Source organism: Gymnoscopelus braueri (assembly GCF_963280865.1).
Source record: "Gymnoscopelus braueri genome assembly, chromosome: 20".
NCBI classification, from domain to species: Eukaryota; Metazoa; Chordata; class Actinopteri; order Myctophiformes; family Myctophidae; genus Gymnoscopelus; species Gymnoscopelus braueri.
Window position 1 is genome coordinate 24,451,644 of NC_137622.1, and position 60,308 is coordinate 24,511,951.

Consider the following 60,308-nt stretch of genomic DNA (forward strand, 5'->3'; position numbering starts at 1 on the left):
AGGTCTGTAGCCCACAACATGACCGCCCCTAATAAGCTGTTCCGTATCATGAAGAACGGAACCATCCTCTACACCATGAGGTACTGTACTTCTATGTAGTCTGGGTATCCCTACTATTTATTCATTATTTCTATTTAGAATCACAACAAGCTTCACTTCATGCATCAAGTACAATATCTGCACACGGTCACACAAGTGGCTTACAGGCACAGATCATAGTCAATTTTCAAACACGGTCCCAGACAAGACAACTTAACCACTAGCAACCCTATTCTGGGTTGAACATTAGCAGAGCTACAAGCTCACAACAAGTCACAACGAGATGTGTTGTGAGCTTGTAGATCGGTTATTTTCCGCAAGGAAAGACCCCTGGCTCTATTCAAAGTATATACGGTTTAAGTGGTTAAAGAAACTCAGAGCACGGTGGCGCAGTCTGTAGCGCTGTCACAGCTAGAAGGTCCTGGGTTCGATGCCCGCCGGGGACGCTGTGGGCGCTGGGGGCGTGTCCTCTCCTCTGCGTCATCAGTGCCCATACCCTAGGTGGGGTTGGCAAAAGGGCCTTTCTGTGTGGAGTTTGCATGTTCTCCCTGTGTCCGGGTGTCCCCTAGGGTAGGTACCCTCACAAAAAACATGCAGTAATGCTGGTCTCTATACTGCCTCCCCCGGCCCCTGGTCAGCCGGGGTGCCTGATGGAGGGGAAAGGAACTGGTTGGAATAACGTGTTCCTTCCACGCGCTACGTCCTACCGGGGAAACTCCCCCCTGTCAGGTGATAAGAAGCGGCTTGCTAGCTCCTCATGCATTGAAGGAGGCATGAGCTCAGTTCTGGGCTCTCCCCAGGCTGGCAGAGGGAGAGTAGCGCCCAGGATTACATAGACAATTGGCACTGGGTGCCCAAAAATGGTTTACAAAATCGTGGGATAAAAATTGTAAGAAAAAAAGAAAAGAAACTCAGAGCAACCACACAGTCACTAACTATACTCTCTCAAGTTATAATAAAAGGGACCAAACCAACAGAATTAAAAGTATGGGTTTAAGTGCATTTACACAGGCCTTTATAAGGACCTCTGTCAGTTACAACAACCTGTAGAGATGACAGTGTCCATTTTGGTTCCACAGAGCTGAGATATATGAGTTTATGATGTGATGAACAAAAGAACAGACAGGTATACAGCCGCATTCATTGGCTGTGACAGAAAGGTGGTAAGAATCAAGTGGAGGTCTGTGCCTGCAACATAATCTCAGGTCTCACTTGCAGTCTGTGATGTAGGCTGTTGTAACTGAGCAGCATGCTTGCCTTTTTATGCAGAGAGGGCAGCCCTATTTTCTTTGTATATACTTGTTTTTCATCGAAACAGTAGGCAAGCTGAAAGGGAGGCCTTGTAGGGGTGGTACAGACCCCTGTGCTGAGCACAGTAGACCACATTTGTAATGGATTACACAGACATTATGGTAAATACAAATATGTTTTGTGACCAACTTAACATTGGGAGGCAAAAGGATTGGTCAACATTTTAGATTTATTTATTACTGTCAAGGGACAATGGTTCCTTGTGTGTGTGTGTGTGTGTGTGTGTGTGTGTGTGTGTGTGTGTGTGTGTGTGTGTGTGTGTGTGTGTGTGTCTGTCTGCACATGTGTGTGCACGTGTCTTTTTTTAACTAATTTGACTGTGCTGTCACAGGTTGACTATAAATGCTGAATGCCCGATGAAGCTGATGGACTTCCCCATGGATGCCCATGCATGCCCCCTCAAGTTTGGAAGCTGTAAGTCTTACTGTCAAGGGACAATGGTTCCTTGTGTGTGTGTGTGTGTGTGTGTGTGTGTGTGTGTGTGTGTGTGCGTGTGCGTGTGCGTGTGCGTGCGCGTACCTAGCACACTAATCTCAAAGAGGGAAAACATTTACTCAAAGGTTATCTAACAGATACATTCCAATGACTTAGTGTAAAATGACCATACATTTAGGTAACACAGTTTTTTCATTTATTGCTTCTTAAAGAAACTCTAACTGACTATAACTCTAATCAAAAGGGATAAAACCAACAAAATTAGTTCTTCTGTAATCTCTGTAACTTCTAGCTTGGTTTCCCAAAAACTACATTACATGCATGTTTACTTTTTGGTACTGAAATGAGATCTCCACTAAACAGTAATGAGCATGATACAAAATGGCAAAGATTTAATACAGAGTTATGAAGAATTTCTGCACTGAAAACTTAAACAAATATAACCCTAATTCAGCATCGCCTACATAGTGAGACAGCTGTTCAGCAGAAATCTTAAATAAAGGAGACCCTCAAATGAAGCTGCTCCATCTTATCTGGAAAGAGCAGCGATTCAGAGATTGTATCGTCAAAGTGGGGATGGGGGGGGGGGGGGGGGCATTACAATCCCTCAGTTCTCCATAATTTTCCACCATTGTGACATTGCAGAGGACAAATTCTGATTTCCCAGTTATCATCATTCTGCTAATGGTGTGGAGCCCATCCCCCCTCCCTCCCCTCCCCTTCTCCAGCCTCCTCTTGCTGCTCTCATCCCACTTTGCTCCTGGCCTCCATGGAGGCAGCCATGGATCTGAGGTATCCCGGAGCAAAGGAAAGGTCAGCATCCCTTCCTTTGCCTCGGGATAGCTAAGACCTATGCTGCTATTGTGTGTATGTGGGTGGGTGGGTGGGTGGGTGTAAGTGTGTTACGTGAATGTGTTCGTGTACATGTGTGTGGGCCTATTTTGTGTCTGTCTGTGCTTTGTCTTTCCGTTTCCTCACTCTATTCCCCTCTCTCTCTCTCTCTCTCTCTCTCTCTCTCTCTCTCTCTCTCTCTCTCTCTCTCCCTCTATCTCTCTCTCTTCTCCTTTCTCAGTCTGTACCTCTCTCTAATCATGTTCTCTCTATCTTGCTTTCTCTTTCTGTTTCTCCATCTGTGTACACGCAGGCTTTGCGTTCCACTCCACAACACACCATAGTCATTTCATTTCCCTTGCGCAGTTGGTGTCTTGCCGATGTGGAGTCCCATTGGGAGTGGCAAGCAGAAACAATGGGCCTCTTTGCTTCCTCTCTCTTTTCAAAACAACTGTATCACCTTTTAGGCTTCACTCTTAATTAAATAACGAAGCTTTTCATTATCTGTAAGAAGATATCACTTTGGGTATGTATCCCAATTCTGACTGGGGTTTAGACCGCTGACAAAATATTACTGTGAAGTGTTTTAACTTTGATTCCACTTACACAGCAATGGTTAGTCAAAAATGCTTTACACACGACAGACATGACCAGACATTGATCAGCTGAAATGAAAAAAGAGATCATTGAACAGACAATGGAAGATATTTATTTTCTTTCTTCGAAGCGTGCTTTTAAGCATACAAAACGTTTTTTTTATTTGTGTGCCCCATAACATTATAAAATGGCCGGTGTAAAAAGCTCTACTGCCATAATAAAAGAACCGATTACATGCAGTATTATATCCAGAATTGTATTGAACTTTTGCTGTTTATAGCGAAAATCACCCCAGTGATTACGCAACTCCCATATGGCTGTCCTCTCTGCCCACAGATGCGTATCCGAAAACAGAGATGATCTATACTTGGACCAAAGGACCGCAGCATTCAGTGGAGGTCCCCCCAGAATCCTCCAGCCTCGTTCAGTATGATCTCATTGGTCAGACAGTCTCCAGCGAAACGATCATATCCATCACAGGTGGGATGACTACAGTAAAATCCTCAGTGTTAATTTATCCATTTAAAACTCAGAGAAATGATAAATTCTTTTAAATAATTTAGAGTAGACAATTATTTGTATCCCTTTTTCTTTTTCTCCAATTCATTTGTTTATGCCAATTAATTCCTCCCCACTCACATTTCTGTGTGTCACTGTTGTTGTACTCTACTCACTCATCTGCCAGTGAGGATCCCCCACCGGGAGGACGTAGAGACAGTTTTGTCCTACTCCTCCCGCCCCACACACTCCCTGCTGACATTGTCTCCGCCCCCAGCCCATAGGAGTACGTCCAGTGACAAATATCACCCTCCCCACCTGGTTTCCTTGCCCCGAACACGGGCCAATTGTGTTCGGATAGATGCTCCTATATACTTCTTGAACTCTGAAAAAGAAATGTGTGGAAGTCCATTTCAGAAAAAGAACAATCAAACTTTCGTATAAATATATTATAGCTTTGTCAGAAATGGCTATGGAGAATAACCTCTCATACAAGCCAATATTAACCCAATTGCCAGAGAAAAAACGTTGCTGTTGTATGTTTCTGCAAACCATGGATATTGAATCTCGCCGTTTCGGAGCAGTCACACCACATGGTGTGGGCACTGGCTCGGGCGTGCCTCCCGGGGCTCACGCCTGCGGTGCTGCTGCTGTTTCAGCTGTGTTCAAATTGCACACTGACAGGCTTGGAAATCAATTATAATGTACTTCAAAATTGCACTCATGTACTTTACTTGGAACTCTAAGACTGAGTCCACATGGTCAAGACACGTCATCATAACATATCTTGTGATTTTCAGAAACAGTGCCAACGTTTTCTCTGGGACCAGGCTGTACAAACACTAGTCAGAGTAATTCTATGTTCTGATTGGCAGACTGTACCAGCCCCTTGAAATCAAACATTGCAGACATGATGACTGGAGCCATTTAAAGGGTGTCAATTCTAACACTGCAAATCTGGTTGATTGGATCCATTTACACAATTGTTATGGGAGGTGTGCCAACGGAAAATGTAGAAATAATTTGAGACACGTCTGTGAAAATGAATGGGATTTTTTTTTTTTTTATCACCACCAGGTCGGAAGGGTGAATGTTTTCGGTCCTGTCTGTCTGTCTGTCTGTCTGTCTGTCTGTCTGTCTGTCTGTCTGTCTGTCTGTCTCCGTCCGTCCGTCCGTCCGTCCGTCCGTCCGTCCGTCCGTCCGTCCGTCCGTCCGTCCGTCCGTGAGCAGCTAATGTCGGGCACCGCTGGACATATCTATCGGCATGAAACTTTCCACGCACACTCCCAGTAGGCAGAGGAAGAACCTCTGCCTGAAACCTTTCAAATCGGCCTCATGGTGGCGCTATAACAGGCAGAAGTTTTGATTTTGTTCGAATCGGTATACATTTTCTTTAAAAGTTTACCTTTTTTGTATTTGGGACGAGGTAAACTGGGTCCCTTGAAGCTCAATGCATTCTCCCCGATCATGCTTGATACCAATCTCTGGTTTCGAACAAATATAACGTCTCTAAAGTGTTGCAGAGAGATTTCAAGGATACTCACAACTGCTAGTGTCCCGCGGGAAACTTTTGGTAATAGGCGCTAATCGTCGTTGCCATTATACATGTTTAATCCATATTTTAAAATGTTGTTTTGCTCTAACTCGTGCTCCATGTCACGCCGCCTTCTTCTGATTGGCTAGGCATAGTGCAGCTAGCTATTTCCCCTGCAGCTTCCTCGTATCCTGACAGTACTACCCAATGACACAGCACTGGGTAGTACTGTATGAGAAGCTGTATAAGAAGTCAAACCAAATCAAATGTTTGACATGTTAATTGGGAAGGTGTTTTTGAAAAAAAAAATAGCTTTTGAACAATTTTGAACACTTGAATTCTGGCTATACGTATATGCCTCTTTTAACACCATAGTAAAATATTTATACCAAATAATGGTATCCATTTGCACCTCCTTCAGAGTTCAATTAACACTGAGGCTTTTACTGTGTGTCTTTGTTCATTTGGCTAATTCTATTTTTGTTTCTCCCCCAGGTGAATATGTGGTGATGACAGTGTACTTCCACTTGAAACGTAAAATGGGCTACTTCATGATACAGACTTATATCCCCTGCATAATGACAGTAATCCTCTCACAAGTGTCCTTCTGGATAAATAAAGAATCGGTCCCAGCACGAACCGTTTTCGGTACGTATAACCCACAAATCCTTTCATGGCTTCAGGTTGACAGAGCTATCAGCGCTGCCGTGTCTAAACCCTCCAGAACCAATGTGGTAGTTGGCTGATTGTGTGGAAGGATGCTGGTTTTGCTCCTCATCATCATTACATAAAATTCAGCTCAATGTTTTAAAACTGGTTAGTTAAGGATGTAGACTAGAGGAGCAGTGTTGTAGTACAATGCATTTTTTATTACAATGAACAAGGATAAATTTACTTAGCTTACGGTTTGCTGTGATTATGGGGAATGTACAAAATTAGTAATTGGGTGGAAATAATAATTCCAAGGATTTCCTTGAGATAAGTGACAATGGCTGAAAATATTTAATACATTGATCACAACTGTTCTTGTGTTATAGTGAAAATCTCTCTAGGCAGACTCTTACACTTCTGTTGCTGATGACATTATTTCTAATTTTAGTCTCTTTTCAATGTACAGTATATTTGACACAGTTACATTATTGTTTATATAAAGTAGTCCCACTACCAGCTGGGACTACAGTATGTAAATCAAAATAGTCAAATGCCTTCAAGGTACTTGCCATGTACAAGCGCTAAGGAATCACTGCTGCTCTGCCACAGTGAGTAACATGTTCTGTATTTAACAGTGACTCAGATGCGATGCCTTGTCCCAAATGCAGGCTCTATTCTCTTATCAAGGCTAAACTGCCTACCACAGTATCTGACAGGGGCGCCATGGCGGCGTAAACATTGCTATATCAGGCGAGCATGTGTGGCATTGGAATGTGTGCTGTTCTCTGAGTGTGAATGTGTGGGGCTGTGATGGATGGAGGGTGTGTGTGCGTGTGTGTGTGTGTGTGTGTGTGTGTGTGTGTGTGTGTGTGTGTGTGTGTGTGTGTGTGTGTGTGTGTGTGTGTGTGTGTGTGTGTGTGTGTGAGAGAGAGAGAGAGAGAGAAATAATGAGCATGGAAGAGGCACTTGTTAGGATGATGATCAGGAATAGAAATAGGCTTATGGCGGGACCATTTGGAGGTGTCCCCCTACTGGCTTGGATTGAAAGGGATACTCTGAACAAGCTCTCTCAGTATTAAACTGTGAAATGTATTTTCTAAATCTGGTAAGTGAAACATATGTCATTGCCAGACATTGAAGCTGATGAGATAAATTGAGGAGATATACTCCCAAATGCTCTAGGGCAGTGTTTATCAACCCTGGCAAACGTCCCAATTTTGGGCCGGGGCTACTGCTGAGGTGTGCCGCGCCGTTTTTTTTTACAATAATAATAATCAGGCATGCAAACAGCCCCGAGGTGAAAAGGGTGACAACATGCTGTTTTTTTTCGGGTCAGGTGTCACACTATTGCCCTATTTGGATTCAAAACGGCTAGTGGAAGCTGAAAAGCTACAAGTTTGCATGTCTGAATAATGCAAAAACAGAAATATTTGTTTGCATTTGCTTTTTTTCTCCCCCATATATTTTCATAATAAAAAAGTGCGTATCGTATCGAAGTTGTGTGCCCAATATCGTATCGTATCGTTTCATGAAATTAGTGTATCGGCACACCCCTAGTGTGTGTGTATATACATATAATTATATATATATATATACCGTATATCTAGGTGTGCCCTGGGATCTTTTGGCTATGCCAGGTGTGCCTTGGCACAAAAAAGGTTGATAAACACTGCTCTAGGGTATATCAAATTTGAAAGAAGAGCATTCAACATCCGGTCTAGAAGTGTTATAATTTTCTCCACTAAAGACACAGCTGTTCTATTACCCTTTAAGAAATACCATCATCGCTTGTTAAAAAGTTCAGCTGCCAATGGTATTGTACATGTAGCTTGTATAGCCATCACTTTTTCCAAATGGTGAATATCTCATTTTGGAATAAAACTCGTTATTTAATCGCAGAGGGCTTCATCATACCAGACACATTAGCACCACAAATGAGAGAAAGCCTGTCCATCTCTAATATCGTCATTAAAAGGATTCCCAGATTAGTTGGCTTAGAGACCGATCATCTCATCTGACGACTGGACTGACTGCATGCATGATTTGGACAATTAACCTAATGAAACAGCCTTGTATTTGAGGTTAACCACTATAGCCCTATTTTATACTTTTGGATTTTTTTATTTTGTTTTTTTTAAATGATAATTTGTTTCTTTTTTACATTTGAAAATTGTTGCAATGACATGCCCAAAATAGGGATGCCAGATTGAACGTGGTTAATATTCTAGATGTGAACCTCAAGCCCTAGCAGCTCACTTACCAACATCATGCTGCGCCTTTTTGATTGACAGGTAATTATGTGGCGGTCACATAAGGGCACAGGGGATAAATTCCTGTTGGTCGAGGACTCTGATGAACAGATTGTTCTAGATTGAACATAAGGGAGATTTTCTGCAAATCATATTATTCCTATTAATAAATAATTCCAAAGATGGTTGAGTTGGTGGAAGCTTATAGCCTTCTGTTATTGTTGCTCCACGTGACTTCTGCTCAGACCAGGTTGAAAACATTTTTTACATTGTGAAATAATTTCTTATATGATGATAAATATAAAGAGAACAGTTATGGTGTCTACTACTGCTACTACTACTACTACTACTACTACTACTACTACTACTACTACTACTACTACAGATAGTAAATACAGTATATTAGATATTTACATTTATATTTACAATGGGAAACATGATGGTTGAGGAGTCAGTTCACTTTCACTCGACTTGATATGATTTAAATAAAATGCTAATTTTATTAACATGATAACAAATCTTTATTGATCCCATGGGGCGAATTCAGTTTCAGCTTCACGCTGCTGGCTGCTCAGATGGTCATGTTGAGCGCACGGGGGGAGCTATGAGGGGTTAAGAGTCTTGCTCAGGGGCATGTCGACTGGGCGTACAGAGAGGCAAACCAGCAACCTTCCGATTCCCAGATCTATCCATGGCCAATAATAATACAGTAGATCCTCCACTTTTTACTATGTTATCACATACCTAGCCTTTATTTCCTAATACGAGAAATTACAGGAATGATAAAAGGACTGAGAGGGTGATAAGCCGTATCAGCCCTAAGGCTGGTAACTGTTATTAGCCTTAGAGCTGATACAGCTGTAATTCAACAATCAGGACAAGCTAAAATGCCACAGCATGCTGAACTATGGGTATGTGTGATAATCTTAGGCAACAATGAATGTCCGGATGATAATCTATTTATACTAATTGCAGTATTTTCTTTTCTCTGAAGGCATTACTACTGTCCTGACAATGACCACACTTAGCATCAGTGCCCGCCACTCCCTCCCCAAGGTGTCCTATGCCACTGCGATGGACTGGTTTATCGCTGTATGCTTCGCCTTCGTCTTTTCTGCCCTCATTGAATTTGCAGCAGTTAACTACTTCACCAATGCACAGATTGAGAGGGACAAAAAGAAACCAGCCAGGTGTCCAAACGCCCCCCAATGCACGCCTGTCAAGGACAAGGACATAGGAGAAGCACTGCAGGTGAAGATTTTCATTGAACTCAATGAGATAATACTTTGGTTTAGAGCCATGTTCTATACATTGGGCGATAAAGGACCACACCAATGTATGGAACAATATTTTGCTCTGGTATTGCTCTTCAGACAGTAAAGTCCAGAGTGTTCATTTATCTCTCAAAGTGTAAAGATTACTATTCATTTTGCTTGCTATTCATTATCTTTTCACTGAATACACACACACAGTAGAAGTACATAATCATAACAAGAACTCACATGTATTACTATAGGACAGAGAGTACACATAACAACACACAGACAATATGAATCATACTATAGTACTGTACATAAGACATTTATGCTATATACGAGCTCTCGCATTTGTATGCTCTCGTATTTGTATTATTAAACCGTGCATGCATGATTGTATCTATACTGTGGCCATAATCATTTGCTTGTTACAACTAAATTAACACTGTAATGGTACACCATTACTTCTTAATAAAATTAATTCTGTCAGCTGACCAGTGGTGCAGATGAAACTCAATGCAATGCATATGTTAGTTTAAGTTGCCCTCAAGTACAAATCCCAGTGTGAAGTAATCGTGCCTGAATACAGTTTAGTGACAACAGCATTTCAGTGGATTAGCAGGTTGCCACGGCAACGGAACCAGGGGCACATCTGTATGACTCTGGTGCTGGGGGGATTAATACACTTTTCCTCGAGAGCAAGGCCCTGTTGGAGCTACTGCAGAGCATGGCAACAGGGGTCAGAGTGTGTTGGTGCTTCCAGATTCTAAGCCTTTTTACCCCCTCACATGGTGTCATAAAAAGCAGGCCCACTATTTCCCCTGTTGCACATGGGACACAATAACATTGAATCCTTTCAGTGGGCTTTGAGGGAGGGATTATTTCTGCAAATGTGGTGGTACTGTACCAGCATCTCACTCGCCCTGCTTGAAAACATCAGCTTTCAAAGGCTAAGCCCCTTTGATGCTATACTGCATTACCGCCTGATACAGCGCTACCTACTTTATATCTTAAGCTTGTGTGAAATGAGTAAAATCCTTGGTAAGTGACATCTGTATTGCACACAGTACGGTATGCTTCCAGATAATCTTTGTCAAGAAGAAGACTGTAATCAGATCAATATGATGAGCTTTATATGACCTTACCTAGTTTTTACAAAGACAAAAAAAAACTGTGTGACTTTGAACTATTACTCATAGAGTAGGAGCATGGAGAAAATTAACCCAAATTAGGTGTACTTAGGTGACTTGAAATATCACTTTTATCGTGATCATAGGCCCAGGCCTTCTCCGTGCTATGGAGTGTCAAGGGTGAAGAAGAATCATATGATAAAGAAAAGTAGCCGCACAATACTGTTTCAAGAATACTTCATCGTGTATCCCGTAACTGCATTCCTGTCCTTTTTTTCTTCCATTAAAGGTAAATCCAGATACAAATGGCAACTTGAGGAAACGGATGAATTACATGTCTCAGCCAGAACTACGGGACACCCCGAGACCCCAGTACGGCACTTACAGCACAGGAGGGGGATTGAGGCAGCTGCGGTCCTCCGCCACAGGGACCAATGGCAGCGCTTCTACACTCTCGCACTCAAGCCCAGAGAAATCTGACAGCCAACTCAGTGTACTCAGCATGGCCTGCTCCTCCTCCAACTTGTTGGTCATAAACTCACCCCCACCTCCACCTTCCACACCGGACGTGGCAGTGGACACGCCGTCCAAGCAGCACGCAAGCTCCACTTCTCTCCAGTACCTCATAGGGCCCAGGCTGGAGCGAATCCAGACGCCGGGGGTTAAAAGAGAGCCAAAGCAGTCGCCATGTTCTCAGCCCAGCACTGCCGGAATGGGAGGAACCAGTAAAATTGACAAGTATGCAAGAATCCTATTCCCGGTGTCATTTGGGGCATTTAATATGGTCTACTGGGTAGTTTACTTATCAAAAGACACAATGGTGGCCAAAGGTGGTTAATTCACCAGGAGCATGGATGAACGATCATTTCCTATAAAACGTAAAACAAAGGGATTATTGGATCTTGTCGGAAGGTTTTCAGAGGCTGACAGGAAACTATTATCTGTGCACAAGTGCTTCCAGCCTTCCGCATCCTGGAAAACACAACAGGAAAACATTTATTTCACTTTCTTAAAGTCCTCAGACAGCAAGCATGGGAACAAAATCAGCTAAAACTAAAAACATCTGACAACGGCAGATTCGAATGGAATACAATGGAATATGTCCCTTTCCTCTTTATAGTCATGCTACTTCTGACTTTAACCGCACCATCAAGGCTTCAACTCCCTGATGAGCACTTCTGGCCCACCACCGAAATAAAGCATGAGATTCTTTTCATTTTCCTATTTTTGTACCTTGCACCTGGCAAGAGGTTTGGCGGTGTGTACACTGATCTCCTGAAAGTGTGTTCAGTCTGTTTTGTTACGTCTCATTTTCTTAGGTTAAAGGTTTATATTGACTATCATAGTTTTACTTACATGGAAGCCAGCTGCTTTATTCCAGTAAGTAACCCAGGATGGAAATAATTAATAAAGACACTCTAAATATAAAGACACATTCTGTTTGGAAGGAATTGTTCAATAAAGAAATGGCAATGTTATAATAGTTGAATATTGGACATTAAAACCTATTTAAGTCACAATAATTAAATAGTTATTAGTTTATGGTTGGACTGAGCATTCAGAAGCCAACTGTATGGTGCAAATCTTTTTACTATAAAGTGGTGTCAGTCCTACCATGTGCATGGTAACCTTGAACAGTCTCTCATGTACTGTACATAACTTGTCAAATCATCCTGCATATACACAATATATTATCGCAACAATGTATCCTGAAATACTAAAACGGAGACATTTGGAGACTCAATTTAGTATTAACAGACTGGTAATGAAAAAATATTTTATTTTTTGATGTTAGGTCTTAAGCTTTCCTGCCAAGATGGGTTACCAAAATGTAGACAGAGATTGTTCAATAGAATAAAATACTTTAAAGACACAATTAAAATGAGTTTACTGTCAGAATTACAGCAGACGCTGACAAGGGCTGTGTGTCGTGATTTAAATTATGCTGGCATGAACAATAAAAGATTATGACTGAGCTGTTTGTATTATGCAGAAAATAGCATAAATCTACTTTAGGACTTCCCATATCCCTTTATTATGGTTTGTTTCACTGCATCACTGTTGAAGTTGGGAACCATTTACCCTCAGTAATTGACCCATTGTCAGCCTTCTGATAGGTCCCTGACTGACTAACCAGCAGGCTCTTTCTTCCTTGTTCTGCCCTGGTTCCGCCTTATGGTTGTTTATGTTGAATTTGCTAAAACATTTAAAAACAGGATTTATGCCCAGTCACTATACTGCACCTATACATATTCCTTTTTACTGAGACCAAGTTGAAAATAACATTGCCTTTTCATCTCCATGATTTGAGCATTTCTAGGCAACACTCCCATCTGCGCAGGGAGCTGTCTTGCCAATACTGTAGGTGTCTTGAGTCATGATGGAGATGCCTTGTTTCCTGCTCTAATAGCCGTATCATCCACATAGGTCATTGTTGTTCCCTTGCTAGCTGCTCTGTTTGTCTAACAGGAGTTATGTTTCTACTACAGCAGCCAGAAACACACAGGCTGATGGACAGGTCGAGCTGTCCGCCATCGCCATTCACCTCTTCCAAACGCACTCATGTGTGAAATTGATTTTGCTCTTGTTACCCACATTTGGTCTCTGTTCTCCCCCCCCTCTCTCTCTCTCTCTTTCTCTCTCTCTCTCTGTCTGTCTGTCTGTCTGTCTGTCTGTCTGTCTGTCTGTCTGTCTGTCTGTCTGTCTGTCTGTCTGTCTGTCTGTCTGTCTGTCTGTCTGTCTGTCTGTCTGTCTGTCTGTCTGTCTGTCTGTCTGTCTGTCTGTCTGTCTGTCTGTCTGCCTGCCTGTCTGTCTGTCTGTCTGTCTGTCTGTCTCTCACACGCACGCACGCACGCACGCACGCACGCACGCACGCACGCACGCACGCACGCACGCACGCACGCACGCACGCACGCACGCACGCACGCACGCACGCACGCACGCACGCACGCACGCACGCACGCACGCACACACACACACACACACACACACACACACACACACACACACACCACACTCTTTTTCTTCTCTCTCCCCTGCTCTCTCCTATACACACATCTTTTGTGTGTATGAAGCAGACACATGATAATGGTGTCGTGTGACATTCGCATGCTGATGAGGACCCGGTCAACAACAGATTTATGCATTTGTTCTTTTCCATCCTAACTGCTCTGTACATCAGCGTATGATTCATTGAGTACCAGTGGTGGGTGGTCTTGTGTTTTTCAGCAATCCTGAGCAACATGAGAGACAGATCTGTCAAATTCAACATGCTATTTTGTCAAATGAAACTCAGGTTGGTAGTGATGAAAACTTTACCTCTTTGTTTTTGACCCAACCTTACCATTAATTAATTGCTATTCATAATCTGTTTATTTTGTCCATTTGCAGAAGTTACTATAACATTATTTGATTAAATGAATAAATAATAAACTTCAGCATCATTTGAAGTTTTAGTGCAGTTTCTGATGCAAATTGCAACACAATAAATACTCTTATCAGTCCAAGTTAGCCCTTGAAATGTTGGCCTACTCCTCTAATTATGCTTCAAATAGAAGACTAACCTTCAGCTTAACCACACAAATACTGAGTATTAACTCAATGTAAACATTGACCATTTATATAGGCAGAAGTTGAATGACGAGCTGTTTCTCATTCAACGTCTGCCTACACTGCCCATACCTGTGTTAGCGTCTCTGATCTTATGGCACACATCAGCTCATCTATGTCAACATGATGTAAAATAAAAAGTGTTTGACCACAATCTGGTCTAATGTGGATCAGTGGATAAAGCATAGAATAAATTTTCACTGGGGACGTCCCTTCTAAAAGTATCTAGATTCATGCTGTTATCTGTGTTAATTATGTCTCTGCTTCAGTCAGATAATCAGGCCATGTTAAAGATTCGGGCAAAAAAGAAAAGATCAATATTTTACAGCTTACATCATTCAGATGTAATCAAACATGTCTTTTCTCAGAGCAGTGTTTCCCAACTTGTGGGCAGGGGACCACTGGTGGGCCATGAGGATATTGCAAGTGGGCCCCCAAATAATTCGCAAAACACAAAGATTTGAATGGCAATATAACATTAATCATAAAAAATTGGTTGGGAACCACTGGGTCAGCGCAATATCTACAATATTGTAACCAAATTGAATTTTTTTTTGCCATAGGCTAGAGCACGCTTTAAAAAATTCAGCTACACGATATCACTTTTCAATTGAACTTGCCTGTAAGGCTGTAAACATGAATCATCATCACCCTCCACTAACTATATGCAAATATACAGAGGATTCTACTGCAGTGATGTGGCACCCAGCATAGAGGGTGTTGATTTATTTAGTTTCTATTCTATCCCTGTGCATTGCCACTGCCCACCAAAAAAGGCATCATGTTCATGAATACTTATAAACACACTTTCACCCTTATGTAATTTAAGGAAACGTAGTTTGACAACTTGCAGGTTAGGTGGAATTAATGCAGCACTCTTTTTTGACGGTTACACCAACCGTCCGGGCCTTAATGCGGCACTATTGTAAGGATACAATACAGCCTAGTAGTCTGGTAGGGGCGGCAGTGGCTCAGGAGGAGGTAGAGTGACCGTCTGGGTTCAATCCCCGGCTCTTCCTGAATTTGTGTCGATGTGTCCTTGGGCAAGACACTGAACCCTAACTGCTCCCGATGAGCAGGTTGGTGCCTAGCATGGTTGCCTTTGCAGTCGGTGTGTGAAGGTGTGTGTAAATATGTGAATGTAAGGCACTATAGAAATGCACTCCAGTGATGTGAAGTTACTGTACTGTTTGGCTGGAGCACAACAGCAGGGTCTATCTTTTAACCAACCTTTTCTTATGATTTGCAGGGTTCTATTGTGCGAGTATTTCACTTGCATTTGCCGTTAATAATTTATATTTGAGAACCATATGAATAATCTAATCTTTACTTGTGCAGTGTGCAGGGAATATGTTTTTCTATATCATATGAAAATGTCAAAGAACAAAAAACATAAATTCAATGCAGAGGTAATCAGTGTGTACCAAAATATTACAACCTTAAGATATTATTTTCACTCCAAAGTAAAAGAGATTACATTAATTCAAACTTTTGTCATTAGAATCTTAGTACAGTAGGCTAGTGCAGTATAGTATACTACTAATCCACCTCTGTTGTGCTCAGCAGTCAATCAAACAGAGATATGTCTGTGCTGGTGCTACTTGAGCAGCCAAGGTCGAGTACATATGGCTGACTCTTGTTTCCAGTCAGCCTGGATGATTTATTAAACTGGCAGGACCAAACCTCTATAAGGGTAACACAAAAACTGAACATGACTGACTGATTAAGTTACACAATTCGGCCATGCTGCGCGGCACCGCCTCCTCATAATCATGGAAAATACAGTATGCAGTATTAATGTAACACTAATTGGTTCAAAAATATTCAGTTCCATGTTTGAACCACAGAAATGGCTCCAACGGTCCAATTTCTGAATGGCTGTCAAATGTAGCCTCGCGTAGCCAGACTATATCATTGCGTTTTGCACTCACAGATTCGTCTGGTCCCAGGCTCTCAAGTTTCAATGTAACTGCTAAGCAGTAAGCAGCACTGCTATGTTTGATATTTCACACACTTTATCTTAAAATAACTGCTGTTGACATCGTCCCAGTCGACACATGTTGGGAGCAGGGGAAAAAAACAAACATCCCTCAGCCAATAAGAAAATCACATATCCTGTCTCAAGCATCTAGACAAATACATTTGAATTCATGCTCTTTTCACCGAAAAGCGCTTTAACTTTCTGACAATGTTGCCCCCAGGCTGTGTCTGGGTCTGGGATAAATTTGCTTAATTCACATTAGTGTATGGGTGTTTTACTCCCAACACTGGGATAACTAACTAGAGCATGTCCAAACATCTGTGTCTTATAGTGTCTTAGAACAGATGTCAGAACAGAAAATCACTTTTCAGTCCATCAGGGGTTGAGGGTGAGAATGTGATAATTGGCTAGTGTGTGCATCTGACAATTCAGCATTAAAGTTCCCCCTTCAATCAAAAACATATTTAGTCTACAGTTAACTGCTCATGGAGGCATGACTTCTTTGACTATACAGATTGTTATACTGTATGTAAAGAACTTGCCACCAGAGCATACCTTTTCACATTCTTCCACTGGAGGTCACCAACAAACATTGGAAAACTAAGACTGCCCATCTCACTTTACATTCTGTATCTGTGTGACTGTGACTCACTGAGGAGACCATAAGTAGGTTGTGAGAAGTGGAGAAATGAATGGGGTGGGTAGATGAGGGGATGAAGGGCGAGGACCGGATAGGTGATTATCCAGAACCGCCGATCCGACCGATATGCATAGGCATATATGGAGATCCGGTTGTCCAGAACCGCCGTATATGCCCATATGCTCATATATGGGCACATACTGATGACATCAGTGATCTCCATATACTGTATGAGCATAAAAGGGACACAGTCAGACAGACGGACAGACGGACAGACGGACAGACAGACAGACAGGAAGACAGACAGAGTTTGTAAACAAGACCAGGAGACCTGGTTCTGCCAGACCCAGAATAAATTCCTAGTACTTTATAAGGACTTCGTATGACGGACTTCGTATGACGTGTCAGCCTGTGTCCCTTTTATGCCCATGTATGGAGAAGAAAGGGTCCCTTTTATACAGCCGGTCTTTTTCGCCCATGTATGGACGAAAGGGGGCAGAGCCTCATGTAGGCCGACCCTCTGGGTCTGGCAAAAAATGAAATCATGTGTGGTATGATAAGGAATGATAATTGGGCAGTAGACAACCAATAACAAACAAACTAATCATTGGGGCATCCATAGTATAAACTGACCCACATTCTCACTAACCATGGGAAGAAAAGTAAGTATTTAAGTATTAATCCAATGAATCCATTGCATGAATTGCTCTAGTGCAGCATTTTCTGTTTGTTTGCACAAACAGAAATAAACATGTTAATATCATTATTGAATATTGTTAATGAATTAAACCAATAAGAGAAACTCATTTTTCATTTTGTACTTGCCACTCGTTAAATCTGTTACAGTGCATATTTGAATATACTGTACTATATGGTGTGCTCTGGTATTATTGGCACCCATGCATAAATTTGACTGCAAAATAATGAAATAGTCAACACAGATAAAGTAATGCATTACATGCTCTTGTTAAATGTTTTTCTGATATCATGCCACTATTTTACAATAAAAGATCTGTTAATACAGCCTCTAAATCTTATGTCGCAAGGCAAGTCCTGCAAAGTCTGTAATTTGTCAGTTTCCATAAAATGCTCATATAGGAACTAGCCTGGAAGACTGCACAGCATTACTTTTAGTCTGATGATTCAATGAAATCAGTTTCCTGCCAGGAATAGCACTCAGTTAAGCTGCATGCGTGCAGCTGTATGCCAAAAGCATGACCACAAGATGGATAGCTAACCTGATCAGCTTGTAGGATTTTGAGTAAAAAACAAGCACATAATTTGATTGATATGAGATTAAATAGATCCAATAGATCCAAGTTCCAATAATACCAATCTCCACACACATAATCACTCAAGTGCAACAGCAGAATATGCTTCACCTCATACGCCACCAACATTATACAAACAACTAATATGCAACGTCAACGGCAAAAGTAAACCAAAGTTGACTTCAAGTTTACTCAGTGGCAGTAGATATACTGCACACAGGGAAAAAATAGGGAATGATGCCAGCCATATCAGGAATCAATTGGATTAAAGGGGAGCACCAATCAATTTAATCTTTCAAATGTGATCCTCTAAGAGCCTACTATAGTAATCTAAATCAATTAAGCATAATGTAAGCATTTTGAGCATAATATGCTGAATTTTAAGACATTATGAAACATTCTTTCCCAAACCTCAGAGTGTCAAGAATCTTATGATATCTTAAGGCCTGCCACTAATTCTACAACCGGGGACCCGCTCCCCGGAGTTTCTTTTATTTCCCACGTCGCAGGTCCATGGACTGTCACTACGGACCCCCAGCTGCGGCTCAATACTGTGACTGCGGACCGGGCCTCTCCATGGAGCACGACCGTGGATTTCTACTACACTACACTATACCACTACACTATACTGTATATTATCTTAACATTCTTATATTATACCATTATATACTGCATACACACTATTGCTGTACTATATTATATTATCATATACTATCTTACACTATTATATTTGCTACTATTGTTATTGTTACTACTTGCACTGTATCTCTTTCTGTCTCTCCTCTGTCTGTCTGTCTCTCCCTCTCTCTCTCTTCTTTCCCCCGACACGGTCGAGGCAGAAGGCCGCCACCCTAGAGCCTAGGGTCTGCCTGACGTTTCTTCCAGTTAAGAGGGAGTTTTTCGTTGCCACTGTCGCAAAATTGCTTGCTCAGGGTGGGATGTCGGGTCTCTTCTCTACATGTAAAGTGTCTTGAGACAACTTGTTGTGATTTGACACTTTAATAAAATTGAATTGAATTGAATTGCGTGTGTGTGCGCGTGTGCATGTGTGTGTGTGTGTGTGTGTGTGTGTGTGTGTGTGTGTGTGTGTGTGTGTGTGTGTGTGTGTGTGTGTGTGTGTGTGTGTGTGTGGTAAATGTAGTGTACGATGTGTAGTGAAGATAACACTATAACAAGCCATTTCACATTAATAACAATACAATTAACAGTAACTCAAACTCAAAACTATAAACTATACTCCCACAAATGAACATATTTCATCAACATTCATCCCTCAACTTCTGTAATGGCCCACTTTAACCTACCTGACCTGGCGGAGACCTGTGCTCAGAGGAGCACTTTTTCTAGTATATTTATGTAATGAACTGAAACAATTTAAGGCTCTTTCAACAGTCTATTTTGTTATATAGATTCTCTAAATTATACTTGTTAATGAATAAAACAATAACAATTAGTAAAAAATAAGCAAATCCAATTGTGCATTCATCTCACACTGAGGCCAGTAAGAAAATAATTTATCTCTTTAAGAATTGTCCGTCATTCTTCATACTGTATGCCTGATTGCCAACCCCCTAGTGACATCTTATAATACCACACCACCTAGTGGCTTTTTAGACTCTACAACAGTTTTTATTGGGATCTGTTTGTTGGAGGGGAATGGGTTTCAGATTTATTTTTACATTTATTACAGGAATGTAGTTTGGAAGAACATTATTTTCAAACAATAACTGTGAATGTGGAGGAGTTTAAAACCAAATCAGGTTTGGGCAGAAAGAAATTGGCAAAAGCCAATATTAAGAATATATTCAATATATATATATAAAAAAGATTATAAATGTGAAAAGATATGTTTTGTATAATTCCCAAAAAGTCAGAGGTCAATCTGTTCGCAGATAATTCCATATATTCCATATTGAAACAGGAAGACAGGGGTAGTGGAGAATGATAGAATATGTGAATTTGAACAAGGCGGAGAATGAAATTCATTTAATTTTATATTGTCCTTTGTATCATGATCTGAGAGAAATATTTCTTTAAGTCCATGCTCCTCATTTAAATATATGAAACTATTCTGTTCTCACTATTATATAAATAGTGCGAACAGTGCTTACATTTATTTTTTAATTCACATTTTTGCATTTTCAGAATATCTTTGTAAAGCGTGGGATAGATGGAGATGAGTGACTTACAAAAAATAAATTCTCACTTAATTTTTTACATGTCATCACCTTGCTAAAATAATGGTTGTTTTTCAGAAAACAGAATATGTGACCTAGGCCATAAATTGGCCTAGGTCACAGTCTTGAGATAGGCCATTATAGGCCCACTACTGATAGATACAGTATGAACAGCAAAACAATTGCAGAAACTGTAGAACTGCCTTTGGTTTAGTTTCCTTGGTAACCTGAGGTAAATTAGTAATAGCAAGAATGCAGAACTACTGGCAATAGATAGCAATGCCAAGGTTATGGAGTCTACCTTTTAAATCATATACATGTGTGAGTCATCTGAATTATGTAACATACAAATGGGATCAAACATGTTATGCAGATATACAGTAATTCCTTATTGTTTGTCGGTATCCAACCTGAGCATTTCTTTATTAAATTCATCCTCTAGTCAGTTAATCTATAATATAGATTATAGATAGTTCACATATTATGTGAACTCTCCTTGAACTCCATACAACACTTGTGTGCACTGCCCTCCAACATTTCTGTGGGGTTCCCATTTCAAATAAACAGGAGGAAAATCTATATACAAAATTACAAATAGAGATCGAGATTCATGATTCATGATTCTTGAATCATGACATATATTGCAAAGGTACTGTGCAGCTAACCTGGATTTAGGAGCATAATTTGCGGAAGGAGCTAAGAAAACAGTTTATCATCATGTAGAAATATCATGAAATGAAGCAATCATTTATAGATGTTAGATATCCAAAGAGCATTATGCTAATGTTCAGCACAGCTAAATTGTACATTAATCCGTCCATCTGTTGCCATCTTCCATTAGGTCATGTAATTTCTGATGTAGCAGGGCAATTGTAATTTTAACTGTAAGACATATTTTGGGGTTACCGTAGTCATTCATTAAACCTAATGTTAATATTGTATTAATGTTACAATTTGCAAGAGGAAAAGACTTGGACCTATATCACACAAATGCACTGTTTAGTCCAAACAAATAAAGTTTTTTTTAAATAAATAAGAAATAACCAATTTAGTCTTTGGATTAGCTATAGCATCTCCTCTTCCACATGCAGCAACAACCATTGAAGTGTTATTGGGCAAGGCACACAAACTCCCATAGGGAGCAATGTCTCGTTGTTTTACTGTACATTAAAAAGAAGATTGTGTTTTTCTTAACTCGCCTGACTAGATAAGCATTCACAAAGCTATATCTTATATTGAATGCATGAAAGATACCAATGGAAAACTGATCTACAGAGATGACATTTTCATGTGATTTCTTTCAGGAAATGCATGATTACTCATTTACACAGAGCACATGTGAACAAGAAAGCCATCTGCACCCCTCCTTCTGTGTAAAAGAGGAGGAAAAAAAGATGGAAACAGAAGAATCTAGAATCCAGAGGGTCTATTTGACTAACTACTAACAGGCATTAGGGCTGGTAAATAATCCCACCCCAGGATGAAAACCAAATACAACAAATGTATAAAATACATAAAACAGGAAGAAAAAAATAAAATAAAACAGGTCCCATTGTCTCAAAACGTAAATAAGATTTGTTTTTTTAGCAAATTATAGGACAAACTTACTATTTCTAGTCATCTTAGTTGAGCAAACAGAGTATATGTAGGGTTATTTTCAGGTGACTCTTATTTACTTGGATTCTTATTCCACTCCATGTACTCACTAGACATGATACATAATAATTCAAAAGTTAACTTGATCCAACACGGAAGGAAAATCGTTCTGTTGTCATATTACCTTGTTCAATTTGTTCGAACAAGGATAGATAGATAGATGGATAGATGGATGGATGGATGGATGGATGGATGGACGGACGGATGGATGATTGATTGTCTGTCCTCAGAGGGGAATTTCTTTTCCACAGTCAATCCATACAAGCCAAAACACATAAAAAAGAAGCCGTTGCTGTTTAACCGCAGATTTGTAAAATGACAGGAACAGGTGACCTATCACTTTAAGAGTGTCAGCCTCTTTCGGTGTGCTCCTCATTGTTTTTTTCTCTCACAACATTTTTCTTCTGCCATGCACTGCTTGTTGCCGAGGTAACTGGCCTGAGAAAGCTTTAGCATTTATCAGCACCGCCTGTTGAATCAACTGATGCTGCTGACATTCAACTGGCTGATTTGAGTGCTGTGTTTTTTCATTTGTCACTGGAGACAACAATTATTATATTGTACTGTACTATTGAGCTAGATATTTCTTATTTACTGTCTGGAAAGTTTTTCAAGCAACGCAGTTACAGCAATACTGCTATGTATTCTGGGACTGAATACGATTCAGTGTGATATCCTTTCAATAAAAATACATTTTGTCAGTTTCCTCATGCTCATTCTTTCAATCAGGTGAATAAATACCCTTACAAATCTCCCTCAATGAAGGTTAAGAACAATAATTTGAAAGATTCATTGGGAAAAAAAGAAAATATTACACTACTACATTTGAGAATTCACATTCTTCTTTGTTTATGTGGCCTTCAACAGTCAATTTAGTATTTGTGCACCTCTGAGTATTGTGTAGAATTTGTGAACCATTCCCAATGTGTAATCATCTTGGAACCATTGAACTGGGATGTGACATCTTCCCGGTCAAATGTTACAATCTGGAGCGGCCACTCCACTGACATTGAACGATGAGGTTGAATCACCAGACTCCTATAATTTCTGCCTGGAATTCTACTGTCAAATAAGCTTTATGATTAAGTACAACAGTTCCTAGCATTACGGTGCTTCTCCAGCAGATGATGCTGTGATCAAAGTGTGTGTGTGTGTGTGTGTGTGTGTGTGTGTGTGTGTGTGTGTGTGTGTGTGTGTGTGTGTGTGTGTGTGTGTGTGTGCGTGCGTGCGTGCGTGCGTGCGTGCGTGCGTGCGTGCGTGCGTGCGTGCGTGCGTGCGTGCGTGCGTGCGTGCGTGCGTGCGTGCGTGCGTGCGTGCGTGCGTGCGTGCGTGCGCGCGTGCGTGCGCGCGTGTGTGGTGTGTGCGTGTGTGGTGTGTGCGTGTGTGTGTGTGTGTGGTAAATGTAGTGTACGATGTGTAGTGAAGACAAAGGATGTGTAGTGTATCTGTGAACTGTGTCATCACATGGCTAATAAAAATAGTTTATATTCTATTCTATTAAGACTGTACTGAAGTGTACTTAGTACTCAAGTACATGTACTTTGTTACTGTCCACCACTGCATGTAATATTGTAGATGGTAGATTATTGATTGATTAGACTGTCATGTACCTGCTCCTCTACAAACTGCAGCATCAATCAATTCTCTGCTGTCATTAACTGCAGTTGTTACTCCCTTGGTATTTCTCTTGCCCCATATAACTTCTAGTGCTGATGCTCAAGGTATGATGTCAATAAGCGATGCTGTAAAAAGAAAACTACATTTCAAGGTAGCCAGAGGCTCAAGATGTATGAGCACCTTGCAATGATAGCTCCAACTTACAGGTGTGCACAAGAATAACCTTTAAAAAACAATATGCTTTAATATAATAGGCAAAGAACGTTTATTTACAGAAGTGTTTTACAGAAGGCATAAAACAGGCATTTTTAAATATATACGTATAGACAGATCTATGTACAGCTTGTACATAGATCTGCTATTTTCAAATAGCCGATGCATATAGGTTTAAAGTACTCATGTCATGTGGCCTAAGTTGCTTGTTTTGGGCTCGTTTTCCTCGACCCGGTTGCTTATTTCTCTCACAATATATGGCAACGCTGCCTGTAACAATGAGTCCTCAATAACGTCGGCCGACAGTTTGTGCTCAACTAAATGCAACTTTTGCCAACAGACTGCCAGTCTGTTTTAGTCTATTGTAGTCTGAAGTAATCTGTTTGGTGGAGAGTCACCTTAAGACAAGTTGGAATGTTGCCTGTTCTCCTCCTGGCTGCGTGTGCAAGTAGCCTTTGAGCAAGACACTGACTTCTCCTGATGAGCAGGTTGATGCCTTGCATGGTTTCCTCCACCATTGGTGTGTGAATGTGTTTGCAAATGGGTGAAGGTGAAACGCATTGTAAAGCACTTTGGAGAAAGGTGCCAATACAGTCCATGACACAGATTTATGCTGTGACTGAGGGGTAGATAAATTAATTTCTCCTCTCCCCAATTGTATCATTGTAAACAATATGGGTGTTATACAGAAGGGGAATTAATTCATTATGTGTGATTATTATCAGTCAGTGTTAAATAATATGTCATGTTGCTGTTATCTCCGTCCTTCCCATCTTCCCCAATGAAATTGATCAATATGCAGCGTCACTCATTGTGCTCATTTGGGACATGCTGGTACTAGACTGATGCAACATCTTGCAATAAAGAACTTGCTGCATATAACCCATAGGCTACCAGATTCAGGTAACACAGATATAGACATGTTTACCATGAGTTGAAGATTATACATTCCCCACTTGTGCCCTAGCTCTCTTCATTGACTTTGTTTCCCTTCAGATAGGCTACACAGTAAAATCCTCAGTGCTAAATCATTTGTAACTCCAAAAGTGTACACATGGAACCAAATGTACCAGTACGGGTCCATTTGACTCCACTTTCAGAGTTAAATGAACACTTGACAATATAGTTTATAGCATTTTTTCCACATGTCTATTTTGCCGGACTGGATGCAGTGCCCAAGGGTCATGGTGATTGAGATGAACTGCTTCATTGATCACCTGTCACAGGTATGGATTAAGGCTGGGATCAATGGGACCGCCTTCTGGACTGGAGTGGTGTCAGGGGGAAGTCTCTGAGCCTGATAATGGGTCTGTGTCCGTGAGTGTGTGTGTCCGTGAGTGTGTGTGTCCGTGAGTGTGTGTGTGTGTCCGTGAGTGTGTGTGTGTGTGTGTGTGTGTGTGTGTGCGCGTGTGTGTGCGTGTGTGCGTGTGTGCGTGTGTGCGCGTGTGCGCGTGTGCGCGTGTGCGCGCGTGCGCGCGTGCGTGCGTGCGTGCGTGCGTGCGTGCGTGCGTGCGTGTGTGTGTGTGTGTGTGTGCGTGCGCGAGAGCGCGTCTGCATGTGAAGGCGGATGCCTTTCATAGTGAAATTGTAGTACATTACATGTACTACAATTACCATTTTGCTAAATTAGTTTGCTAAAGTACTATCATTAGGTATAATGAGGGGATTAACACATGTATAAAAATAAAACATAAAGAGACACAAGAGAATCAAACAATGAAATTACAACAAATTTCAAACAATGGAAAGGCTTTTCCATACAAGTACATTTTAAGAAGCCTTTTTTTTATTGATAGATTACAGTAGGCTGACAGGGGATGGGGAGAGACATGCAGCAAAGGTCGTCGGGATCGGGAGTCGAACACCCGACACGCTGCCAGGCTGGCATTGCAGCCTAGCGTGCCTGGACCGCCAAGCTGCGGCCCTGGCCAAGAATGGATTTAAAAGAAGATTTACAGGTATGATTTATCAAGCCTGTGCTCCACAGACAGGTCATTCAGAGTCGAGGACACCTCAAAGGTACGGTCACCCTTTGTCTTCAGTCTCCACTCGGGAACAACCACCCAAGGGCCTCAGGCTAGGGGGTTACTAACTCAAAAATGTAATCAGTGGCCAGGCCATAAAGTGCCTTAAAGGTAATCAGTCAAATCTTATAATCAATCCTAAAGCAGACAGGCAACCAGTGGAGAAGTAAAATAGGAGTAATATAATATAATAATATAATAATCTTCTCGTGGTTTTATAAGTCTACAAGCAGTGTTCTGTTACAATTTGGAGTGTTTTTTGTTTGTTTGTTAAGGCATGTTAAAACGTCATTGTTAAATGGTCAGCATTTATATAGCATCTTTATCTCACACACATTCATACAAGTCAGGGATTCAGTGTCCTGCTCAAGGACAGTTCAACATGAAGCCAGGAGCTACTCCAGAGACACAGCCTCCTCATTGCAATAGTCAAGCCGCTTAAATGCATGTATGATGATTTTGGTGTCTTTAAAAATCTAAATGGATCTGATCCTCCTCCATGTCTGAACAAGTGTGTTAATGTGGCTCTAAAAATGTAGGTTGGGATCGATTGAGGTCAACAGACCTGACATCGTTAGGCAGAACCATATACAGTACTTGCTGTATGTCAAATAGTGAAAATAGATCTACGAGCTCACAATGCCTTGCAACAAGACACATTGTGGCCTTGTAGATCTGTTATTTTCGCAGAATGTTCACCTATTTTTGCCTGATGTACACCAACACATTAACTGCCGGAGGTATTTTCATATTTTTTTAGCCAGTGCCAGAGTTTTTCATTGGAAAAAAAAAAGTACTCAGGAGCCGAAATATAGACTTTTTAAGTTTTAAGTTAACAAGGAAGTGGATAGGAGTCTAGATCTTCAACTAATCATATCTCCTTGGTCTTTTTTTTTTTTCACTTCACGTAGATCTACGCGATTGGCACGTGGCGGCTTTAAATCGGTTCGCGTAGATCTACGTGATTGGCAGTGAAATGGTTGACATGCCCAACGTGGCTAAAAAGAAAAGAAAAGGAGACACAACAAATTATGTTTGGACATAGAGTGTCCAAACATAATTTGTTTGGACAGGTGACAGAAAAAAATGGAAAGCAAAAATATCCTTTCAGAAATCTTAAAGAAAACTAACACTGCATACAGTAGCTGATTGACAGACAGCACTAACAGAGTCAGTAATATAACTAAGTCAAACATTATTGGTTTGTGGTGAGCCAGGATGCCATTTGACAGGTATGGCATTTTTTGATTCGCTGTTTCCTTTTTAATCAAAAAACAAACTTTAAAAAATGTTGAATGATTATAATACTGCTTTAACCTATTCATCTCACATCACATATTCCCAGCAATAGCTGTAAGTGTCAGTGGGGATATCTACAATAAGCTGTGAAATCCATACAATTTAAAATGTAGTATCACTAATCACTAACCTCAACACCTGATCAATTTTAGAGGGACATATTGTGGATAATCTTCTTCACAGCTTATCGAAAATAGAGGGTGAGTCTCGTGAGACCTTTCAGTGAATAGGCTACAAACAGTGGTGTCAAGTAACTAAGTAGGCTACATTTACTCAAGAACCTTACCTAAGTACAATCTTGAGGTATTTTTACTTAACTGAAGTATTTCCAATTTTCAGTACTTTTGCTTCTACTCCACTACATCTCAGAGGCAAATATTATACCTTTACTCCACTACAATTATTTGAAAACTTTAGTTAGTTACTTTGTAGATTCTGATTATTGTTATACAAAACATACATTAACCACTTCAGCCCTATATACATTTTGACCATTTGAAAATAGCCAATCTACAAGTTCACAATGCGTCGCAATGCGACACATTGTGAACTTGTAGATCTGCTATTTTCAAAAGATAGAGAATTGAAAACTTGATAAATGGGACATTCTGCATAATGAGTACTTTCTACTTTTGATACTTTAAGTAGCCTACATTTTGATACCAATACTTTTGTACTTTTGCTCGAGTAGCCTACATTTTGAATTCCGGAATTTTACTTGTAACAGAGTATTTCTACACACAGCAGTATTGATACTTTTACTTAAGTAAAATATATGAGTACTTTTTCCACCACTGGCTACGAAACTATCTCTAGGACCCTGTGTGTGTATCTTCTCCCTCATCCTTTGTAGTTTAGTGTTGAGAGATGAGGGAGACTGAGATGTGCTCCATCCTTATCACGAATCACATCGAGCTGTTAACAAATGGAGAGGATAACATTGCAATTTAAAACCTAAGGATCACTACAGATCTTCAATTATTATGTTCTACTTTATTTATTTAACTTATTTTCTGAAACTATGAAGGCTCTTAATTACATTTCGGCTGCCCTGCAATTGGCTGAGACAGTAATATAGTGACCGTTAGCTTTGTTCTTATGATAGACTTGCGCTCAATCAAAGATATTTCAAGGAGAGAGATCACGTCGAATTGCGCGGAACTTTTTCTTTTTCTCCTTCGACGGTTTAAGCTGCAAATCCCTTGTTTTATTTTCTTCACTTCAGGTTAGTCTGCTTTTTCCTTTGAATACGTGGTTTGTTAGTTTATTGTGTATGTGTTTATTTCTGTGTCCAGAATGCTCAGACGCGTGGGAGAGAAGCCTAGCTCTGGTCCATAGCGTTAGAAGGAGTTCTCCTGGACGCTATGTTACTTTCGAGCCGTTGCCCGCACACCGCTGGTAGCGCAGCCACTCGTCGTCTAAATAGTCAAAATAAAGAATACACTCGCTACTCACCAAAACAAAGACGGTTTTAAGATGTGAACGCCTACTTTCCTGAGTTGGAACACTCCGAGCCCCCCACCTCACGTCAAAAATACACCTTTTGGACAGACAAGAAAATATTCCACCGGTTGGAGATTTTTTTTTAGTTACTCCACTGCGCCCCCTACAGATTTGGTCAATGGATTTTTATATAAAACAAGATCTATAGGGGACGCAGTGGAGTAACTAAAACGTTTTTCCATCCGGTGAAATATTTTCTTTTCTAGACAAAAAGTGTATTTTAGACGTGACGTGGGGTGCTCCGAGTGTTCCCACTAAGTAAGGAAAGTAGGCTTTCAAAATCTTAGTAGCGAAAATGATTTATTATTATTTTTACTAGAGACTACCAGGGGTGTGCGTGTGCGGGAAACAGATGAAAAGTAACATGGCGTTAAGGAGAACTCCTTCTAACGCTATGGACCACAGCTAAGAAAAGCCCCATGCCCCCCCCCCCCGCTTTGCGTTGATAAAAGTATTTGCAGGATTTCCTGCTCACAAGTCACAACAATAGGCTATATTATCGAAACGTTTGATCAACTTGAGCAGGTGCGTTTTTCTAACGTGAATACATTCTCATTTAGTGGGAGCGAGCAACGTGTCAGTGAATACTAATTAGTAGCTATCAATTGCATGGTGTCTCCTCTTTACGCAAAGGTTGGATGTGGGAAGCAAAGCAGATCAATCATCCACTTACAAACAGCAAGTGTTTCTAAAAGGATAATTTGGTGAAAAAAGAAGACGCGTATCAGAATCGTTGATTATAAAATGCACAAAGCCCCGCGCATCGCGCTGTGATAATTCAGTGGTTCTTAACCTGTGGGTGGGGACCCCCACATGATTTTTTGGGGGGGTCCCCAGATGACAGTGAAGTGACATTTTAAGGACTTTTAAGACCCTTTTAATAGCTTATCATTACTGCATCAAAGATCATCAACAAACTATACTGTAAAACTGGTCAAACATTGGCCAAATTGTCAAATAATATAACAACGAGCCAAAATTGCAAGGCATTGTGAGCTTGTAGACCGGCTATTTTCACAATAGCCTATTATTCATCTGTGGAACCAATTAAGTCAAACGAAATTGAATGCCTCAACTCCTACATTCCAAGTGCTTGTCAGGGTGGGGGGTCCCCAGTTCCAATATGAATATTTTTGAGGGTCACAGCCTGAAAAGGTTGAGAACCACTGTGATAATTGAGCGTGTCTTCATTATTGCCTGTTCTTGTGTGTAGGAGTATCTACATGCAGCCATGGGGAATAGCAGGGATCAGTGCGCCTCTACACTTCTGATCTGTCTCGCGTTGACAGCAGCGCTCTGGCAAACGAGGTAAAATGTTTGAATGAAGAATTATTGCCTTAAAGCAGTGGTTTTCAACCTTTTCACATCAAGGTCCATTGTTTATTCGCCATTTGAGGACCATCGTTTGATGAGATTCAGACATCAGACCCAAAACTTAGAATACTTTGTTATCGTTGGATAAGATTTTGTCCACAATTCCATGCTGTATTGATGTGGTACCCGAGAGATAACAGGCAAACGTTGATCAAAATAACAATTCTTCTACATTCTCTAATTGTGTTAGACTTCTTGTAAATTAAGAAATGCAGATGTTTAACAATAATGTAACTCTTGAGAGCATATGGGTCCATTTGGGTTTCATTGTACACTCATTGTACACTCTTTCAAGAGTTTTATTGTACACTCTCAAGAGTTAAAGATCTATATGAGGGTCCATTCAGTTACCAATTCTCCATCATTTAGCTGGGGACCACCTGGAACCCCCTCAAGGACCACTGGTGGTCCCCGGACCACTGGTCGAGAACCACTGCCTTAAAGGAAAGATCTGTTTTGATGATCACTTGTCATCTTCCAGGGGAAATCTTCAACCATGTTGTTGGACTTCAAATCACGTTTCATGATTGAACATGATGGAACGTGGGCACAACAATGCATTGATTTATACATTTTCCCCATATAAGTGGCCGGCCTATCCATGGCCTATACTGTATAGGCCTATTATGCTCTGTTGCTGTTTGTTTTGAGTCGCCTATAGGGTAGTTTAGAGTGGTTGTATAAAGAATAAACATGAAAAAGAACACTGCTTTATTCACATTTCCTTATAAGACTAGATACATGTACCTGATTTTGCTCCTCCAAATCTATATACTGTAGGCTAATGAGACAATGGTGTAAGAATCATCTGAATTCATTTACCATAAAGCTCCATCCCAGATCACATTTGCATATTCAATTGTGTTTTAGCTCCAAGATCAGATGGCGCACAAATGTTCTGCCTTGATCTGGGTCGTCCTTGTAGAAGAGTGTGTGTGTGTGTGTGTGTGTGTGTGTGTGTGTGTGTGTGTGTGTGTGTGTGTGTGTGTGTGTGTGCTTGCATGTGTTTATGGGTTAGTGCATCTAATTGCTCATGTTCAACAATAACCTCTTTCCCAAACCAGGCCATAGAAAACATTACTAATAGTGGCCTAGTTACATAGAAAAGATTGAAAATGAGAGAGCCCTGACATATCAGCGACGGTCACCTCAAATCACAGAAGTGTATACTGTAATGATTAATAGAGCCCGCCACTCTTCCAGAGGGCTCCAAATGAAGTTCTCAGATCCCAGAGCCATCTCTACACCTGCTCTTACTCAGAGGAATATTACAGATTTTTAATCAAATACAAAATTAAACACCATTTCCTAAATTAAACACGTGATGCCAGGTGAATGCCATTACATGGCAGAATGGAAAATGTACAGTATAGACTAGAGTTCAGAAGCAGTTCATGGTTGGTCGTCTTAAGGTGTTATCTCGACTCTGTTGATTAGGTCAGTGAATGCTGATCCTGCAACTGATGCCTTCAAAAACAACATAACCCTGTTCACAAGAATCTTGGACAGACTGCTGGATGGCTACGATAATCGTCTACGGCCTGGTATCGGGGGTAAGGAAGACCTTTAATATTCACCTTAGATGAACATACATACTGTATATTGTATACTCTCTCTCTCTCTCTCTCTCTCTCTCTCTCTCTCTCTCTCTCTCTCTCTCTCTCTCTCTCTCTCTCTCTCTCTCTCTGTGTGTGTATACTGTATGTATACACATACAGTATATGGCTGAGTATAGTGTATACTGTAGCATTTGAAATGCTAGAGAAATGTGTTTTACTGTATAATCTCAACATTATGCAGCATAGGAATTTGTCTGTTTTTATTTTGAACCCTCAGTGGCATTCTCAGTGCACTAGAGTTTCCTCAAATAATTTAGTGCACAATATAACAAAACTCCCAAACTTCTAAGCTCAAGACCCAAAAAAGGAATTTGGTATCCCAAACTAGAGAAAATAGCCGATCTACCGGCTCACAACGTGTCGCATCGTCAAATGTATGGAATGTCCTTGATTTTTTTAATTAAAAACTTGTGACCCATAATAATGGGTCCCGACCCAATGTTTGGGAAACACTGTACCATAACATCACTCACATGCCAGGTGCAAATGACATTCTCGGGTACATAACTTGAGTTGCTTGAATGTAACCTTAGACAATCTGATGACATAATAAATCCCATACTATAGTATAAAGGTAAAGGTAAAGAAGCCTCATGAGGTTTTGCCTTCAATAACAGGTTTCTATAGGCTACTGTATATGAAACTATAATTCATTTTTAGAATCCATGTCAAGAATTTGTGGTTGTAAACATTGATGAATGAATCTCACAGAAAATACGTTTTAGCCTCTAGGTACCCTTGCCATGTCTAAAAGAACACTGCCCTATAATTACAGTGTTATAATGTGTTTAATCACAATGTACATTCTTTGTTGAGACAGAAGAATTATATCTTCTCATATGGATTCAGTACAGTGTTTGTGGCGCTCTATCCATCCTCACCTCCCCGATCATCCTCCATGTTTGGCATCTCATTTCCAACTGGCCCCTCACCCCAAAGCTGAGCTCCTCCCTCAGGATTTGCTGCCATTTGAAATTCAAATTCATAGGGCCATCAGCCCAGCCCCGGAGCTGCCATATGGGGATAGACCTCCTTTAGCTTGGTAGACTTTGCAACACTGGACTGCTTGAATACTGTATTTGCTGATAACGAATGAAGTCCAAGTTCATTCTCATGTGTTCTGCCATAGGTTAGGTTTGCACAATACAATTAATTATTACCTTATTTAATCCCTTGTTCAATAAAATTAGCTATTACCTTATTTAATCCCTTGTTTTAGATTGGCTATTATAATTCAAAATAGTCCACTTGCTTTCTTCATTCATTCATTCATTCATTCATTCATTCATTCATTCATTCATTCATTCATTCATTCATTCATTCATTCATTTATTTATTTATTTATTTATTTATTTATTTATTTATTTATTTATTTATTTATTTACTAGCACAGTCCTGGAATATCAGTGATTTCACTGGAGAAGATGGTCAGTTAATTCCAGGTTTATGGCAGTGGATAGATTAAACCTATTTTTGGACTGTAAATCAAATTCACTAGAGAGCCTCTGTGAAAAGAAACTGAGAGAAAGTGAAATTAGAACAGACATAAGTGCACAAGGCTTTGGCAAAACCCAGTCAAACTGAGCTCACTGAATCCACTACTACTGTTCCCTTTAAGGTCAAGTGGATCCTTATTCCCTCTAAGAGGGTAATTCTGTTGATTTTCCTATGAGAGAAGAGTTCTGCTGGTGAGGCAGCCTCCACAGTGACTCGTGTTGCTGTGTATCATTTCTGGACAGGGCTGTACTGTGTCCATGCAGCTCAAACCTTACTTTTTCCTCCTATAGCGTACTGCGAACAATGATGTGAGATCTGTGGCTCATGCAGTAGGTGGAATATAAAATGGTGATATGAACCACTTCATATAAACCCAAATTTAAACATAGGCTATTCATATCGCCTGGGGGAGAAAAGAGGGCCATAATGTAAAAAAAAAAAAAAGATATCCTATTTAAAGGTTCATTTATACTCCCTACAAAATTGATCCTGAAATTCTGTTTCAGATATTTCATAAACCAGGTAGGCATTGATATATGAGTTCAAATGTATCAGATTTCATTCCATTTTAATGCAAGCCACTTTGGGAAATTGCACTCAACGAAAGCAGCATGTCCCTCTGATTTATGCCAGTAATCTTTGCACTGATTTCTTTATGCCACTGGACAGTTTGATTTGTAACCATAAACATTATACAGTTCTCTGGACGGCAAAGCTTCTAAACTGATGTACACTGATGTAATTATGACTCCAACAACAATCAATTAGTAAAGCTTTAGAAGATGAGTCTAGAGAATGTCTGAGGCAGTGATCTCGTGGGGGTAGCAAGAAAATTATGGATGAACGAATGAATTGAGGCTACATAGTACACACATTTTCTCCTGCACTCATTCATTGCCAAACTTAAACAGGCCATGTTTGAACTCTTCCATTTTCTTTATTCACAGAAAGCCCTTAATGTAATTATCTTAGTGAACTGTTTAGATTCAAATCTATTCAAGTTTAGTAATGAGTCAAATATATTTTTTGTTGTAAATGTTGTGGCATATATAAGCCAGCAGTGAATCCAAAGTCTCTTACACGTTCTTTGTAATCATGCCAGGGAGGGAAAAAAAGTGACTCCGGCTGCTGCCACATCATCATTAGTGATCTTGCAAGAAAATACACTTTTGGTCACCCTCACACCCTGTCTTATTTCTGTGAAAGCAAACATTCTCCTATCCAGACTTTGACATAATGTAACTGCTGCCTCACACTGATCCAGGTGAATAATGCCATAATGCCATGGAATATACACGATCAATCTGCGTCACAAATTTCAATTTAATTTTGAACTGGACTTGCCTTTTTATATAATTTTAATATAGTTCATAATTATGTTTTACAGACATCAGTTGATCAGTATTCAAACTATGTATTCAACAAACATGTAGCCCTGATATATTTTATTCTTCAACATGTTTATTTTACTTTGTATATATGAGGAAAAAAATATATAGATATTAACCAATAGCCACCTAGATGGACGTGGCAATAGATATTGCCACATCACATAAAATATTTTTTTTGTTCTGCCCAAACTTGCAACTGTAAAATTAACGTTTGGATACACAGTGGGATTTGTATAGTTTCTCAACATAGACCGGTCACCTCTGACAAATTAGCAATGCCTCAGTGAGCCCATCTGTACCAAATGGTTCACATTGGACTAAAAGCATGCATATTTATGGGTGTTCTTGCTGAATAAATGAACTTTAAGTATGAATGTTTCTATAAATAAGTAGCCTTACACCCCAAGGCATTAAATGCACTCTGGATCTTTTTAAATAGTAAACAAGATTCCCCCCCAAGGGCTGTTCTTTTGTTGGTTTGCCACTGCAAGGCTGTGTCATTTGTATAAATTTCATTGTGTTTGTGCTTTGGAATTAAAATGCACATGCACCGGAACTGTCATGTAGGTGGTCTTTTATGGAACTGGGTCTTCTTTTCCTAAAAGTAAGCAGGATGATGTAATATTATTTCATGGCAATTTATACAGTGTTTTACCCTTGTTAAACCAGTCAAATATTCATGTACTCTGTCTACACCTTGGTATAAGGATCTACCACATGGGTGATGTCTTTGTATTAGTCGTCATTGAGCCACCATGCAGAGCTAAAAAAACAACATCTCATTCATTCATTCATTCATTTATGATCAGGTGAATCCAATTGGTGTTCATACTGTACTCTAGTAGTCAGCTTTACTAGTTAAAAGCAGTCTGGAGTGTATGTCTTGCTAAATGGATTGCACCTATTATCCTGCAATCTGCCAGAATCTTGTGATTTACATGATGTCATTAATAAGAGAGCATATTCATTATATGTCTGGTGTGCTTGTGGTGGGAACTGAGGAGTGCCTTGCCTTGCCTTGCCTTGCATCAGAGCTCTTTACTTAAGAGTAATGATCTCTTTAGATTACAAAGTGAGATGCTGCTTTCTCTGTAGTACGGAGCGTAAAGTAAAACATAAAAGCTTTTTTGAATTGACCAAGCATAAGAGATCTAGCTGCTGTAATAATTGAAAGAGACAGTCTAGTGAATGCAAATGGACTTAATGCTGTGACTCCGTACGACCAACTGGAGATTGTCTGGAAGTTACACATCGCTTCAATGACAAACACCTCTATTGCATCAGTGTGAGCATTTAGGACACATTTTATATGCTTGAATTATAGCTTACATGGCATTATGGTGTAGCAACTAGCAGCCTAAAATGTGATATCTCATAGTAAGCTTATACAATGTCTTTCCAGTGAATTGTATTGATTACTGAATTAATTTTGATCATAACTGTTGTGTTGGAGCTATAGTATTCTATAATCAGTTGCTTTATTATCAGCATATTTCAGTATTTCAATGTGTATTTTGCATACTTTGCTTATTTACCCATGGCCAGCCCCCTGAATTCCCAGATTGTATAAAAAATTCAATACACACTGGAAATGTGGCTACTGTCTGAACCATTATCCATTCAGCTAGTATATTTGTGACTGCGCATGGTCACACATACATGCCAGAAACAGATGTGGCCCGTTCACTTCCATTCTTCTTTTTCTCAAATTTTTTAACCCACGATTTTGTAACCCTTTTTCACCCGGTGCCAATTTTCTAAGTGATCCTGGGTGCACGTGGAAGGAACATGTTATTCCAACCAGTTCCCTTCCCCTCCATCAGGCGCCCCGGCTGTCATGGGGGAGGCGGTTTAGCGACCAGGTTTTTGTGAGGGTATTAACTACCCTAGGAGACACGGGGAGAACATGCAAACTCCACACAGAGTAGGCCCTTTCGCCAACCCCACCTAGGGTATGGGCGCTGATGATGCGGAGGAGAAGACACGCCCACAGCGTCCATGACGGGAATCTAACCCAGGACCTTCTAGCTGTGAGGCGACAGCGCTACCGACTGCGCCACAGTGCCCCCCCGCTCACTTCCATTCTGTGGCAGCAAAGGGGTGTAGCTTCCCATTGTGGCATGTTGACGAGTTGCGTTATATCCATGGAGTTCAACACTGGTGAACTTTGACCGGGCGTCGGTTCACACCACTTGACAGCCTTTTCCCTTGTAAATTTCTTTCAGTGTGCCAACCACTCCAGTGTAAGCCAAATTAACTACACACAATCAAATTGCTACTGCCCACATCCGCAAGACAATATAGGTAATTGACATGTCTGACGCCTCGGCATGTGTTTGGGTACTCCCCTTCATACGCGTATGTGTGACGGTAACAAAATTCCACATTTGTAGGGACAGTTTCAGCTGAGTTGTGTAGTTCTCTGTGATTGGTCTACTTTCCTTGGGGTGAATGAAATCAGCAGACCAGTTTATGCTCCCATTTGCAAAATGTAATAGTGGTAACGTATCGAGCCACCAGCCTCTTCCTCAGAGCCTTGGTGGCTCGAAACGTTACCACAATTACATTTTGCAAATCGGAGCATATACCGGTGTGCAGATTTCATTTATTTTCATCACATGTTGAACTTTTGATCCAGCACCCAGCCGAGTAGGTCTGGGATGTGCGTGTCTTCTGCTTCTTCTCTACTTTCCTTGGGGGACATACATAGATATACTGTATGAGATGCTTTGTAGGACTTAAATAATGAGACACTAACACAGGCTAACAAGACACTCTTACACATACCGTACTACTCAATGCTTTCACATACATACATACTCTGTAAATCATTTGAACACTACGCATACATGTGAAACACACACATTCTGTATCCTATGCACATTATGAAATGCATACATGCATACAAGTTAAACATTTATACATCTATCTGAAACACTCACAATATAACGTTTAGAAACATGTGCAAGCATTTCACATGTATTCATAAATATCAGTAGTATGTATGCTATTGCTATACATAACTAATTTCAATAGGATATACTGTATATACATATTTCAATAGCATGTATAAATAATTTCTGTGGTATGCATGCTGTTTCCGTTTATGGTTATTTTTAGATTTCTATTTAAGAACAAATTAACATAACACCAAAGGACCATTTGGTTATAAACATTAGGCTACTACCGTTGACTGAAGTCAAACTGCGCCTGACTGGACAGTGACCAGTTACCAGAGGAAATGAGAATAACAGACTGTTAGATAATAATAGATAAACTATTGTTATAATATTTCTCTTCTTATTGCCCACAGTTGTTACCCCCCCCCCTTTGTGTATTTGGGAATCTCTAATTCGTCTTTTGTTTTTACACAGATCGTGTAACAGAGGTGAAGACAAACATCTATGTCACCAGTTTTGGACCCGTTTCAGATACAGATATGGTGAGACCAAATATAGGATATTCATTCCTGTTTATTCTTCATGTAGGCCTGTCCAGTTTACTCCTTCCTCTTGTATGTCTTTAGCTGAGGCCCTTCCATGTTCATTTTCTAAGTGGGAGGATGGTGAAGGAGATGTTCTTCTCACATTCATTACCGTGTTCCTGGAGCGCATCATCACAAACATTCCCTCTGTGTCTCACTCCATGCCCCCCTCCCCCCCCCCCCTCCCCCCTCAGTTGTTCCCTGTCTCTCTGTGTTCCTCTTTTGTGGTGTCTCTCTTCCACATTACCGTCTCTTCTGAAGTGAGACAATTGCTTCTCCATGCTATGGAATGATGACTATTCCTCTGACAATTTTCATCCGATACATTATTGAAAACACTCTCATTAGTCAAGTCAGTTCTATGTTTATCTACAGCTTTTCTATTAGTCATTCTGAAACATCTGCTCATCTACTGTGTCTGATCAAGGCCCCTTAAAATATATACATCCTCTAAAGCATTTTCTTTTAACGGATTGAACAATTGATTTAACCATTATGATGCTGGAAGACAATGCAATGGTCTTCTCAATAGAAAGTAGACTATTAAGTAGCCTTGATAAAGGCACAAGTCCTGAATTCAATAATCTATAAACAATAATCTAAAGTCCCTACTATATCCTATTTGTAAAATTGTCTCCATGGAAACACATGTGTGGGGAATTATGGCATCATAATTTATTCATGAGAAATGCACATTTATGGGACAGTGGTGAGTTATAGAAACTGGCACATGGCTGGCAGCAAGTGATTTGGGTGAGGCATTGTTCCTTGGCCAAGTGTCCAATAAAAATAAACTAGGACAAGGAATATTCTCCTCTGAGCCTCTGATTGATTTATTCACATGCAGTGGATTTTATAGGATACAGGGCCACTAGTAGCCAAAGCTGAAAAGTAAAAAATAAAGAAATAGCCTCTAGTCATGAGCAATTTGACCATATTCACACGGTGGCCATAGTGCTCTTGAGTTTTACTCTATTCATCTAGATTCAAAGAGCAACACTTGCAAAGAAATAACATAACAGCCTGGAGGCTTTTTTTCTTTGTTGCTTACTTTCTCACACAATGTGATACAAATGGGAATCTATAGGGAAGTATATAGGGTTTAAGTGGGTAAGAGCACAATGCTTGTTGTAGATTGTAGGTCAAGGGGATAGGTACAGTGCAAGGCACCCCAAATCTGCAGAACTCACCCTTATGATCTCTGAAAAATTAAATCTGAATAAAGCACACGTCTTCAAATGACACAGGAATGAAGGTTACTGGTAAAGAGCAGCATTTATTTTAGAATGGTTTTGGTAATAAATTTGTCACCTGAATCATTTACCTTAAATTTCATGAGCTAGGTTTTATTTATTTATTTTTATTTATTTATTTATCTATTTTAAGTTGTCTCAAGACAGTTTACATGACGTAGAGCAGAGACCCGGCAATTGTGAGACAGTGGCAACAAAAAACTGCCCCTTATCTGGAAGAAACGTCAGGCAGACCCAGGGGGGTGGGGAGGGGGGGAGAAAGAGAGAGAGAGAGAAGGAGAGACAGAGGGAGAGACAGAGAGGGAGATACAAGCAAATACAAGTAGTAGCAATAACAATAAAAATAATAAAAATAATAGCGTAAGATAGTATATAATAATTATATAATATAGTATAACAATAATGTTAGATGATAATAATAATAATAATGTTAGAACTAGGGACAAGAGTTGAATATTAGCAATAGATATAAGCTGTCTGTACATCACCTCAGTTTCATTCTCTGCACTAGAACTTTGTTCTACTGAATCGTCCCTATCAAATAAAATTAAAATAAGAAATATACATACATTTTATACTTTAGGTTGGAAATAAGTTAAGAGGGGTGGTCGAACTTGATATAAGATACATTGAAAATCACACATTGAAAGTTTGTTTGTGATTTTATTAATTTGCCTTCTGCTACAATGATTTTGCTATTTGTCTGTTCTTTTACTTAACTTGTCTACAGGAGTACACAATAGATGTTTTCTTTCGGCAAAGCTGGAGAGATGAAAGATTGAGATTTGATGGACCAATGAACATTTTGCGCCTCAACAATTTGATGGCAAGTAAAATCTGGACCCCAGACACCTTCTTCCACAATGGGAAAAAGTCTGTAGCTCACAACATGACCATGCCAAATAAACTCTTGAGGATTCAAGATGACGGGACCCTTCTCTACACCATGAGGTAAATAAAGTTGAATATACACAACCAAAACGTAACAGAGTGTATAATAAAAAGAAATGGAGCAATGAACGTAATCGAATGTCCAAAATACAAAATTCATTCATTTAAATAAAACAATTCACAATAATAAATGAAATATGTACAAAATAACATAAATTCATGCAGACAAAGAAGTCAGCACATAATGTAACTCAGTATTAATTGTTTAACTCTGCCAAAACAGGAGGTAGAGATTATGTTTTTACCCTGTGTGTGTGTGTGTGTGTGTGTGTGTGTGTGTGTGTGTGGGTGTGGGTGTGTGTGTGTGTGGGTGGGTGGGTGCGTGTGCGTGCGTGCGTGCGTGTGTGCATGTGTGTGTGTTTAAGGTGTGTGTGTGTGTGTGTGGGTTTTTTTATTTATTTTATTTTATTCAGTCTCAGAGAGATTGGAAGTGATGAAACAAAACGAAAAACTATCAAACAAAATATGAACTGAAACACAACAGCTGAAGCTGATAATCTTTGTGGGTTTCTTTCTCTATTTTCTGTTTACTAAAGAGCTGGAGGGATGGGGAGACACTGTTACTGAACAAACACTCAGTAACTGAATACAGAGCTTGAATATAGAACTTTCTAACAAAAACTCTTCTTTTTATTAAATTACTCCACCTTTAAACAACTAATCACAATAAACATGTAAAACGGTTATCTAACTAATAGCAACTACACATCAAAAGAAAAAGAAATCCCAAAAAGGTAGCACATCCAAAATGTCAAATAAATGGAGGACAAAGTACTCACATTTCCATTTTTTTTGGCACACACCAATAAATGAACGCTTATGCGTTTCGGTATGAGCCTTCCTCAGAGCATTCAACTCACTTTATACAAAAGGTCAGAGTTCACCTACAGCTGAAATCATATAGCAACAATAATAGCAACTACAATTAATACAATAATAAGTGTGGGCGCACCCTGAGTCATGCTGGGAAATCTTTCCACGACAAATTGGCACATCCTGGGACGCTATTGATGTTTTTGTGTTTTACATTGACACAAGACTATTTAAAAAGTGCTGAATCCAGGTCAATGGTTATCACCCTTCAATCAAATGTCAGAAAGCTCTTTGCCACATGTCTCATTAGCATAACAATACTTTGGAAAACTGGACAGATGCAATATATACAGTACCTCCATTATACAGTAGTCGTTCCTCTTCTCTACGGAATCACTTGAAATCTTTTCATACTATGTCTTGACTCTTGCTTTATATGCAACGGTGTCATGTTTCTGAGTTCATCAATTTGAATAAAACATTGCCCTAGCCCTTTTTGTGGGGTGGGATTGACCGAATTTTTCAACTTCATACAATGCAATTTCTTATCAGAGGTAGTACAGTCCTATCAAAGATGCAACCTTCTTCTATGCATTACAGATCCCAGAATGAACAATGTGAGAAAAGCTCACAGTACACTTACTTTTGATGACTAGCTTCCTTCACGCTGGTTACCTTTCATGTATTTACAAACTCATCTTCATTTGTGTTCATTGCATGCAGGTTAACAGTTCATGCTGAGTGTCCCATGCATTTGGAGGACTTCCCCATGGACTTCCACTCCTGCCCCCTGAAATTTGGCAGCTGTGAGTAACTGCGTTAATGAGGATGATGATGGTGATGATGTTAACGCCTAGACAACTCAAAGTGTGCTGCCTTAAATTATATATTGTGAAACTGGAATGCACAGCTTAATTCTCTGACTATACTCATACAAACATCAGTAGTAGAATATGTACACCAACCAAACAGGTTTGAAAGCAACATATAAGTTAATTTAATATGATGTGGAAAGATTAGTTTGCAGTTTTGCAAATGTTATATTCAATTCTGAATGGAAAACATGACATTTGAAAGAGTACAGTATAATAATAGAAATAAAACAGAGAATAAAACAAAAAATAGATACAAAAAAGAAAGTAAAAATAACAAATCATGTATTCACATGTATAACCATATATGTGAACATGCATTGTATTATGAAGCCAAAACCTTTGTCCTGTTTTTCTCTGTATTCTTTTTTCTTCTCCTTCTAATTTAACTTTTGTGAGAATTACATTGTATTTCTTTGATTGTCATGGATGTATTTTATGTTGAAAGGGTAGGCAATATAAGCTATGTAGCTTCAGCCTATACCTTTTTTTGGTCACAACTATGTCATGTATTATTGCTGCTGTTGTTTTAAGAAAATAGAGCATATTGTTTGCATAGTGTACAAATGACCAAAAATAAAAACCTGCAAAGTGAAGTGAAGTACAATTTGAGTCAGTCCACAAATGACTTGTGTTATTTTTCTATGTGTTGAGATTAAGATTTCTCATAAGTTTAAATTTGCATTTGTACTATATTTAACTGTTTAACTATACAGTGAAAAACAACAACAATTTGGGCCAAATTATGCAGTATTTCCTCAATATTTGGACCCCTTTTCAGATGCCTACACAATGTCAGAGGTGACCTATGCATGGACAAAAAATGCCTCTGACTCAGTGGTAGTGGAAGAAGAGAGCTCCCGTTTGAACCAGTATGATCTGCTTGGGCAAACAATAGGACAAGAAACCATCAAATCAAGTACAGGTAAGGTTTTGTGTGTGTGTGTGTGTGTGTGTGTGTGTGTGTGTGTGTGTGTGTGTGTGTGTGTGTGTGTGTGTGTGTGTGTGTGTGTGTGGAGTTTTGCATTTGCCATGAAGTCACGGCCATATATTTTGAATTACACTGTAGTTCCTCATGGATTCCCTCTTCTGATACCCACAGCTATCAAACAGCTTTTGTATCAGCAAAAATTCAATTTTTTAAATGCATCTAAAAGTAGAAAAAGTGCTCCTCAGGTAGGTTATTGTGGCCTCCTGGTGGCGCTATAATAGGCCAATGTGAAAAGGGTGCCATTTCTTCTTTGGCCTTTCACAGCAATCGGACACTGCATTCATGATTTGAGGCATTTTGTTCCAAAAATGTGTTTTGCTAAATTAGACCTGCTGGTGGCGCTATAACAGGCCAATGTGAAAAGGGTGGCATTTCTTCCTCGGCCTAGTGGGAATGTGCGTGCAAAATTTCACGGAAATCGCACGCTGCGTTCATGATTTGAGGCATTTTGTTCAAAACGAACCAATCCTGCAAACTTTAGAAGCCAATCTTAACCAATCAGGATGGAATATGGAAAATCGGACAGATCCGTGTTGATCACATGACTATAGAGATACTGTGTACCGATTTGTGTGATGTTTGGACATAATCTGTAGGAGTAATATAAAAAAAATGTTTTGCAAAAATCGGCCTCCTGGTGGCGCTATAACAGGCCAATCTGAAAATCACATCCAGGGAGTGTGTTTTACAATTTCGTAGCGACTGGGCCAACAGTGCCGGAGATTAGCTGCTCGCAGACAGACAGACACACACACAGACGGACGGACGGACGGACGGACAGGGTGCAAAACATAGTCTCCGCCATGCCGAAAGTGAGATGGCTGAACTGCCTATTCCACAAATGCAGTGATACTCAAGCAAATGAAATCATTGGAAATTACCCTGGCCAGTGCAATGCATCATCCAAATGGACACGGTTGTTTGCCGTGCTTAGCCGTTGGTTGCTTTTTATGCTATTGACTTTATTGGTTATGAAAAACGCAAAGAAATGTTTGTCCTGGCTGTTTTAGCTTGAAATGATTTGACTAATGGGAGTTTTGCTTCTGGAGGTTCCTGCAAAGATAAATTGTTTTATCTTCATTTAGTATGACTTGGAGAACCAATATTGTAAAGCATGGTCTACTGCTCCAACAAGACTTCCCACTTTACAGGAAACCCCCCTTTAGAGAACAAAGATGAGCAAAATGCAGACACATGATTAAAGGGAATTCCCTAGCCAATACAGACGTAGATTGGAAGGAAAGAATAAGAGATATGTAGACTGGATATTTGAGGTTCTCACTACAATGCAGACTCACTGGATGTGACACCACCACCATACAAGGGATAGGGGGGAACAGTTGAGAGAGCATGAGGGAGTTTTGTGAGAGATGCTGCAAGAGAGCATTACAGTAGGTGGGAGTTGTAGCTGTCATCGGCACAATAGAGGGCTCCAGAATAAAGGAATGGCTGCTATGTTCTTTAGTGATGGCACTGTCTTATGTTGGAGCTCAAAATACAACCTGCTACCTGTCTTACAAAAGTGCACTGGTGCATTAACTGCCAAAGAAAGGCTGTGCACTGAAGCAGGGGCATTTCTACTCAAAGGGGGCTGGAGAGGAATCAGCAAGCACATCCAACTGGTAACAGCTGAATTCGTGACAGGCTGATTTGAACCATGTTTAAAAATGGGACTGTCAATGTGTGTGTAGTGCGTAGAGATTGTGACGTGTTAGAGGCTCCCATCTGGACCACAAGTGTTCCTGCTGGCCAAGGATTAAATGCAACAAGAGTCTTTTCCTCCTGTGCCATCTCCCTGCAAGCTTTCCCAGTGTTTGTCTCGTAAAAAATGGCAATTGGAGTGGATCAATTAGCCTACTCTTCAAATACTAAAGAAATGTGCCTGGAGAGCATTTACTGTAACTGAGGCTTTTATCCAGAGAAATCTACAATTACTGAGCAGTATGTCTCAAGGATAGTCTGATGGCTGCTGTGGGAATTGAATCCGAGACCATCACTGTAAACATAAGGCCACCCTGTCCCCATGAATGCACTGGGCCATGTCAGGTCTTGCTTTGAATGTAATTAGTATAACAGTAGAACCACTTTTGAATCCAACAGTGGAAGCCAATGTAAAGGGGCCAAAATTGCTGGAGCTGAGTCCCCTTGCTTAAGTGCTCCACCACTATTCCCAATAGGTATGGAATAGATTACTACCAGAGACGTTCCCTGGTGAGTGTTCTCAACTATCAAGGGAGTCCGTGCCACGATTTCTTTCTTTCTTTCTTTCTTTCTTTCTTTGCCTTTATTTGATAGCTATAGAGTGTAGTAGAGAGACAGGAAACACGGAATCAAACCGGGGACTCGCTATCAGGCATTAGAGTCGTATGTGCCCTACCATTCAGCTATCGGGTCACGCCTCCATGCCTCAATTTCATTGAGCCACAATATCCTTTCATCTGAACTAAATGTTCCTATCTAGGTTAAGTGCTGTATGCTGTCGGAATAAAAGACAGAATCGTCTTGCCACTAACCATTTTCACTTGTTTAACCAGTCACTCCACATTTCCTGACTGGCTGACTTTAAATTAATCATTCAATACCACAGTGTCAGTGTTTGGTGTAGCATACCAACAAACTAGGTCATTTGGCATAGATGAGTATGCTCTCAGGCTTCACTATGGGGGAAACCTGTATGAATAGCACACTTTCACAGTATAGAAAATACTTTTCAGGTATATTTACAGTATCTATTTGTCACATTCGGTGATAGCCAATTGTTACTAGACAAAACATCAATGCCCTATATTTTTAAAACAAATACAGTAGCTCAAATCACCCAATCTGATTGGTTGATAGATATAATAATCATACTGTACCATGGCTATGAAGTCGAATGCCTTTGTACAGCTCTTAATCACTGCACAGCTAACAGAAAAACTGCTAGGCTGCAAAGTATATAAACATTATGATCAAATTGTTATTAAAAACGGGTTTAATTGGGACATATTGCCATATGGTAACTGTATTATAAAAGCAATAACTCATGGCAGGCCATGGTACATTGTGATTAAATCACAGCAGTTGTTAGGCCCGACGCTTTGGGCTGAGTTATTGTATAACAAGCTGTGCTTTTTGACTTTGTAGTTCCAAAAACAAAACACATAGATTTCAAGTAACAGTTTCACATACACACCTTCTGGCTATTGCACAACCCCCATGGCCAACATCCTACACTATATCTGTTACTGTTGAGGTGACATATTGCACAACCACCACGACCACATCCTACAGTACATTACCTGTTAGTACTGACAGTCTTTAGAGTGTCTGCCCTAAGACTGGGAGGACGTGGTTCAATCCAATGGGTCATATCAAAGACTATAAAATTGGGACCCAATGCCTCCCTAGCATCAAGAGTTGGATTGGGGGCAAGTACCTGTGACATACTGTACTAGCGTCATATCCAGGGGATGTACTTGTACATCATGCAGACATCATGGACTGCCATGAGATTAGGTACACCAGGGTAGGGTGACCCCCTTCAAACAGGCCCATTGAGGGACAGATGAACCCGTTTCGCGGTTCTGGGCGGATTTGGTTAGCTTTTTTTCAGTTTTCGGTTTCTTTATTTCGGTTTTAGGGTTAGGATTAGGGTTAGGTTAGGGTTATGTTATTAAATTCTTATTTTAGCCTGATTTTACCGATTTATTATCCATATATTTTCATATCTTTGATTTTCGGGACATTGCTCTGCTTGTGCGGGACGCGGGACAGAGGGTCCAATTCCGGGACTGTCCCGCGAATTTCGGGACGGGTGGTCACCCTACCAGGGGCCACATGTGGTCGGGGGCGCACCGTTGTTCCAATCCACACCAAACTTGGCACATAGTAGCAATATAGAGGAAACCAGTTGAGAATCACTGGTTTCAGATACCTTCCTGTAATGTAGGCCAGCTCTCCGTCATTAAAACGTCCTATTCAGCAGCAACTGCTACATCATATTGCCCCGTATGAAAGGATCTGCCCTCTCTTTGACAGCTTTTATTGTATAGCTTCACCAGACAACTAGTCATGTAAGCACGTAATGTCGCTTTCCTACATCTGTGGCCACGAAGTGATGATCATCTTCATGCTATAATTACCATCTTCCCGCACTCAGTGAAGGGATCTTAAGCGTCTCTTGAGAGAATTCAGTCTCATCTCATGGATCCCTCCTCCCCCATCCACAACAAGGCATTGGGGCAGGCATGCAAATTCAATTACAGAAGATATACATAGTAAAATCCAGAGTGTTAATTGAACTCTGACAGTATAACAGTGGCCCCTTTTACACCCATCACAGTGTAAAGATTGACCATGAGGCAATGATGGAGGGCTCGTCTGGAGACGACCTAGAGAGGTGGGGCTACACTCATAAGGGTCCATTTTTACACCCGCGGAGTTTCATTAACACCCTGGGATTTCTGTGCGGAGCTCCATAGTGTACTAACAGGGCACTCGCTCATGTTTTTCAAAATTCCACCGCTAATGTAGTGCATTAGTGTGTGTGTGTGTGTGTGTGTGTGTGTGTGTGTGTGTGTGTGTGTGTGTGCGTGTGCGTGTGTGTGTGTGTGTGTACATGTTAGAGAGAGTCCTCGTCTTCACAAAACCAGTGAAAACGGAGGCAACACAACTAGTACCCAAAAAAAAAAGAAATCTATGGGGATTAGTCCTTGGAATCGACCCACCCCCCACCCCCGCTGCTGAAAAGGACTTCCCCCGTGCCAAGTGGCAGTATGTATCAAGGCCTTCATTTCAGAATCGCAGCAAATGAGCTATGTTTCTCTGTTCTGTTGCCATGGGTAACACATCTTTTTCTTCTCATGTCTAATCTTGGCTTCTCTTTGAGATATCTCTCCATTTGGAAGCTCTGCTTGTTACTGCACCATTGGCAATGTTTCACAGCCTTGTCAGGCATGATGCGTTGCTAGAAGTGGTGACAGAATCATAATGTGGCATATTCTATGTGTGGATGGATTATTTTATATACATTTTTTTTTAACTACTCAAGTATAAGGCAACTCTAATCCCTGCCAAAGAAAGCTTGAGTATTTTAAAGCTGCATTCTGGGGGATGTATTTCATATAAGACTAAAAGTGTTTTATTGAGATGATACGAATCACAAGGTTTTGGTACTGAGGGCCCAGTAATGATGAACTGTTGTGAGGCTGTGCATTGAGAGCAGTAGGTTGGTCTGTGATTAGCCTATGCATCAAATTCTGCCTAATTTATTTAAATTCTACAAGGGATGCCTGGTAGTGCAGCCAGTTAGTGCACTAACTACATGCTCCAGGTGAATTGCCAGGACCCGAGTAAGAAGCCAACTACCGTAGTTTCACGTCTCTCCCCTCTTTGTGCCCTCAGTTTACCAATCTCTCTACACTCTCCTATCTAGCCAACACGACTCATTTGGGAGTATGTTGTCATGTTGATGAATGTATATTGCTGTTAATCTAACATCGGCTTGTTCTGACAAATTGCATGCATGCAATTGGCGACCGGTAATACCGGTACATCCCATAACCCGGAGGGACAGGAGTGTTGTAATTGGCTGGTTATAATAGTATGGATCCCATATAAAGGCCAAATTATACTTGCACCGGTCGTGTGGCAGGGTCATATGACATACATTTTGTACATCTCATGTCCGCAGGGATATCCATGTGCATCCCAGAGCTTGTAGACGTAGTTTGAGGAGAAGTTGAGAGGAGAGCCGTTGCTTCCTGCTGTATACAGTATTACTGTATGAGGACTTGAAATGTAATGGTTTGTTGGCAGGTTTGTTAAATTTATTACAAATAGAACAGAACAAAAAACTGAATACAAAGACCTCAAAGCTTTGCTCAAGGAGTTTTATTAGAATCTGAGGTCTTCAAAGAACAAGAATGCCCAAGAAAGTATTGACACAATTCAGAATGAACACAATTACCTAAGTTCAGTCAGATAACTCACAAATAGATTGAAAATATTTTATTTATAAAATGTGATTACAAATGTGAACATTATATTTGATCTTGGCATTCAGGCTCTGCTTTATATTATTCCCTTCTCAGCACATTCGAGGACAAACATTACATTACTCTCATCTTAAAAGAATTAAAAGCCTTACTAGTGACCCCTTGAGGCTTTGCTGATCATTACACCCAACCAGACCAAAGTGGTTTAAATACAAACAAGATTGTCATCCCCAAAAGCTTTAGAGTGAAATTAATTTATAGTAATGAAAATAACACCAAAAAAACATCTATAAAGTAAGTACCAGTAAAACAGAAAATAGTACATTTTAGGGTAAGGTTGACACTAGAGGAAAGGCCATGGGGGTCATGAAAATCAGTAGAGGTTTTCCTGCAATTTGCCTGTTATATTATGTGTGCAAAACTGACATTTCTGCCTGATGGTAGTGCTAGAGGAAATGTCATGGGGTCACTCAAATGGTTATTTCCAGGGATCATGAATGCAAGAATGGCCTGTACGTATATAACTAGATGTGCTCAGTGCAGATCTACAAGTTAACAACACGTCGTATCGCGTCGTTTTTGTAAAATGGAGCATAAATTAGGCTTAAATGTGCATTTACAAACAACAAAATATGATATGAAACATAACACTGCCTCGTTTTGTTTTCATTTTTACAAAAATGTATATATTTACTCTTATATACAAAAAGCCTTATAAAAATTAAATATGTATTATTGTTGCGAAGTATTTATTTATGATCTAGCTTACTGACCCAGACTGTGTAACTTGAGTTACTTGAGTGCTTGTACAAGCCCAGGTGATTAGCCTACTTATTGCAGTATGATGCCATTCTGGCCATGGCATACCAGCTTACGAGTGTTTTAATTGAACCCTGTTACCCCGACCTCAACAATGTAACTTGCGTCTTTATTAAGTCATCTAAAATCTACTTTTTGTTCATGAAATGCACCCACGTTTCACAAGCAGAATAATGAAAACCATATACATATGCTATGATATGAGTCAACAGCAGGAATAAATAACAAAGTCTACAAAATTAGTTTTCAGGAGATATGGATTGAATAAGGTAAGAATAAAAGGATTCATAAGCATGATTTTCAAGTAATGATGGTCCTGGATCGGGCGCTAGTGCAGACAGTTATCGTTGGCATACCCACTGTTGGAGTCAGGAGAAGCCAGGATTGTTGAGTGTCTGGACTCTGGAGCAGTGGACCAAAGAATTTACCCATCTAAAGGGGAAGATTGTGAGGCGACGTGATGTGATTGCTGGCTTTTTTTGTTCACATTTATATTAATAATCTTTTGTTTACCCAAGGCACTACTCGTGTATTGAGCAGATATTATATAGAACTTTTGCAGACACAATATGTTGATTTGTGGGAGTGTAGAATATATTTTAGTGTTTGAGTTACTGTTAATTGTGAGTGTGAAGTGGCTTGTTATAATTTATAGTTGGGTGGAGGTTCTTTGCAAAAGTCGGCTTCCTGGTGGCACTAAAACAGGCGTGTGTGAACTTTCACGGCAATCGGACGCTGCGTTCATGATATGAGCATTTTTTTTCAAAACGAGCTGCAAACTTTAGATGCCAATCTTAGCCAATCAAGATGGACTATAAAAAACCTTACATATCCGTCTTGATCTCATGACTATAGACCTAATGTGTACCGATTTGCATGAATTGGAAAACAATTGTAGGAGTAATATGATTTATTTTTTGTTGCAAAAGTTGGCGTCCTTGTAGCGCTATAATAGGCCAATGTGAAAAGGGGGCCATTTCTAACTCAACCTTTCACGACAATCGGACGCTGCGTTCATGATTTGAGGCATTTTGTTCAAAACGAGTCACTCCTGCAAACGTTAGATGCCAATCTTAGCCAATCAGATGGTTTATGAAAAATCGGTCAAATCCGTCTTGATCACATGGCTTTAGAGATAAGTGTGTACCAATTTACGATTGGAGAAATAGCTAAAATGTGTTTTGCAAAAATCTGCCTGGTGGTGGTGATATACCAGGCCCATGTGAAAGATTTGGGCAACTGGTTCTGCTCTGGCCTCCAGGGGGTTTGCGTGCATAGTTTCACGCAGATTAGACCAACGGTGCCGGAAATTAGCTGTTAACAGACTGATGGACGAACACATGCACACACACGCACGCACGCACGCACGCACGCACGCACGCACGCACGCACGCACGGACACACGGATGGACAGGGGCGAAAACATAGTCTCTGCCACGCCTTCAGCCTGGTGTAAACAATAACAATGGAAACTTAACAGAATAAACATGATTAAATAAAACATGTAATTGTAACATTTGAAAGTACAGGATACATAAGGCCACTATATTATTGTGTGATATACCGTATATAAGGTGTTAAGAGTACAGTAGTACAATATAACTAATAATATACCATATAGTCTGGTGATAGATATGAATAAACTGTCTTTTATATACACAGCATAGTTCTTTCCACTGGGGTAACTAGGGCTAGTGGCACATCAAAAGATGGTAACACTTACATTCACACTCACACGTAAAAAGTTAACTAATAGGCCTAAATCAGACACAAATCAGACACAACTAGAAAAAGTGTACAGAGCACAGGTCTCCACCAGGTCATGTAGGTTCTTGTGGGCCGGCCAGCAATGTGACGGATCCGTCTCGATCACTTGACTATAGAGATAATGTGTATCGATTTGCGTGATGTTTGGACACAATTTGTAGCAGTAATATAGTAAAAAATAGTTAAATGTTAAAAGGGTGGCATTTGTTCCTCAACGTAGTGCGAATGTTCGTACAAAGTGTCATCGTAATCGGACGCTGCAATCATGATTTACAGCATTTTGTGGGCCACTCCTGCAAACTTTAGATACTGTGTACCGATTTGCGTGATGTTTGGACAAAATCAGTAGGAGACGGAGTACTGTAAAAAAGAAAATCGGCCTCCTGGTGGTGCTATACAGCAGTGGTGTGTTCTACCGTGTCCCGCTGTATACGCCGTATACAGTGTAGATTTTTTGGGGAAAAAGCGTATACAGTCTACTAACCATTTCATCCACTGAAAACGCGCTAGCGTATACCCACGACCATGCGCATCTCGTGCAGGGAATGATTATCGTATACCTCCGAAAAGAAACCTAGACCACACCACTGCTATACAGCCTCATGTGAAGAAATTGGGGCAGAGGTTCTACTCTGGCATCCAGGGAGTGTGCATGCAAAGTTTCACTGCGATCAAGCCAACGTTGCCAGACATTAACTGTTCACAGACAGGACGGACGGACGGACGGACATGGTGCAAAACAATCTCGACCATGCCTTTTGCCCTGGCGGAGACAAATATGAGCAGACCTCAAATTTTATTTAGAAAATATAAATGACCGACTGGTGGCGCAGTGGTAAAGTCCCTGCCCACCACCACGGAGGTGGGCAGGGATAACATAGGATAACATAAATGGAGTCTATGGCGTAAATTACTGAGAAATTCTCTTGTGGAAACTGTTAAATACTTTAACAGTCACTAATCCCAATGGAAACCGGCCTGTGTATGCTAGTTCTGGACTATGAATTGGCAGGCTATAACAATGTAATGTAAAGTGTCAACATCCTATACCACACTACATGTTGATATGTTCACTATCCAAAGATTTGTCTCTATATAGCCTGTCTAGAGCACCGAAGTCCTGACATCACTGCCAGTAGAGGGCGCTTTTCTTTTCTTTTCGTTTGTGGCTTTACTTTTTGTGTTGATATCCTCATTGGGGAATCTTAGATCGCTTCATATAAGAACTGTGTTCCAAAAATAAACACACCACCCTGCCGATTTTACTCATATGGATATGAAGCATCGACTGAAGGTGTAAATGTACACATTTACCCAAAGAGTAACACAATATAAACACTAGAAACAAGTCAAACAACCCAAAGACTACATTCCCCATGAACGCGGCTGCTGTAGGGACAGTGATTTCAGACCCGGAAGTAGTAGTTCTTAAGACTTTTAAGGCAGAATTAATTAAATTTTCGCCAGAAACAGGCTGTATCAAATATGAATGAATATCATAAACAATGCAGAGCCAACCCCCTGACAAAAATGCCAGGGTGGTGTGTTTATGTTTGGAACACAGTTCTCATATGACGTGATCTAAGATTCCCAAATGGGGATTTCAACACAAAAAAATAAAGCCACGAAACCGTGAAACAGCGCCCTCTAGTGGCAGCGACGTCCGACTTCGGTGCTCTATTCTGGTTGCACCATAATGATATAATGACAGTCCTTTATTAAATCCCTTCCCCACATTGCCCCGTGCCTTTTCATACACACACACAACTCCAAAACAATGTCATCACGTGCCCCAGACAGACAGAAAGACGTTTTTGTTCTTTTAATTTATCAGAAGCCATTGTTATGTTCACTGGCATTCTCACCTCTGTGACCTTTTCATTTTTCCATGCAGGTGAATATACAGTCATGACAGCTCATTTCCATTTGAAGAGGAAGATTGGCTACTTCGTCATCCAGACCTACCTTCCATGCATAATGACTGTCATACTGTCTCAAGTGTCTTTCTGGTTGAACAGAGAGTCTGTGCCAGCCAGGACAGTGTTTGGTAAGTGTACATTTACTGTGGCATCATCACATGTGGCCATCTGTTAAAAGTCATCGAAGTGAGGAGTAATTTTTATGGGTTGAATTGATGTCTTTGTCTGCCACGAGGGAGTAGAATTGCAGCATTCTGAAATTGACCCCCAAATGTGAGGCAACTGGTCATCAAAACTGCATTTTTGTTCATTTGAACACTTTCATTTTTAAGACGGTACACGGAGAGAGAGCAAGAGAGCGCAGGAGGGAGAGAGAGAGCCTGGCTGATTTTCTTATATTAACAGCATTTACATTTACTTTCAATACTTAATTATATTTCATATCAGATAATTACTTCTAATACTTAAGTACAGGGTGATTTCATCTTTTACCAGTCATTTTCTACTGAGATAGCTCTACTTTTACTCAAGTGTTAGGTAGTCATAAACTACATGTAGTTGAACTACATAGTTATATATTGCAGTAGCTTGCTGGTAGTTCAACTACACTCATATTAGTGTAGTGAGTAGAGATGCGCGGATCGCGGTTTTAGCCGCGGTTGCCGCAGTTAACCGCAGTTTGGGTGGATTTGGGTCAATCAAATATAATTATTAATTCATATTGGATAAACCGCGGGTGAAATAATGCGGGAATTAAATTAATGATATCAATCTATAGGCCTATAATAGCTTTTAAAAAGCACTACATTTCACCGTGTGTGCGTTTGTAGTATTTTAATATAACGTCATTTTACACCATGCACAAAATAGCCGCTCACGACATGTTGCTTTGCACACAGCCAGTGTTGCCAGGTTGCGAGAGAAATAAGTAGCCAGGTCTATGAAAACAAGCCCAAAACAAGTGCCAAACAAGCCCAAAAGTCGCAACACAGAGCATTGTTTTTGCTCTGTGTTTTGTTTTCACTTTTTCTTTCTTTTTCTGTAAAGCACTTTGAGCTGCATTTATGTCATGAAAGGTGCTATATAAATAAAGTTTATTATATTAAAAGTCGCTTATAAAAAGCTTATAAAAAGCCGACATGGCAACAAAGTGGTTGAAAGCGAAAGTAACTTTTGAAGACGTTCGCTTGTTGTTACCATGGTTGTGGATTGTATACAGTCACTGCATCGCGACAGTGGTGAGTAACACTGTTTATAAGAAAACTAACATCAGGAAAATAACAATTATTTGGTGCGGTTGGTGCGGATCTATAAATAGGATGATATAAGTACCGCGGGTGGATGGCGGATGGATAATGAACTTGTTAACGCGGATTTGGGTGACAAAAAAACCCATCCGCGCATCTCTAGTAGTGAGTCAAGTAGTTCAACAGCTTTTTTGGTCTTTTTTTTGCAGTTTAACTACTCAATCTACAAACTACAATTTGGGCAATAAAATAAAATGAATATTACAGTATATTCATTTTATTTCCAGGTTCATGGAGTTTTATTGTCATGCAGAACAAAATGTGTTACCCAGGTACCGGTCATGGTCATGGCAGAATACATTTAAATAATACACCTATATACTACATGAAAACCTCTAAATAATACCTAACACTGTAATGCAAATAAATCAGTTGCACTTGCCCACTAAAACAATTCAATAGCAGCATTAAAAAACAGTTAATCAGGTGATTATAATTTTACCATTACTGTGTTGAACCAGAACCCCCTTTGACAGACAGACAGACAGACTCATTCACACACACATTTGCTGCTACATGTGTACAAGTAAACCCTGTCGTACAGTACAAGTAAACCCAGAGCACAAAATCCTGGAACACTTCAGTTTGATGGGTTTTCGTCACTGCACACCAAAAAATTCACAATATAAATATATAACGCCCTCAGTCAAATGAAAATGGGTATAACTCCCAAGTTGTTTAAAAGTCAAGCGGAACTAACAACAATGACCTGACAGAGTCAGCTTGGGGAAAAACAGGTATGGAAGACCTACTAATATCTGTGACTGGAGCATATAAGGTCCAAACCAATCCTTCTATGCTAGCTATTAAATCATTGTCGAAGGTCAGTGGACATGTGGGTTGATGGGGCAATAATAAACTCAAGTCCTGTCTTGTCTTGACTAGATTAGTTTTACTGGCAGAGGTCAAGGTGATGTAATTTTCACCAGTGTAATTCTGTGATTTTACTCCCATGTGGAAACAATATTATTTGTGATTATTACAGGGCATGATGCACCCCATGGGAATAATTACATTATACTTACAAGACACGTGACCTACTTCTTTTCAACAAGATCTTAAACCTTCTGTCAACATCGGGGACAGTGTACAAAATATCTCCCACTTTAGATGTTATAGACTCTTTCTTGCTGTGTCTTGTGCATCCAGCAAGACATCATCCTTATTCTATAAATAGCACAACACTTTATCATTAGGGCAGCACTCAGTGTGGGGGGATTAACTGAACGTGCCACTATTTTTCTTTCCTTTATTTGCAGGCGTAACCACCGTTCTCACAATGACCACTCTGAGTATCAGTGCACGGAACTCCCTTCCCAAGGTCGCCTATGCCACCGCCATGGACTGGTTCATTGCCGTCTGCTATGCCTTTGTCTTCTCTGCTTTGATTGAGTTTGCCACTGTTAATTATTTCACAAAGCGTGGCTGGGCTTGGGATGGAAAGAGCATTGTGCCTGAAAAGGTAACGCAAAACATCCTCTGACAGAGTCTCTTTTCAAAGAAAATCAATAGAGATGCACATTGAGGAATGGAATTGTTCGCTGCATATTATTACCCATGGAACTGCAGTGCGTTGGTAGGCTAGAGGCGAGGTTAGAGGGTGAGAAAACTACTGATTGGTCTCCTAGTACTGTGTGTGTGTGTGTGTGTGTGTGTGTGTGTGTGTGTGTGTGTGTGTGTGTGTGTGTGTGTGTGTGTGTGTGTGTGTGTGTGTGTGCGCACGCACGTGTGCGTGCACGCGCGCGCCCTGGTGCGTGCGTGGGTGGGTGGCTTCATGCGTGTGTTACAGAAAGGGTGGAAATGTTGTTTAGATTGTGGTAACTGAATAGCCAATCACTTTACCTGTAAAGAATAACCATGTATGTATGTATGTGTGTGCGTACACACATCTAGCCTAACCCAGTCTAATTGGAGCTATAAACTGCAATGATGAATTTGAAATAAATTCATCATTGCTGTTTTGTTACAGCTTGAGGCACCAATGGGCTTGGATGATTTTGAATCAACAGCTGTCAATTGATAACTATCCTTTAAATCTTTTATGTTGTTCCGTAACATTTTGTTCTCTCGACAGAAAAAGGAGCGGGCCTCTGTTGCCAAGAAGAACAACGCCTATGCTGTTGCCGTTGCCAACTATGCGCCGAATATCACTAAGGATGCCACCATGCTACCAACCATTGCCAAAGGCGGTTCTGCCGATCCCATTAAGGCCAAAGCAGATGCTAAAGCCCAAGAGAGCAAGAAGACGTTCAACAGTGTTAGCAAAATTGACAGGATGTCGAGGATAATGTTCCCGGTACTTTTTGGAAGCTTCAACTTAGTCTACTGGGCCACCTACTTAAACAGAGAACCTGTCATAAAGGATATGGTCCCCTCTAATTAGGGGCCAGTTTCTTGTATCCCAGTTCGAGGATTAAAAGACCAAATACTTCCAGTAACTGCATATACAGAGCTTTACAGAGTCAAGGCCTGGATTGCATCCTCTATCCTCTCCTGTTTTCTACATTAATGTCTGCAGCACTTTTGAAAACGGCATTTGTAAATGTGTATGTATATTTATATGAATGGGTTAATTGTGATATCTTCAGTGATTATTTCTAGAGTGCTTGTTTCCTATTAAACGTATGGTTGCAGATATATAAGTACATACAAATGACTTGGAGAACACACAAGCATATTTATTTAAGATCCTTTATAAATGTATTGAATTCTAGGGTTGTCTTGATATTGGATTTTAACATTTTCATTTTGTGATGAGGGGGCTGATTATATAATATATTTCATTGCCAGTGACCTGACTCTTTTGTTCTGACCAAGCCAATCCAAAAATGTACAATATTGTGTTAATAGGTGGGAATTGGTTTATTGTTGTGGCTGCAGTTATGGACTTGTGTGTATTATATACATACTGTGAGTCTGTCCTCCAGAATTATTACAACACTTACAGCTGGAAAGGCTGTAACAGTTAACAAGATATATACAGTATGAAGATACATACTGTAATATAGACTTTAAAGCTCAGGTAATATTGCATTGTTTAATTGAGGGAGGAAGGGTTGAAAGAAGGAGAGATGGAAGGAAGGAAGAAATCAACAAAGAAAGGAAGGAATGGAAATATGTGTTTGCATGCAGATGGTCGACCTTTTGTAGAGGAGGTTCATAGACTGTGGAGTTTTGTGGGCATTTGGTTTAAAGGATAAAATCAAGCTGAACAACCAAAAAGACTAGTAATTAAAAATAAGTCATATGAAAGGTTGTAACAAAGCACAGAAAGTGCAGCGTAAAACCATATGAAGTGCATTCACTTTCATAGCACCTGCCAGAGGTAATCACATCATCAGTCCCCTCCACTCTTGCCAAGCTGCATACCTCTCTATTTGTGTGCATTCTAAATAGAGGTTCGGGCTGCTATGCGGCCATCACATCCAGAGTTCAGGCTGCTAAGTGGCCTCACACTACCGATTCCTACCAATATATGTCTGAGTCATAGTGTTGGGGACTTTGTCAGAGTATGCCCATTGTACCCATCTGTCGATGTCCCTTTTGTGCCCATATATGGAAATGTCTGTTTCTGTCAGTTCGTGATATGGAGATCCCTAATGTCATCAGTATATGCCCATATTGGAATGCCCATATAACTGCATATTGGTTGGAGCTGCGGTTCTGGACAACTGGATATAAGAACAACTCCACGGCGGGCACCGCACTCCCTCGAGTCCTTGCCGCTGCACGCGCCGAGTTTGAAGTCGGTCGGTCCCATATATGCACATGACCATATATGGGCATAGAAGTCGGATCTGTGGCTCTGGACAACCGGATCTCTGTATCTGTCAGTCCTTTTCCATTTTATGCCCATATATGGAGATCGCTGATTTGTTTGTGGCTGATGCCATGACGACACATTGAGGTTAGACAACACACTCCATATTTGGCGTAGCTGCATTAGGAACTCCTTATATGGTTATAGCTGTGTCAGAGTGACATAAGAGGTCCGCCTGCCCACCCGCCCTCCCATTAGCCAATTTTCATATTGGAATAATGAATAATAAAAAGATGAATAATTAAAGTAAGAGGTCTTCAAATTTCAAAGAATACTTACTTGGGATTATATTAGCTCAGATGAATATGCACAGAACCAAAGAATTTGCACAATCTAAGGTTTGAATGAAGCTCAAAGTTTGAGGTATGAAGATGTAACTTGGGGACATTTGGGTTAAGATAGCAGAAGTACAGAATGAAGAACAGCTGCTTCACAAGCATATCAATATATCATAGTAATTTATTTAGAAAATATTATATTATATAATATTATTGGCTCCCCTTGTGGTAAAGTTCAAATCCGGATGGTGTTGTACCATGTGTACAGTAGGCTATGTTTGTCTTTTTACAAAAATACTCAATCATAAACCCAATCAATTGAGTGTATTAGATATGCATCAAATTGCATAGCCTTTATTTAATTATGAATGTAAACATAACATGCACTTCTTTAGAAAATGCATTCATAAAGTTTCAACACTTGAAAGCATGTCTTATTTTGAAGGTGCTAATAATTCTGGAGGACACTGTACAACCAATGGTTTGGGACACTGTGAGACTAGCCCATTTAGACCTGTTGTAAACCTATATATTGTTATACCTTTCAATCCGGGACAGACTCTGTGTCACATCAGTTGTTGCTATATACTATATTTAGCAATCTTTTTTTCAGAAAGCTTACAGTAGGCTAGGGTTTTTGAAAGGCCTCAGGTCTAAATGGGCTAGTCAGCTTGTCAGCTATGATAAAGATGCTAACTCTGACATGATCCTTAGTCGAGATCTGACATGTTCATTTTGAAATACTTCAAGTTTTTTTTATTTTAAATTAGTTATGGGCCCAACCCATTGAAAACTGGTAGTGGAATATTAGAAATCAGCCTCTTTGTAGCCCAAAGACCCAATATGACCTTGAATAAATCCAGAGTTCATGTAAGTGAAAGTTTTGTTAGAACTGAAACCATATATTTGGGGTCTCATTGGTGTCATGGACATAGCATTATGGTATAACGGTGTTATAGATATGTCAAGATCATGTTTGGATTCTGTTGCCCACACCTGCACAAGTATGGTTAAAGCCCGATTTATACTTGTACGACGCATCGCAGACTGAAAATAGTCGATCTATAAGCTCTCAATCCTTAATTTGTTGTGAGCATAGTGATATAGCTGATATATCTGCTATTTCGGTCCATGACTCCATCATACGACAGAGCTTAAATTAGGTATAAGACTATTGTGCGCATCGTTTAATTTTCCTATGGAGCTCTTAATTTATCTTCTTTGTACTGAGTGGGGTTTTGTCTCATTCTTGTGAGACAACCTTTGTGAGTGCTCTGTATGTGCTAGAGAAAACTTTTTTCCCCTCTTTTTCTTAAGTGGTGAAGTTACATCTACACATGCAAGCATGATTTGCCAAATCAAATCTGTTTATCATGTTATATATTTACCATAAAAACAATAAGGGATGTTAATAGGGCATATAAGATGTAAAAGCAAAATGTAAACATTCATCTTATCTATCAAAGAAAGTTAGTTTTATGAAGAAGGGTAACATTATTGAAGTATATGCAGCCTCTGGAAAAGTAAGATAACAAAGATGGACCTCAAAAACTTGAAGTAGTAAAAACAAAGCAGCAAGGTGTAGCGACCACCCAATGAGATAGGATACCACATCAAGAGTATCTGATAGCTGTTCTTTTACAGCTTCATATCA

The 60,308-nt window shown here is 40.1% G+C and overlaps 2 protein-coding genes across 3 annotated transcripts in view; both read left to right on the forward strand.

The window, feature by feature from the left end:
* The window catches only part of gabra4 (gamma-aminobutyric acid type A receptor subunit alpha4), a 15,110-nt gene extending 2,710 nt beyond the window's left edge, over positions 1-12,400 (forward strand). For both annotated transcript variants that reach the window (XM_080416417.1, XM_080416418.1), the window contains 6 exons: positions 1-80; positions 1,682-1,764; positions 3,550-3,693; positions 5,741-5,893; positions 9,140-9,396; positions 10,821-12,400. The exon at positions 1-80 is cut by the window's left edge and continues 141 nt beyond it. In XM_080416417.1, coding sequence (XP_080272543.1) covers positions 1-80; positions 1,682-1,764; positions 3,550-3,693; positions 5,741-5,893; positions 9,140-9,396; positions 10,821-11,369 — 1,266 coding nt within the window. In that variant the 3' untranslated portion in view covers positions 11,370-12,400. The remainder of the gene's footprint in view (positions 81-1,681; positions 1,765-3,549; positions 3,694-5,740; positions 5,894-9,139; positions 9,397-10,820) is intronic.
* Positions 12,401-24,879: 12,479 nt separating this feature from the next.
* On the forward strand, positions 24,880-57,116 carry gabra2b (gamma-aminobutyric acid type A receptor subunit alpha2b; the record flags this gene model as incomplete). Its single annotated transcript, XM_080415567.1, has 10 exons — positions 24,880-24,921; positions 29,735-29,829; positions 31,333-31,448; positions 37,777-37,844; positions 39,870-40,090; positions 41,627-41,709; positions 42,557-42,700; positions 53,225-53,377; positions 55,816-56,018; positions 56,631-57,116. The coding sequence occupies 10 exons, from the start codon at positions 24,880-24,882 to the stop codon at positions 56,937-56,939; spliced, it is 1,434 nt and encodes a 477-aa protein (XP_080271693.1). The 3' UTR covers positions 56,940-57,116.
* Between the last annotated feature and the right edge of the window lie 3,192 nt (positions 57,117-60,308).